Genomic DNA, 72,089 nt, shown 5'->3' on the forward strand with positions numbered 1-72,089 from the left:
TTTTTTTTTTTCTGAAGTTTGTAAAGAGTGACATCATCAAACCAAAACCTTTCCATTGTGACTCTTAAACAAAGTTCAAAATTTTGGAATCAATAGAAATATCGAAGGTTCAAAAGATAAAAATTTCTATGAAAATATCGAAAATTATGGAATATCAATAAAAATTCACAAAAAATTATAGAAGTTTATTTTAAAAAATGAAAATTTTTGTTGAAACTTTAGTATTAGATTATTTAAACAATTAATTATCAAATTAATTATAAAAATTGCAAAAATATTGAATAGATATTGTATTTCTCTTAATCAATTTAATTTACAGTAAACATAACGATCATAAATAAACTATTACTGATAAAAATATGCCCACAAAAAAGTATATATTAGATAAATTGTTTATTAATTAAGATAAAACAATTATTATAATTAAATTATATTTCATAACTATCATCTCAATACTCATAGAACTTTTAGATAATTAAAAATTATTAGTATATTTCTCGTTCTCATTTTAAGATGTGAAATATGAAAAATAATTATTAAAATATGTATCTTCTTAATAATTTTTCATGTAATTATTAATATGTCAACTATAAGAATCTTATATTAAATATAGTTGCCCTTGATGTCTAGTATAATATATTTTATCATCTTTTTATTTTTATTTGTTTAATATTATTAATTTAAATGTTATCAATATCAATTCTACATAATATTATATTTTCATATTATTACTTTTCATTCTTATATAATCAATTATTAATTTGCAATTATGATATTCTAATGAATCCATCTTATACAAAATGTATAGCAAGTATATATATATTTTATCAATAAATAAAACTTATTAAGATTATTGAATTCAATACTTAAAAAACAATTAAAAGGTTAAAAAATATCACGAAAGTTAATTTGGTAAAATATTTTACTAACATCAATAATCTTTTTGAATTTTTATAGAAAAATAAAAAAAATTATAAATATTTCCAAAATTTCCATAGAAATTTTCAAAATTTAGATGAATATTATGGATTTTTTAACCATATTGTTAAGGATTTGATATAAATATTTTGACGGAAATTTCCATGAAAATTTTGATGAAATTTCGATGGATATTATGAAAATTCAAAACGTTTTCATTTAGAACCTAAATTTTATTTTGATCCCTTAAAAAAATAAAAATTTCAAGAAAATTTTGAGAAAAATTCGAATATTTTAAACCTTGCTCTTAAATTGCTAAATAATACTAATCAGAACAAAATTTTTATTTTAATTATGCCCTATTTAGGAAAGAAAAGTCTCACTTACGTGCACATGCATTTTAGCAATTATAAGTCACTTGGTCAAGGTTTTGGAACAATAATGTACTATTTATAAATTTCAAGAGATATTAGTGATATTTTGATATTATAGAAAATATAAGTGCAAATATATTAAAACTAAAAAAGCTATTGGTGCCAAAAATTCTAAAAATCATTGTTCGAGAAATTCAGCAAATCATAACCAAGATTCAAAAAATCGATATTGATGGAAATATTGAAAGTTTAAAATACGAAAATTTCCATAGAAATATGGGAAAATATAGAATATCGATAAAAAAATTATAAAAAATAATGAAAATTTGTTTTAAAAAATTGAAATTTTTATTGAAACTTTAGAATTAGCTTATTTAATCCATCAATTATTAAATTGATTATAAAACTTACTAAAATATTGCATGGATGTTATATTCTTCTTAGCGAATTGATTTATAATAAGCATTGACCATAGATGAATTATTATTAATAAAAATATATCAAAAATACATATATGATAAAATTATTTATTAACTAAAATATATAAAACAATTATTACAATTACATTATAATTCATAAATATCATCTTAATACCATATAGAACTTCTGGGTGGTTGAAAATCATCAGTTTTTTACTCATTTTGATTTTAAAATGTGAAATATGAGAAGTAGTTATGAAAATATGTATCTTCCTGATAATTTTGCATATAATTATTAATATGCCAACCATATGGATCTTGCATTATTGGTTGACTATGTGCATAACTACTATTCTCTGATGATTGAGTTTGGGATGATACCCATGAGTTGCTACTTGATGACATTCCATAAATATCCATTAAATGAGGATTATGAAAATGACTTACAACCCTCATAGATCCAAAATTTATAGAAATCGAATTTTCTTCTTCTTGTGACATCTTTATTATAGATTTCGCTTTACGTATATAGTCTTTTCCAACAGTACTGAATCCTTGACCTGCATCTCTACTCTCATGATCTTTATCTTGTGTCGTATGTGTATAATATTGTTCACCACTAAATAAACTTAATCCAACTTCTCAACTTGGTAATTCCCTTTAGCCACTACTTCTTCTAACTTCTTCAAAAATGTAAAAAAAAAAAATTAAAAATTAAAAAATAAAAACTTGTGAATTGTCAGGAATTTTTTCTATTTTTCAGACAAATATTATTATTTCATATGTATATATTTCATCATATATTTATCCGCATTTGTAAAACAGATATTCCCGACAATAAAATTTGCAAGGTTAAAATATATAATCTACAATTTTTGTATTTTTGCTTTATCGATATTCAATAAGTAGAACTTATTAATGTTATTCAATTCAATTCATTATATTTTTCTTATATCACTAAATGTCTAAAAAGCAATTAAAGGGTTAAAAAAAATTATCAATAAAATTAATTTGATAAAAAATTTTACTAAATATCAATAATATTTATGAATTTTTAAAAAAAAAAAATTAAAAAATTTCCTGGATATTTTTGAAATTTCAATGGAAATTTTTTAAAAATTTTAGAAATTTTCATGGAAATTATAGATTTTTTAACCAAATTGTTAAGAATTTGATGTGAATATTTTACGAAAAGTTCAATGGAAATTTTGGCGAAATTTCAAAAATTTCAATGGATATTATGGAAATTCTATCCATTTATATTTGAACCTAAATTTTATTTCGACACATTCAAAAAATGAAAATATCGAGAAAATTTCAAAAAAATATCGGATATTTTGAACTTTAATCATAACACCTCCTTTATAAATTGATGATCTTCAACTTCATCTTAGGAGTGGCTTGGAATTACCTTTGAGAGCTTAGGGTATGTTTTGGAATTTAGAATAATCCACATTAACACATTTTCACTCTATGTTGCAAACATGTTCCAAGTATATCGTTTCTCATCTATAACACCTCTATTTTTATTTCATTTAAACAAATCCTGTTCACAACTACTATGTATGCATTAAGAAATTTTTATTTTTATTTTTTTAGGGGTAAAAATGCACTAAGTAAACTTGAAAAGTAAAAAAATCCTTTTTATGGTAAGGTGAGACGATATCCTTTTATAATAAGGTAAGCATATGTGTTTCTTTAGTCTAATTATATCTATATGATTTGTTTTTATAAAAATAAATAAAAAAATAAAATAAGAAATATCGAATCTTCTGAAATAACTTTTTTCTTTCTTCTCAGTAACAAAAATGAAAACAAAAAAGATTGTTAGATAAATTCGAACTATTATCTCCACATGAAAAACTACTAGCAAACCATATACATTGCCTTTGTGGAAAAGCATAACATGTTAAGAAGTAAGAACACAAAAAAGAACCATGGTCAAAGTGGGCTTCAATTTGTATTAAATATTAAGTTCTATTTGCATGAGTTTAGGCATTTCTATTATTGTTGGGGGGGGAGGGGAGGGAACAACACACACACAAAAATTATACGCATATATATATATATATAGATGGAGAAGCAATTGTGGGAAATAAAAATCTCGAAAACAATAAATTTAACGTTGGAAATATACTAAAGAACTTTTTGTTAGAAATAAGAAAAAAACAAATTAATATTAACTATAAGCTAGTACTTTTTTTTTCTAAATTTAATAAAATGTTGAAGAAAAAAAAAACATCTATATACGGTGGCGATACGATAGGATACATGTATATAAATTTTTTAATAAAGAAATAAAAGAAATGTCAATATATTTACCATATAATTAACTATTGATAAAATTGATATCTATAGCCAATAATAATAATGATGATAAATAACAATAGTTTTCAATATTAGTCTTTTTGTTAAATTTTAGTATGTGTTTTATTCTTCTTGTGTTAAATTATATTCTTTAATTCATCCAAAACATTTATTACAATTTCTCATAATATAAAAAATTAATAAACAAACAACAACAACATGTCCACACGCATTAAAAAAAATAATAATAAAAGTAAAAATTAAAAAAAAAAAATTGTGGGGCTGTCGTTTATTTTTTTGGAGCATCATTTTATAAACAATTTGCAATAGTTATCATTTCGGTGTTTCTGTTTTTTTTTTTTTTTTTTTTTCTTTTTTTTTTCTAATTAATCTTGTAGCTAGTTTTTTAAAACTTGTAATTACTTGGTGAGAAGTTTATCTGTCACTGAAAGCATAAACCAACTATATATGACAAAGTAGAACTTTTAGGGAAAAAAAAAAAAAACTTAAAAACAGAACCATCACCAATACACATATATAAACAATACCAACTATTACCCCCAAAAAAAAAACAAAAAAAACAAAAAAAAATTCACAAAACAAAAGGCGCAGGGCTCCAGATGGTGGTGCAGCCACAAATGTTTCATAATTATGAAGGCACCATAGACATATAATGAGTTATATATATGTGGTTTTTTATTTAAAGAATTTTTTATAAAGAAATTATTTTTATCAAAATTAAAAATTACCAAATTTGAAAATTAAAAAAAAAAACCCATAAAGAATTATAAATATTAGATAAATACATTTTCTTTGAAAAATAGAGCATATTAATGAACTGCATGATTTAAGGCAAAAGCATAGTAAATAGCACCAACCTTCCGTAAAATTAAGTAATAAAAATATATTTTATAATTTTATACTTTATTTTATGAAAAGTGATTAACTAATCGAAAATTATCAAAATCAATAGCCATTGGTTAAAAAAGAGAATAGATATTATATTTAGATCTAATTAATCTATACCAAAATTCATAACTTTTTGAAAAATTTTCTTCTATTAAAAGAAATTTAAAAAAAATAGATATTTTATTTAAATCTAACTAGCGGTATCAAAATCAATAACTCTTTGAAAAATTTTCTCCTAGTAAAACAAATAAAAATAAATAAAACTTTTATATTCTCCGTGACTGACTTACAATTATGCTTTTGTTCTTTTTAATAAACAACACAATTATAAAATTTTACGATTATAAATTTTTACTAGTATGCTTTCTTGGCTTTGTTTACCATAAATTAGGTTCCATCTTTTTTATATTCTCTGTTTTCTTTTATATTTGTTTTGCTTTGTTTTCTTGTTGCTTATTGTTTCTTTATTATTAGTATTATTATTTTGGCCATGACAGGTTAAAATGCAATTTGTGTTTCTAAATAAATAAATAAGGTTTCTTAAAAACAAAAAAAAAAAAAAAAAAAAAAAAAAGAGTAAAGGATACCCTATTAAATTTTTTACCAAACACTTAAAATTTTATTACGGGCCCTATAAGCTGTTAAACTTAAAATTTTAGTACGGGCCATATAAAGGCTGTGAAACTTAAAAGATGAATTTTTTCCCCCTTTTCTCTTTTTTATTAGTTGTAAATATGAGCAGTAGATGGAATTGAAATCATGACCTTATATATACAACATTTTAAACTATCCTTTTTCAAACGAAATTAATGAACAATCTGAAGTAATGACGCATATTTTGTGCATAAAATTAATTTGTGGAAACAACAATATGTTTTTATATTTTCTTATTATTTGTAAATATTTTAATTTTTTTTAAAAAGATTTTTTATTCGTGTCTAAAGTACCAATATTCAATATTTATAATTTTATAACTTTTATTGAAAAAAGTAATTTTACCTATAATTGTTTTAGAATATTGGCATGATTGTTTCTAAATCATTTTAAAATTGCATTTTAGCGCCACTCATAAAGCTTGTACAGTAAAATGACCACTCATACCCCTTTACATGCCTTATGTTAGGGTCCTACATTTTATGCAGCGGAAATAGACCGTGCGAAGCCAAGACTCTCTAGTCAAGGCCAACCTTCTCACTATCCGAGTTCATATGTCGACCCATCTGATACCACTCGTACGCCCCTGAGGTTTACTAACAAAAACTTGATACGAACCTAGGACGACCTGCTCCTAAACCCATATTATATTAGCCCGGATCTTAATTAAGTTCAAGTTCTAATGGAACGGACCTCAACCCCTAACCAACCTGTGGTTAGAAACCTTGGTATAATGTAGACGCCACAATAGGGGATGGAAAACCTATTGATAAGTCAAGCTAAAACAACCAATTCTCTAATGGTGTTTTAGGTGTTCTCAAAGAACAAAGAGATAATTAATCTCACAAGTATTTTCTTATTCAAATCAAAGTTGTATTCATATTGAAAAATAAGCCTTTAAATAGGCTACAAAGCCACGAAATAAAACCCTAAAAATAAAGAAAACTGGCCACCACACATAAAGAAACCTAGTTGGCCGAAACTATACTTCCTTTCCTAATCTAAGTTTGATTAATTAATTCCTTTATATTAAATTAGGAATTAATTAATTTACAATGGAAAGAATAAAATAAAAACCTTCCTAAAGTTATTCGTCCAGAGAATAAATAAATAAAAGCCAAAAAGTAATGGTAGTTTCCTAAAACAAAAAGTAAAAACAAATTAGGAAACTAAAAATGCTAGCCTTTTGATCAAGTTGACTTTGATCAATCTTTGACCTCTTTGAGCTCCAAATCAGCTTCTAGATGCTTTGTAGGATGCCAAATAAGCTGAATATGAAGTCCCACACGTTGCCCATGCTTGGAAAAATAAGAAAAGGCTAATACAGTAAAATACAGTAAAGCCAGCAAGCAATACATCAAATTCGGCCAAATTGTTGATGTTGTCCGTACAAGCCCTTTTTGATTGCATTTGAGGCTGCTTTAACTTGATTCCATGACCTCTTAGGCATATGTATTGAACCCATAAAGCATTGGAACCATTTCATGCTTCCCGGACTCCAAAAATGTACCAAAATCGTCACCCGGGTCCGTATCGGCTTCCACCACTTGGATGCTTAGAATAGGCTTTGTATCTTCAAGTATGGACAAGCTCTGTTGAGATTGATTACCCCCTATATAAATACTCCCAGGTTGTCCTTAAATCTCTTAATTTGAGCTCTTGTGATTGGCCTAGTCTTCATCCGTGTCGAGTCAGCACCACAGGGGGTTATCGGTGGAGCGGGCTCGGGCGGAATCACATCATTCCCCTCTTGAAAAGGATTTGTCCTCAAATCAAGATCATCACCTGCAGCAAAAAGAGTTAAATCAGCAACATTAAATGCAGCACTCATGTTATACTCACCCGGTAAATAAAGCTTGTAGGCATTCTTGTTATTCGGCTCCAAAACTTGAAAAAGTCCATCTATAGGCGGCATGAGCTTTGACTTTCTTTGTTTAGGAAACCTTTCCTTTCGTAAGTGCAACCAAACCAATTCTCCTGGGTCAAACACTATTACAACAAAATCTAGAAATACATGCTTATTATGGTAAAAATTACACTTTTTAAAGTTAGCAAACAATATTTTCCAAATTTTCAAATTGCCACTAAGTAAAGCTCTCAACAATGCAGATAAATTTCTATGCGATAAAGACATCTTTAAATAAGTATCTTTAAAATTCATGGTCAGCAATGATTTCTTATTCATAATTACTTTATTAGCATCACCAAAGCTAAGATAAAAATTTATATTTTTCCTTTCTTGTCTTCTTTTTCCTTTCTCACTCACGGTCATCTCACCTTCCTCACTCTCGGCTTTTGCACCAAATTTCTCACTCTTGGTTTTATTAAAATCTCCCCACACAACCTGAGTATTAGAAGACTTACCTTGGACAGCAAGCTCGCCTTTTCCCTCTTGACTAGATGGTAGTCCACTTGGACTTTCATTTGGAAAGACATCTCCAAATTCCTTCAAAAGAGAAATCATTGAACTTGGCAATTCAAGTTCTTCAAAGTTAGTTTGATCATTAAAATAATTTTCTTTATAAATCATGACCAACAAGGGTTTTGTACATTCAATAGCCTTATTAATATTCCTAAAACTCAAATAAAAATTCTGGTTTTTCCTCTCTTTTCTTTCTTTTCTTTTTCTTTCCTCGGTTTGGCTCTCATTGGCGGAAACTTCCAGATTTTTTGTGCTCTCGGGTTTGCTCTCTTTTCTCACCCCTCTCTCAGCTTTTTCTTGGTTCTTCGACTCAATTTGGGTTTTAGAAAGCTTACCTTGATTAGCAACCTCAATCTCACCTTCTTGAAAGGATGGTGAAGTCGTTGGTGCCATATTTGCTTTTTGCTTGAGCTTTTCGGCTTCTCTCCTTTATTGCATTTTTAATTGGTCTTTGTAAACCTCCTTAGGAGCTAATGGGTCCAGCTTGACCTTCTTCCCTTTAAACCTGAAAACAATACTATTTTCTCGACCAAAATGAGTAGCATCTTTATCAAATTGCCATGGTCTACCTAATAGTATATGTCCAGCAATCATGGGTACAATATCACATAAAACTACATCCTCATATTTACCTATATGAAATTTTACTTTAGCTTGTTTATTCACTTTTATTTCACCACTATCATTAAGCCATTGTAATTTATAAGGTTCTGGATGTTTAGTAGTTATTAAGCCTAATTTATCAACTACAATGTTACTAATTACATTTGTACAACTTCCACTATCAATAATCATACTACAAATCTTACCTTGAATTTCACATCGGGTGTGGAAGATGTTCTCTCTTTGAATTTCATCCTCATCTTTATATGCAGCAAGTACTCTCCTAGAAAGCAAGTTTAATTCAGCATTGGATACTTGCAAGGTTTCGGGTTCATCCTCCAAGTCCTCCTCCTCTTGCTTGGCTTCATCCTCACTTTTTTCACTTTCTGATTCTAGCTCGTCATTGCCCTTTAACACCATGATTCTTCTATTCGGGCATTGGCTAGCGATGTGTCCTCCTCCCTGGCACTTAAAACACACAACATCATGAGTTCTAGAAGGCTTAGGATCTAATTTTACCTCATTCTTTGGTGCTTGGACAGATTCGGTTCTAGTCTCCTTCCTTGGCCAATTTGAACTTTCTTCTTTAACTTTCGGCTTTGGCTTGCTTTCATAGATGGGATTGTTCCTCCAGCCACTTGAATTGGACCTTCCACTGTTGGAAACACCTCCAAACCATGATCTTACACCCCTCCTCTTGAATTAATGCTCTAATTTAATAGCCACATGCAACATCTCCTCCAATTCCACATATTGTGGCAATTCTAGTTGATTGGCTATTTCACGATTCAAACCACCAAGAAACCTTGCCATGGTTGCTTCCCTATCTTCATTCAAGTTCAATCTCATCATAAGCATCTCCATCTCCTTGTAATAATCCTCCACGGATCCATGTCCTTGAGATAAAGATTGAAGTCTTTGATGCAGCAACCTGTGATAGTGTGATGGTACGAATCATTTCTGCATGGCTCTTTTCATTTGTCGCCATGTAGTAATCAAGTCATCACCAACTCTCTTTCGGGTGTTTTGCTCATTGGTCCACCATTGGAGTGCATAATGGCCAAACTCCATTGCTGCCAATTTCACCTTCTTAGCCTCCGAATAATTATGGCGGTCAAATATCATCTCCATCTTTTCTTCCCACTCCAAATATGCTTCGGGATCACTTTTACCCATAAACGTTGGGATGTTAACCTTGATATTTCCCAAATCATCATCTGTATCTTCCCTCCTATATCTTCCACGGCCAGCTTTATCTTGGACAGCAAAAGTTTCATCCATACCTTCCTCAAAATCTCCACCGAATGGCTCCTCATCAAATTCCTCTCTCGGTCTCTCTCGACCTCCTCGTCCTCCATGGAATTCTTGCCTATTTCTTGTGTTCGGAATTCCTTGTGAAACTTCTAGCCTTCCCATCCTTTGATTCACATGCTCAACTTAAGCACTAACCCGCTGTATTGACTCCAAAACAGTTCTCATGTCCACTTGGTCTCCACTCCCGGTAGCTCGGGCATCGCCATAGAATGCTACGGACTCCTCCTCATTGATCCTCAAGGATGAATCTCCTCTTCTCATTCTTGATTCTGTCATGTTAGTATAATACTGCAAAAATAAAATAAATCCTCACAATATTCACTCCCTCACGTGTTTCACTCAAACAAGGTCTCAACACTCGTGTTTGCACATTAGTTTCGACTTTTACCCTCTTTTAAGCTCACATACTCTTGCATTTTTCCACTCAATGAGTTATCTCAAAGTTCTAATTAAAACACCCACAAAATAGCAATTAGATCACTAGTATGTTTTAATTAAACTTATCAACAAACAGTAAGCAAAAGGTAGGCAATACCGAAAGAATCCAACAAATCCTAATTTTTTCGGCTTTCTAGACAAAATAATGGGAAAACGTTGGAATTTTTGAAAACTGCACCAGATGGTAGTAGATTATGAGTTCAAGAATAAAATTCCAGGAAAAGAAATTCAAATACGAACAAGAATCAAATTTAACAAAAATATAGAATAGTTGTTGGTTGTTGTTCTTTATAATTCAAGTTTTGTATCAAATCCTTTAACTGATTTTAATCCAAATAATTTAAGCACCCGAAATCCAAATATCCAGCAGCAAAAATAATTTCCCAGCAACTCAAATATTGAATAAATAAACAAAAAACCAGCAGCTCCAACAAATTTCCAGCAAACAAATCAAACTCCAACAAACTGAAATATTTTTTTTTTTATTCGGCTTTTCCTCTTCTTTTTTTTTTTTTTTCACTCACAGAACATAAACAACTGCAGTATCAAGAATAATTACCAAAATTGCAATTCCAACTCCAAAACAAACACCAAACCCGTGACCTCCAAATAAACACAAATGTGCAGTTTTTTTTTTTTTTTATATGTTGCTGCAAACCCTTCTTTTTTTTTTTTTTTTTGAATATATGAATGCAAATATTTAAGACTAAAACAGCAAAAGAAAATCAACAAAACCCAAAATTAACAAGAACAATGATGAAAAACAACCAACAAACTAGGAAACAAAAATACGGTAAAACTAGGAAATCCTAATTCAACTAGGAATGAATTTTTTTTTTTTTTTTTAAAGATGCAGAACGTGTATGGGATGGATGCAACCTTAACCTAATGCTAAAATTTCAGAATAACACAAAAACAAATAAAGCAAATAAAGATAGATCAAACCTGAACAAAATTTAGCTCTGATACCAAATGATACGAACCTAGGACGACCTGCTCCTAAACCCATATTATATTAGCCCGGATCTTAATTAAGTTCAAGTTCTAATGGAATGGACCTCAAACCCTAACCAACCTGTGGTTAGAAACCTTGGTATAATGTAGACGCCACAATAGGGGATGGAAAACCTATTGATAAGTCAAGCTAAAACAACCAATTCTCTAATGGTGTTTTAGGTGTTATCAAAGAACAAAGAGATCATTAATCTCACAAGTATTTTCTTATTCAAATCAAAGTTGTATTCATATTGAAAAATAAGCCTTTAAATAGGCTACAAAACCACGAAATAAAACCCTAAAAATAAAGAAAACCGGCCACCACACATAAAGAAACCTAGTTAGCCGAAACTATACTTTCTTTCCTAATCTAAGTTTGATTAATTAATTCCTTTATATTAAATTAGGAATTAATTAATTTACAATGGAAAAAATAAAATAAAAACCTTCCTAAAGTTATTCGTCCAGAGAATAAATAAATAAAAGCCAAAAAGTAATGGTAGTTTCCTAAAACAAAAAGTAAAAACAAATTAGGAAACTAAAAATGCTAGCCTTTTGATCAAGTTGACTTTGATCAATCTTTGACCTCTTTGAGCTCCAAATCAGCTTCTAGATGCTTTTTAGGATGCCAAATAAGCTGAATATGAAGTCCCACACGTTGCCCATGCTTGGAAAAATAAGAAAAGGCTAATACAGTAAAATACAGTAAAGCCAGCAAGCAATACAGCAAATTCGGCCAAATTGTTGATGCTGTCCGTACAAGCCCTTTTTGATTGCATTTGAGGCTGATTTAACTTGATTCCATGACCTCTTAGGCATATGTATTAAACCCATAAAGCATTGGAACCATTTCATGCTTCCCGGACTCCAAAAATGTACCAAAATCGTCACCCGGGTCCGTATCGGCTTCCACCACTTGGATGCTTAGAATAGGCTTTGTATCTTCAAGTATGGATAAGCTCTGTTGAGATTGATTACCCCCTGTATAAATACTCCCAGGTTGTCCTTAAATCTCTTAATTTGAGCTCTTGTGATTGGCCTAGTCTTCATCCGTGTCGAGTCAGCACCACAGCGGGTTATCGGTGGAGCGGGCTCGGGCGGAATCACATCAGAACTACTCTCGCGAGTCTCGTGCGTAGACGACTATGATTGCTTCCCAGCATCACGGCTATTAGCCTAGACACTCTCCCCATCTATAGGTTCTCATAGTCATCAAGGCTCATACTGCCCAACAAGCTAGCCCGATGGCCTCACTCCCACTCAATAACCTGCAACTCGACCTTATACCAAGATCTAGCCAGCAACCCAGCTCTCCATTCGAGCCTTGGTCCATGCTCATCCCGATTACCACATAACCCTGAGGCATGCATGCTAGCATCGTGCCAACATACTACCCAAGGTAGCAATAGAAGATCGAATGCCCACATATGAATGTCCCACGATGACACAGTGTCATCCCGTTCGTGCCTTCTTAGCTTCCGACTCGCTTGAGCGAGGTAGAACCCAAGCCCCCGCTCAATGGCACATTTTTCACAACCTTGTAACAAAGACCTACGTGTGTCTTTGGCATAGCCGATAAGAAACGGCATAGTGAATGCTACACTCAGCCTCTGGCATAGGAGTGATGTGCAATACCAGCTCATAGCGCCTACTGGTACTGTCCTCGGGACTCCCTATCCCTCGGAGACATAAGACCACCTTCGTGATACTTTATGCCTGCCCCTGTCACCCATGGGAGGCTCTTTTAGCCTAAGCTCGAAGCTGGAGCTAGGGGCCATGGAGAGCCAGACACGGACCACCCTCCTGAAGAGCTTATTTAGTCTTTTCCCTTCTGGCAGTTATAGATATCACTTTGTGCGAAGAATCATAATGGGATTTTCTCTAGCAAACCTTCATATCTTGGTCCGATATTCGACATGCACCATCCTAGTAACATTCTTAAGAGATTCTCATAGTTCGGGATCGAAGATCCTGATCTTTGAATATTTACAAAAATGCCACTAGACCATTCCAAAGGTGCGGACCGTCACACCTTGCATGTGCATCTTTTCGTTGGAGATTGATGAAAAATAGTAAAAACTCGTTCAATATAACAAATTTATAAGTTTAGGGGGCTAAAATATCCTAACAAAAAATAATAATAATAATAAGAGATCAAAGTACAATATTCAATAAAGTTCAAGGAGCATTCATGCCAATTACCTATTAAATAAGAAGATCAAGTAATGTTATAGATAAAAAATCTATCAAAAGCATCTCCAACAATTTTATCCATTGGAGCTTACGTAATAAAAAGCTTAGATAGTAAGGGTGTACATTTTAACCGTTAACGGACCGAACTGCGTCGACCGACGATTGGCGATGATCGTTGTCGGACCAGTCGATTAACCAATATCGATCAAGATGCTTCGGTCGATAATGGTTATCAATGCTAAAAAACCAGCGGTGATCGAAACCGACCGAATAATAATCCACATGGACAAATCAGTCATGCCAGCTACCTTCTCTTCCCATCACCATCAATACATTGCAACTCTTTCTTCTCTCTCTTCCTCAAATGGCCTTCTTCCCAGCCATCTATACACTTACAATCATGTCATTCGGAATTCCACTGATGGCCAAGCTGGCAATGTACAAGGTGCTTTTCTACGGTGATACTTAAGAAACTGCAGCCATCGACATCCTCTCTGGCATGGACCAAACCTTATTTTCCTCCATTTTGGCCCATCTTTACTGTTTTACTTCCATCACTAAGTCCTTTCTCTGTATATCAGTGGGGATAAAACTAGATACACCTAAAAAATGAATTAAAAAAAAAAAAAAAAAAAAGAAACCCATCCAAATACCACACAAAAAGTTGAAAAATACGTAAGTCTCACAGTGAAAATAAAAAGCTCAGAGCCTAGTCCCTTTCCATCATGAAACGAGGACTACTATGTAAGGACCTTAATACTCACACACATACAAGGTGAAAATGAAAAGCTCAGAGCCTAGTCCCTTTCCATCGTGAAACGAGGGCTACTACGTAAGGATCTTAATACTCACACACATACAAGCTATCACCACCAACTAATAGGCTGGCAAGTCTTGCCCACTGATCGAAAAAATATATATATATATATATTATAAAAACAAATTTGCTTCACTACATGACAAATCTGACATGGCAAGAAGGTTCAAACTACGAAGCAGACTCTTCTTGCCTATGTTTACCAACCTGACCACCTTCTCTATAATATAACTTCTCTCTCCGCTACACCATTTTCAAACTGAAAATCAACCGATAACTGACCATCGATCTAAATAAACCGATCAACTAATTTTACAAGTTGAAAAAAAAGATTTCAAGTCCATAACCGAACAATTGATCCCTCTTCATCCAATGCAAAAACCCTATCGGTGCACACCCCTATTAGATACCATGGTATCTTTTAATAAATAATATATATTTAAAATTTTTTATCAATGAATTACGTTGAGAACTTTAAATAGAATGAATTAGTACATTAAAAGACGAGATGAGAGGAAAGAAAAGAGAGAAGACGCTGTGAATTGATAAAATAAGAGGACAAAGTAAGAGGCTGAATTTATGACTCACATAGTTAAACAAACTTGCTAAAGTAAAGGCTTTATTAAATATCTTTTACTTTTTTTAATGTCATTTCAGCTTGATAGAAATCTTGTTTAGTATCATTAGGGATGATTTTTTTAAAAAACTGTATGTCAGTCTAATATGGTAAAGCTTTTTTTTAAATAAACAAATTCAATAAACAAATCATTAAAGATGCTCTAAATTAAACATCTTATTATATAATTGATTAAGATATTAATATTTAGATATAGAGAAATGAATTATTAAAAGAATAAATATTAATAATTTAAAAAATTAACTATACTTAATATGTATTTTAATAGACTAAATATATATTTAGCATTATTTTTAAAGATGAATATGCTAAAATGGGTTTGACCGAGTAAAAGCTAAGGAAGCAAGGAGACCCATAGAAGTTGATGGATTTTGGCAAATCTTTGGAAGAACTTGTAGGCTGGGCACCATCTGCTTGGATGCCTTCACTGTTTTTTTTTCTTTTTTTTTTTTTTTTTTTTTTTTTTTTGGGGTGTGGTGTTTTTTTTTTTTTTTGGGGGGGGGGGGCGCCGGGGCCTACCATCGCAATTTCTCATTTATGGTAAAAAGACAGCAAGACAGCAATCCCTTTCCCTTATGTGTGACCCCTGATATGTGGCAGTTATGTTCCTTTCCTAACCGATTTTAATGAAATTCAGCAACAAAGTTTTGTTATTTTTTTTGTCTTCAATTTGTTAATATTAAGCATATGATTGTTTATGATTAGTCCTAGTAATTGACAAAACTAATAACGCTATAAACATCCTCATCATCTTTTATATGGTAATTCTAGCTGCTCCACGCTCTCTTGCAAGCTCTCTCTCTCTCTCTCTTTCTCTCTCTCTCTCTCTCTATATATATATATATATATCTTTTCTTCCGTTGATATAATAATGAATTAATCAAATAAACAAATGAACCATGGTCTCATATATAAACATCATTTCCCAGTTTTTCCCCTATAAATCCTTCATTTTAGATATCATGTGACCTCTCAGTCTCACCTTGTATTGCATTATAATATTATTAACAATAATAATAAATAAATAAAAACATTATTCATTTTCTATCATCCTTTATATTTTTAAGGGAGAAAAATATATAAAAATATGAAGTCTCAAGAACAGAAAGTAAAATTGCACTCTGAATAAGTACTTAAATTCCACTTGGCTACCAAATTGTTCATAAATAAATAAGTAGTTTTATAAACTATGGCATAAAAAATTGTAATAATTATCATAAATAAATATTTATATAAAATCAAGTTCACATTAGATTGAGTTGATAGTTTCAACATCATATTTTTTTTTAATAAATTTTTAAATGATTTAATATAGATTTATTGATATACTAAAACTATTATAGAAAATGAATCCTACAAAGACCCAAATAATCATAAATAAATTTTCAATCTAAACCTCAAAGAAATGGAAAAGTTGATAAAGAAAGTCTTAATAGTAATCATCAAATTGACCTTATATAGGTCTTATTTTATATTTATATAATTGAGTACATCTCATAATGTATTCATGTTCTATTGGCATGAAAGTTTAGAATTAAAATTGATATTAAAATTCTTATTTGAGTTTGATATGAGGACTAAGATGATATTTTATTTTTTCATTCCTTGGATCGTATAAAAAATTGAGATTTAAAATTATGTTTATTAATCATCAGGTTTAAATAAGGTTCATTTTTCTTAAATAGGATTTTAATATGGAATTTTAATATATTACTAAATCCATATTTAACTATTTTTTAAATCTTAAATTTTAATTTTAATCATCAAAAATAGAGTTTAGCTTAATGAAATAGAATGAACCTTAGTTGAGACTAATTGTGCATATGTGTGTGAGTGTGTACACGCGCATGTATATATACATTTATATATATATATATATATGCTTCATAAATTTTTAAATTTTAGTAAATAGATTTTAAGTAATAATTAAGTTGATGGGAACCTATCAAAAGTGTGAAAATAAAAAAATAAAATAAAAAAACAAAACAAAAAAAGAAAACAAAAAAAGAAAAAACAATCACCCTCCAAATTTAATCTGTCAAAAATAAAATAACCAACAGAACAGTCTAACCACCATCATTAAAAATAAACAAGTGAATCTTACTAAAAACCACTATCAAAAAGCCATAAGGGAGCAAAAATAGAAAAGATGGAGGGGCAAAATGGGAAATAACCACTACCAAAAAGCCATGGGAGAGCAAAAATAGGAAAGATGGAGGGGCAAAATGGGAAATAACCACTACCAAACAGCCATGAGAGGGCAAAAATAGGAAAGATGGAGGGGCAAAATGGGAAATTGACAGTATCAATTTGTGTCCCAATGACAATGTATACGCGAAAATCAGTTAATTTGAAAACGGTAAGACAGAAACAGGGGAGAAGAATAAGAAAGGGAGAGAAAAAAGCAGAGCAGTGCCTGAAAAATCCCAGCAACTGGAATTTCCTGAAACTGATTCTCTGAATCCCTTGTTTGGGATCAGAGGATCAATCTAATTCAACATTCTTCGTAAAAACAAAAAGCACCAAAAAGTCATTGACAAAAATATAACCAAAAAGAAAAATTCCCATATAGCCGTTTTTGGGTTTGTTGTCCATTTTCTATAGCTACAAGAATTTGAAAGACACTCATAGAATTGCTTCTAGCTTCTGAAAAGCTTTCTTTTTTTTGTGGCGAATCAATAGGTTGCTTTTTTTTCTGGTTTTTCTTAAATGGGTATTGCAAGAATTGATGGTAAAATGGAAGGTTGGTTGTATCTTATTCGTTTCAGTAAGCTTGGGTTACCATATTCACGCAAAAGGTACTTCATTCTCGAAGATAATTTTCTCAAGAGCTTCAAAACCAAACCCATTTCTGATAAACAGGTAAGCTTTTTTTTTTTTCGGTGGTGTGTTCGATATTTGGTTTATTTTATTTTATTTTATTTTGCTTTTTGGCGGATATTCATATAGTTTGATGGTAGGAAGGTATTGTCTACGATTTACTTTTACATTCTGTTTGATAGTTTGATCTCTGCAATGCATAGGATCAGAAATATTTTATTTTATTGTAATTGTCATTGCTTTGGAGATTACAAATAACAGAACTAATTGGTTTTGTTATTGTTACTCTTGTTGTTTTGGTAGTTTAGTGATTTCTAAATTAAATATAATAAATATATGTCATTCAACCATGTGCAGTGGAATAAGATAAAAAAAATTAAAAATTAAAAACCAAATAGATAAAAAAGGAAGAAAGAAAGAGGTTTGAGGGTTAACCCAAATTTCCAGTTTCCATAATTCATGAGTATGAGCTTTCAAATTGAGCAATGGTAGTTAAGATCATGAAAATTGGACCTCCTATGTTGGATTTATGATTTGATATCACATAATATGTGCTTCTGCTATTTTATCCCCCAAGCTTGAAAGCATTTGCATCCTTTTGCATCTCACTGAACCGGAGCCGTTTATATAATTCTACTTTGAACCTTGAATTATTTCTCAAAATCATAATTTCCATTCTCTTATGAAAAGTGATCTCTATGGCACCAAGATTTCGATATGATGCTAGGTCTGGCTTTTATTCTCTGATTAAAATGCTGGTCTTGAGGACAACTTATGCCTTTTTTTTTTTTTCTTTTTTTCTTTTTTCTTTTTTTTTCTTTTTTTTTTTTTTTTTGTTTTTTTGTGTTGTCAAACAACTTATTTCATTTGAGTGAGTATCCCTTAGGAATGGTAAACAGTCCATGACCACAGATCATGAGATCATGTGTTCGATTAGGCCTTGGGGGAAAAAAAAAAAAAAAAAAAAAAAAAAAAAAGCCCATTCCATTTGAGTAGAGAATTAAAGTCATAGAATGTTTGCAAATCAAGTTAAGATTTCTACCATGGTTGCACCTAAAATCTTTTAATAACATGCATTTATATTATAAAAACAAATATTAAGAGATCTGATGTAACTGTTGAGGACAAGTCCTGAGGCAGCAATGTTTGGCTGAGCTTTCAGATATGATTAGAAGTGTTTAGAAGAGGATAAAAGCACATTTTAAAGTTTAGTCAAAATTTTGAAAGAGCTTTTATTGATGCTTGTTTCTTGAAGAAACACTTAATATGAACTTCTAGGGCACAACTTTTGTAGGAGAAGCTCTTCCTACAAAAACATTGTCATACTAGTCTCAAGTAAAGATGAAGATTATGAAGGATGTTTTTTGGGGTTGATTCCTTTGGTTTTGAAAATAATTTCATCTAATGTAACGAAGTGCAATAGAACCAGGGCCTCTCATCTAATACATGATAAGCTATATTCAACTCAGATGTCATTATATTGTAAATTTTTCAATTTGTGAAGATTATTGACATGAGGGGCTGGTCCTAACTGAATCTATTGAGTTTCCAGGAGCCAGTTAGAAGTGCAATAATCGACTCTTACATTCGGGTTGCAGATGATGGAAGGGAGAGCATCAATAGAAAAGTATGCACCCTTAGTATCCTATGTCTTTAAGATGTTATAGAAAGAACAATTTGGCAGGCAAGGGATGGTTTTTCTAGCATTAACATTTACAATGTTGTTTGCAACATGCAGGTATTCTTTCTTTTCACTCTTTATAACACTTCAAGTCATAATGACCAGCTTAAGGTAGGATGAATCCAAGACAAACATCACCATTTTGATTTTACAATATAAATTTCATGTACATTAAATTTTCAACGTTACAGTTGGGAGCAACTAGTCCAGAAGAAGCAGCAAGATGGATTCATTCTTTGCAGGATGCTGCATTAAAGGTTTTCAATCTTTTTCTCTTAAACCAAACGAGTATTATGGATTTACTCATGATAAAAATGCTCATAATTGAGTTTACTTTCAGAAGTGCGCAAATCCTGCAAAGGAGCTCGTGGCTTTTTCCAGTAGAAAATCGACATCTTTAAGGTAATGAGGTTCATGGTGGCTTATGTTGTTTCATTTTTTACTTCTTCCTTTCTTTGATCATTGTTTAAAGTTACATGATTCTTTGAATTTCTTTGAACGTTTAATTGTTGAAATTGTAGAACAAAGCAAATAATATTCTATACCTACTTAAATGATGAAAGAGAGATGTAGAAAACCATAAACTGTATGTACAGTTCATCGTAATTACTAAATCCATTTTATGTAGATATTCATTTCAGTCATTGTTCAAGCTCTCTTAATCATATTTTCTTTGTACATTTGAGGAAATAGAAGCATTATAAATGTTTTTTTTTTTGTTTTTCAGCCACCTTTGCTACTCGCATGCTTGACCCTTTTGACTTCATAAACTTATTGTTCTCCCTGAATTAGATCTGTGTTTGTACTCATGGAAAATTTAAAGTTTGCTAGTTCACATAGTAATCTAGAATGCTTCACCATAAAAAGAAAGTAAAATGTTGGCTTTCTGAAGTCATTAAGAAAGTATAATCCCGATTTCTCAGGTCAGATTAAGATCATTGATTTTGTCATACTTTTTTGTATGTAGGTGGAGACCGATTAAAGTTAGTATATTCTAAATATATGTTTAATTACATTATCAACATATATTGTGTTCCAACATGATTTAAGGTAATTGTTTTGACAGATTAAGTGGTTCGAAGAGGGCAGGCAGTAGAAACTCTATAGACTGGACTTTTCGGTCGTCTGTGCGTGTAGATACAACGTCATCTGACGTGATTTCTCCTTCACCATGGAAAATTTTTGGTTGTCAGAATGGTAAGACTTGGAGTTTCTTATTTTGAACTTCAAGCATCCAAACATGTATATTTAAAAGTGTTTATTACTTTTGCAGGACTGAGGCTTTTCAAAGAAGCGAAAGAATGGGATTCCCGTGGGCGGGTATAATTCTTTTTGGCTTACTAAACTTTGATTGTTGTACATGTTGTGTAATTTGCTTACACACGTTTTGCTATCCTCAGCTTTGGGATGACCATCCAGCAATTATGGCAGTAGGAGTAGTTGATGGGACTTCAGAGGAAATTTTCCGAACTCTTATGTCTCTTGGTCCCTCAAGATCCGAGTAAGATTCTTGACATGTTCTCTTTATCTTTATAATTTGGGGTTTTGTGGTCATTAGTATTTAGAAGCCATAATCCTGCAAAAGTAATAATAAGAAAAAACATAAACTTGAGCATACTAGAGTTGGTCCAAATCCTTTTCTGTAAATTATCATCTTGTTTCAAGTTTTAGCATATCAAGTAGCTGCATAGCTCCATAGTTTTATGAACCATAACCCTCTTAAGTAAATATCTTATATACTTAAAGATGGTCTGGCTTCCCAATCATGCCAACATGTAGGTGAATTTCACTTGTACTAAAAAAGTACACACATTTGTTGAATTCCTGCTCATGTTTTTCTTTTTATTTGGGTGGTAGGAATTGGCTTTCTGTCGCAATGCTTTTTTTAGAACAGAATTACATTCATATTAGATTTTAGTTTTTCTATCCTTGATAAAGCAACATTTATCTTTCCGAAGGTTTTTAATCATAAAGTGTCTTGCAGATGGGACTTTTGTTTTTACAGAGGCAGTGTGGTTGAGCACCTTGATGGTCATACAGACATAGTTCACGAGCTGTTACACAGTGATTGGCTACCTTGGTCAGACTTAGAACCTCCTTAATACAATTCATTTTTTGCATGGTCTGTTGTTAACACATGATAGTTTGCAGGGGGATGAAACGAAGAGATTTGCTGTTGCGTCGCTATTGGAGAAGGGAGGAAGATGGCACATATGGTATTTGTTTTCTGGATGAAATTAATTCCTAATATAAAGCTTTGAAGTCATGTTAGCTTGCTCTAACTTTTTTCTGTTTTTTCTTGTTGTCCACAGTAATTTTATACCATTCTGTGTTCCACAAGATGTGTCATCCACATAAAGGCTACGTCCGCGCCTGCCTTAAAAGTAATGTATGCTTTTATATTGGAAATGTACAATTGCATGACACATATCACAGGATATATGCAAGACACATAAGCTAAATGTTCTATTAACTTTCCTATATATTGATGGTAACTTGACATGGCGTCATAAACAAATTGTTTAACTTGTCTTGTTTTTGAATCCTTATAAACCCTATTTCTATTAATTTATTGAGTCTACACTTTTACATTTAAGATCCAATTTACATCCCATAGTTTGCATGGACCTGCAAATGAAGACAAAGGAGCTTGATATACATAGTTGGGTCTACTTCTTATCAGGCTTAAGCATTGGGGATTGTGAGTATGGTAACAACAATTTTTTATTCGCTTTTGATCCTCTTTGTTTGGTTACTCTTTATACATTGACATAGAAACACCATACAACAAATCGTGAATAACATAATGTAATTTCTCTTTTCAAAGGTTAGGATTTTAGGTGGGAAATGGAAGGGAGTTTATGAGAGGAAAAGTCCCAGATACCTTTTAAAACAAACATCAATACTGCTCTTAGAACTTGTTCACGGTCGTTATGTTGTCTTTTAAGTCCTTTCATAATCAAGGAGGCGTGAAAATATTAAATTTAAATACAAGTAATGTGTTTGTCAATTCACTGTCGTTAACAAGTTGTAAAGAGGTAGAAAGTAGAGTTATTGTCCAATAGAGATGGTTAGTAATTAAGTATCAAATTTAGTTAGACTTTTATACTATTTAGAAACTGAAACTTGAATTATTAATAATAAAACTTATTAAAAAAAAAAACTTAAGAAATTAGAAACTAGGCAAAAACACAGAAACTAGAGGAAAACACACTTTAGAAGTGTAGAGAGATTCAATAATGATAAACACTATGGCATATGACTTCACCACTAGCTAATCCATTTTAATCCTCTTTTGTATAGACAACTATTTAGTTACTCACTATGTTAACCATACTTAACCCCACATTAATCAAAAGTCACTTTCACACACAATTGATCATATTCACATATAACAAACCATATCTTTCAATCATGATTTAAACTAGATGAGAATTCATTAAGCTTTGTGATTAGTTATGAACATGGCATATTAATATAATTATCTTTCAATCAATTACACTAACATGGAATTATTATAGATCCAATACCATAAATCCTATGTCAAGCTCATTATAGTATTTATGAACATGCATGAATTAGCTAGAAACATACAAGCATTAAGTGTAAGAATAAATTCTTAACATTAAATAAATAACCAAATAGGATCCAAAACAAAGCAGTTAAATCTTCATAGCTATAAGGGAAAACTCAATAAAAGCAACTAAACTAAACTTAATGTTCACAAATTCAAAGATCTAAAACAATAGAGATCGGAGAAAACAAATTAAAGAAGTAAAACAAGGGCTACTGAACAGTGTGATGCTATCCCTTCCTCTTGTCGCCACCTCTCTATGCTAGAAACCTTTGTAAAATTGATTTTTAATCTCTCAAAAATCTCTGTTACTTCCTTCCTGTGGGAAAAGATGCTTGTAGACAAAGGTTTAAGCAACTTTCCTAAAGACTCTCCTTTGAAAAGTCAAATAAAAAAACAATGTGATTTTTGTCTTTATTTGTTTCCCTCTGTTGATGCTGCCGGTTCCGACTCCTTATAGGAGAGAATTTATTTTGGTTGCTTCTCTTAGTTTCCTAATATCTTTGATATGTGCTACTACTTTCCTTAATGCTGTTCACAGATTTTATTTATCTTTTGCTTCTAAATTCAAATTGGGAAACTAGCTAGAATCACTTCCTTAAAGCTTAAGATAGGCCTAATAAATTTAGAACAAACTATTTTTCTTTAATCTTTGCCAACAAATTAAGAAATCACAAAAATTAAGTTACAAAATTAAGAAATCACAAAATTAAGTTATTTCCACACTTCAAACATATATTTGGAAAATAATAAGCAATATATTATAGCATAAAACGTGTAAATTTTTATGCCTAACATAATGCTACTGAAATAGATAGCTATTCCAGCTCTCTGCATCATCAATTTCATTCTTCACAAACATTCCATTTTATGTATTCGATGGCCTACTTCATTGTTGCTTTCTTAACCTCTTCACCTGGGATTTGAATATGTTTATTTTAGTGAGTTATGCTGGATTTTAGAATTATGTTTTATTCGGAATAGTCTTCTAAATATAGCATTGTACAAACATATAGGTGGAGGATACGTTATAACTCCAGTAAACCAAGGCAAAATGTCACTTGTAAAACACATGCTTGCTATTGATTGGAAATTCTGGAAGCTATCTATCCGTCCATCATCAGCAAGAACGATAACCATCCGTATGCTTGAGAAACTTGCAGGTATTTTTTTATTGCCAAATAGCAATTGCATTTTTTTGGTTCCTTATCCATATTGGTTTTAGTATGAAATCATCACAACTGCAAAGCTTTATCATTGCAGCATTGAGAGAGCTTTACAAGACTAAAAATGGTAATGAATCCTCGGAATTATCATGTGAAGAGTTGTCCAGAGAACTTGGATTACCCCAGAATGAAATGGAGGATATCAAGAATGTGGGTCAGTGCCCACAAGAAGTTAGGCAACTGGAGGGGATAGATGAGGTGGAAGGACCAGCTTCTAGCCATACAAGTCTAAAGGGACTAGATGATACTGGAGATGTGTTTTTCGATGTTCCTGAACCATCAGACTATGAGCAGTCCGATGGCGACTGGTCTCCAGAGCAGACAGATCTTTCTATGGTACTAACTTGTCGACAACACATGAACTTTTGCAAGTAGTTTAACAAACATTCATAACTGTAGAAGTAATGGAGGTACATTGTGCATAGAGTTTTGCTTTGCTTCTGTTTTCTGCTTATTAAAGTTCTGTTTATGCATATTAACTGCAGCTTTATTAAGGTAGTAAAATATTATTTTTCTTTATTTTTGAAGAGGATTTTATATTATACATGTTGATGATGGTAAATTTATAACATCAATGTTACGTAATTTGGAGGGGGGAAAAAGAGGATATATAGTTCGACAATTTGCTCCTTGGTTGTCTGCTTCATCATTCTGTTGTGCTTTGTAAAGGTTGAGACAAAATGATACAGTTTCACTTTTTTTTGTTAGGCATTCTAATGCTAGAATACTAGCTATATATGTATCTTACTTTTTTATACACTTAAAAAATGTTCTATAATTGGCGAATGTAATATACTGTTTGTTGACAGTGACACTGAATGTTAATATGTGCAGAATATGTACCCGTCCAAACTATCATCTGCTGCTGTTTTTGTGAAAAAACTTCAAGATCTCAGAGGTCAGTCCAGTTATGTTAATCAATGTTCTTACAAATGTATTATTTCCATCTTCAAACTAATTCTGACTAGATTGGTCCAAAAATTGGTCTTGCTGCAGTTCAAAAGATGGGTTATATGGATCTGCAAGATAGTGCCAGGGAAGAAAGTATCCCATGCTCCTATGGATCAACTCTTCAGATTGACCCAAATTGTGATTTACATTGCAGTTGCTCAGCAGCTGATCCTTCGACTTTCTTAATACGTGGGCAAAATTATTTGCGAGACAACCAGAAGGTTTTTCCTTCAGCTCTGGCTATGTTCTGGGAACAAATTTGTAGTAGAAATATCTACAACTCAAATAGTTGTCTTTCATTGAAAGTTTTAATGTCTAGCCAATACTAGCTTGCATAGGAGCTATAGTAGTCCAATTATGGCACAGAAAGATGGAAACATTACGGCATTTGTTTTGCAATAGCTGATTATTAAGTAGGATGATAGATGGGATTCGTTTGTACAGGGACATGGATATGGAAAAATAAAAAACAGTCCATAGAATGTGGTTGTTCACGGTATTAGCAAGAATGGGAATCATCAATAAACAATGATGTTCAACTATATGTTAGTCCAAGATAGATGCAGTAAAAGATTACATTACTAAAATAGAATTACAAAACCCAAGTGTGAAAGAAGTTGAGAGAAAGCCAAACTCAAGGTTTTTTGGTGTTATAAAGTAAGCATGTTATTAAAAATTGAAACTTTCATTATTTGATTTCATGTTGTCTAAATGATGTTTCTATTTCACCAGGTCAAGGCTAAAGAAACCTTAATGCAACTGGTAGGTGCAGATTGGCTACAATCTAACAAGCGAGAAGATGATCTTGGTGGCCGTCCTGGTGGTATCGTTCAGGTATGATAGCTCATTTTCAACTAGTTTCTAATTGTCAAATAAATTTTTTTTTTTTTTTTTTTTTTTTTTTTTTTAGTCCTAATCTCTATAGCATCCCTTTATGCACAATATGGTAGAAATATCTAATTGTACAAGCTATATGACTTATGCAGAGATATGCAGAACGAGGCGGACCAGAATTCTTCTTTATTGTCAACATACAAGTAAGTTTCTTAAAATTGTAATCCTTAATTAAACCAAAAAAAAAAAAAAAAATTCACCATTTTTATTATTGAGAATCTGATCTTTTACTTTTAACACTAACCATGTATCAGTTCCCCGGAACAACTCAATACAACATAGCATTGTATTACATGATGAGAACTCCTCTGGAAGAAAATCCCATAGTAAATAGATTTGTCAATGGAGATAATGCCTATAGGAATTCCAGGTTTAAGCTAATCCCACACATTTCTAAGGTCAGTACCAGTTTTATATATATATATATATATATATGTGCATATATAACCAGTGTTATTTTTGTTATCTTTACAATGCTTGCAATTGGTCTCCTCAGGGATCATGGATAGTCAAGCAGAGTGTGGGAAAGAAAGCATGCTTGTTGGGTCAGGCACTCGAAGTACGTTATTTCCGTGGGAAGAACTATTTAGAGGTAAGTTATTAAAATTGGTATAATGAGCTACAAACAGTTGTGAAACTTCGTACTTTATTGTTTTGCTCATTTACTCATGCACATACATATGCATACACATACACACATTTTTTAAGTACTCATTAGTTGGGTTTTTTGATGTTGTTGTCCTGGAATAACCTCCAAGTCTTCTGATAATAGCTTGCAATCGACGTCGGATCTTCAACAGTGGCAAGGGGAGTGGCTAATCTTGTTCTTGGTTACCTCACCAATCTGATCATAGAGATGGCATTTTTGATACAGGTATATCAGTTACATGAATGTGCGCCATGAACAAATGAAAGCAGATAAAAAAAATAAAAAATACTATATGCATTTTCTTGTTTATGATATGGGGGTGTGATTGTGCTTATTGCAGGCCAATACAGAAGAGGAGCTCCCTGAAATCCTGATTGGAACATGTAGACTTAACCATTTGGATACTTCCAAATCTGTCCTCTCAACATTATTTTGACACAGAAAACCAATAATGTTTGTGAAGGCAGATGCCCAAAAAAAAATGACCATAGTCAAGGCACAAAGATGATGTCATGTGTATAGAAATGGTTCATCCTTTTGGAATTTGTTTTTTCTGGTGTATAAACAGTCACTTATTTTCAATCCAATCTGATTGAAATTTGTCAATTCTCATTCTTCGGTTCTGCGAATCTTTAATCTTTAATTGTGGCTCATTCTTCAATCACTCGTTGTGATTGGTAAAAACTGTAATCATCTATAATGGATAATATCAATAATCAACAAATATATACATATATATACATATTTTTTTTTATTTCCCCGATTTCTGAGAACAATAAGAGTATTCCTGGTTATGTGCTATTTTTTTTTTTTTTCTTTTTTTCTTTTTTTCATGTGAATATGTGCTAATGTCTGTCAATTCAGTAGAAAGTACTAAAAAATGGATACATGAACCTAACAAAGGGAGTCAGACTAGCCCAACTACATTTCATTTTAACTCTTTTATATTCCCACTGGGCTAGCAGGTTTCAGAGCCCAATAAAGCTTTAGCAGATATCCTAAATTTGAATCTCTCGCTTAGATTTTTAAAAATTAAATAAAATCAATGACTTCATTGATGTACTCTGCGTTATAATTTTCTATGATTATTAAGTTGAAATCATTAATCTAACCATACCCTCCAAAATTTTTCTTTAAAAAAAATAATTAGCAAAATCAATCAGCATTTATTTTTTCTTTTTTCTTTCATGCAATGATTCGATGTCTGAAAGTGGAGCCAAATATGCATGACATTTTCTTCCAAATTAATGCATAATACAAACTTCAAAATACAAAAATATATCATTGCATGTTATACATAATTGCATATTGATAAAGTCACAAACAAGGCCAAAAATTCCCATATTCTACAGCTAGGGTCCCGGTGGGAGACATTTTCACGTACATATCACAGCTTAGTATAAAATAAATAAATAAATAAAATGAACTAACAGTTTCCCAATCTGATCCCAAAATTGGACTTTTTTTTCTGTACCACTTAATTATACAATCCAGTTTATCAAACACTTGCTGTGCAGCAACCTGAATGTCCATTAAGGCTTCGCGTGTGGCCACCCCCATGACACGGTGGCTACCTTCACCTTCTTCTTTTCCGTTCCTTGCTTTACACATCACAAATTACTACAACTTTTTTGCCCAAAAATAAAATTATCAACAATCACCAACACTGTCTTTTCAAATGTGGCCACAAATACTTCCATTTTGCATATGCACCAGAAGCTGATGCGACTTGCAGCCTACTTATGATTTGCACTTCAAAAGGGTAGCTATCAAAAGCTTCATTAGGATTTTTTTTTTTTTTTTCCCCTCTTTTATCATCTTTGATATGTCATTAGTTTGCTCCTTTAGAGTCATTACAGGTATACACAATCTATGTTTGCCCATTTGATTTTGAGTCTTTGTTTTTCAGGTTTTTTTTTTTTTTTTTTTTTTTTTTAACCTCATTGTCTCTATATCACCTTCAAGAGTTTTCTTTTTTTCAATTTTCCATGCATATTATTGGTATCTGTCAGCCTGTAAGTAATGGGTCTAGTGGACCTCTAATATGATAGAGCCAAAAAAATAATAATAAAAATGAGGATACGAAATTCCTCCTGACAACCCACCATTGACAAAGATTTGTCACTGTCGTTGGGTGGCCGAGCTTGCATTTTATTTGATAACCCAAAGCTTCTGGGTTTGAGCTTTGTAACTGGTTCAAATGTTTTTACACCTTAATTACCAGTGGCAATTTCTGGATTTGGGCTTGAAATACACACCATTTGACTTTTCCTTTATTTTTATTTTTTTTTATCTTTTCGATAAGGATACTCCACATTGCTTGGTAAAGTTTTTGTTTTTTTATCATATATGACTTAGTAACCTTAGGTTTTATGTTTCGTTAGGTTAAAATTTGATGCTTGCAATAATTCCCATCCGATCCCTTGAGTTACAAAAAAGAAGATAATAATAATAATAATGAGTATGATGAATATGATGATGTTATATATATTTCTAAGTTTCTTTAAAACAAATTATGAGCATCACTTAACATCCTTTCCTAATTTTAAAATAATACATATATACATATATATATATATATATAAGTTAATCTCAGATTAAAATGATTTATTTTTTTTTAGAATCAAATTTTAAATCTTAATTTTTAATTCTATTATTTAGGTTAAAAAATAATAAAATCCAATCCAAGTGTAAAAATCGAATGTCATAATTTAAATGTTGATTTTAAAAAAAAATCATACCGTCCTAACCTTAGCCTTTTCATGTGTATATATATATATATATATATAGAGAGAGAGAGAGAGAGAGGGGCAGGGAGGAGAAACAAAACTCCAAAAGCAATATTATTAAGCTTAGGGCAAATTTTATTTGAACATTTTCAACTTTGCAATAATAATATTTAGAAATATATTTTTCAAAAATTATTATTAACTTTTTTTTAGTTTTTTATATATTTTAAAACAGACTCATATGGCAATTTTTACCAATTAATTTTAATAATTCAATGGTAAAAAGAGTTTGAAAATTAGTATTTTATGATTGAATAATATTCTGAAAATACAATTTTGATCTTTACTTACTAAAGTTAACTTGTAAAAATTGATAAATAGGAAATTAATAATAATTTTTCAGAATTATAAGTTGACATATAATTAGAATGAAAGGGTACAAATGAAATTTTCCCTTAAACTTATACATGTGAGACCATATTTTTAGGTTTTTTTTTTTTTTTTTAACCTTCTTTACTATACTTGTACAAATTTTCCTTTAAACTTATATATGTGAGACCATATTTTTAGTTTTCTTTTTTTTTTTATTATATTTTTAACCTTCTTTACTGTACTTGTAGACTATTAGGACTATATGTATATATATATATATATATGGCAACGGAAATCCTTAAAATTTTAAAAATTATCATTTAGGGGGTGTATTCAATTTAGAATTTGAAAGATATTAAAATTGTTTAAAAGTTTAGAGGTATTCAATTAGAATTTTATAAATTCTTTTAAAATCTAGAGGTATCCAAAATGTCATTGATTTTAAAAAAATTTTAAAAAATGATAGATTTTAATGGATTCAAAAGGATTTTAAAAGTAAAATTGTGAAGAAAATTGTCAATATAAATACAGTCTTAATTCCAAAGATTTCGTTGGATTCTTATCAATTCTTTATAAAATCTATGAAAAAGATTAAAAATAAGATGTTACATCAGGATTAGGAATATGTATATATATATATGGGGTAATGGAAATCCCTAAAATTTGAAAAATTATCACTGAGATGGTATATTCATTTTAGAGTTTAAATAATTTTAAAATTATTTAAAAGTTTAGAGGTATTCAATTTAAATTTTATATGAGTCTATACAAATCTAATGATATTCAATTCAGATTTTGTAAAAATCTATTAAAATCCATATATATTCAGTTATAACTTTGTAAAATTCTTTTAAAATCTAGAGGTATTCAAAAAGTTATTAATTTTAAAAGATTTTTAAAAAATGATAAATTTTAATGGATTTGAAAGGATTTTAAAAGTAAAATTATGAAGAAAATTGTCAATATATATGAAATCTAGTTTTAATTTCAAAGATTTTGTTAAATTATTATAAATTATTTATAGAATCTATAAAACTTCATAACAATTCATCAAATCCTTTAAAATGTATATCTCATTTTAAGTACATTAAACTCTAAATTGAATACACTCTTGTTGTTCTTTGAAAGTTTCAATAATTATTATTTACCAGCTTTGAAGTTGATTTTTAATAAAATTGATTTTTGTAAAGTTTATTTCACCTATGTGTTAAAATAAAAATTATATAATTATTCTAATCATTTACTTTATGATATTGTATATTAAAAAACATCATCTACTATAAATTTGATTTATATAATGATAAACAATATAATTAAAAAATAAACAAATTACATTTTTAATATATATACATATCTATATTGTATAAAAAGATAATAAAATAAAGTTTTGATATTTATTTTGACATTAAAGAGTAAACTAGAGTTTTTACAAATCAGTTTATTAAAAATTAACTTCATGTATGATAAATGATGAATTTTTTCAAACCTCAAGGGTGTAGGTAATGATTTTTCAAATTCCAAGGGTGTCAATCAAATTTTATCAAATCTCACGGATGTAGATGAAATTTTTTCATATATTGTAATCAACTTTTAAATTACTTAATTAAACAAAATTAAAAATGTATTGGTGGATTATATAAATTTAGCAAAATACTAAAATTCTGCAAGAATAAAGAGAATTTTATATAGATTAAAGTAAACTCCAATATATTTCTAAATTACCTTTAAAATCTAAAGGCTCATAAAAAAAGATCTTAATAATTTTCTATTAAAGTAGCCTGATGTGAGAATTCCTATATGTATACTTATGTATTATAGACATTGGCAAATTATATACCAATCAAAAACAAACAAAATTTGTCTCCTTTTTTTTATTATATATTTTCCATTAAAGCATTTACAGTAGAGAAAAGAGTGGGGACAAAAAAAATTAATGTATTTTTTTGATGAAAAAAATATTAATTTAATGTTGATACAAAGAATATTCAAAGTTCTGAATAGTACTACCGACATTAGCTCTGAAGCACATAACCAGCCAAAAAAAAAACATGGTCCATCAAAATTTAATTATTTGAGCATAAATCAGTAAAATGTCTCTTTTCTTAACAACAAAATAAATGAATGAAAAAGAAAATAGTGAAAATAACATCAGAAAAATGGCAACACCAAAAAACTACATGATAAGGGCCATAAAATATGTGGGAGAAAAACTATGCCTTTTAAATCAAAAACTGATGGGCACAGTGCCTCCCCTTTGTCCCTACCATTGGAGTCGTCCCCTCAATCCTTTCAAAAAAAGTATGGGATGCCACTCTTCATATGCCACCATTTTCAACTATACATTTTTTTTTTTTTTTTGAAAATGTTGTAATATATACATATACATATATAAGTATAAGAATTCGAATTTAGAACCGTTATACCAGAAAATATGATTTTACACTAGGTGCAATTGAAATATACACCTTTTTTTTTCTTTTTTTTTTTATATATATTGTCATTGAATTGTACACTTGAATGTCCTAAACCCGTAACCCATAAACTTGGATTGTCCATAATACCCTTGCTCAACCATCTGAAATGCACCGAATTCCAAGGTCAAATGCAGCATTTGACTCTGTCCATAAAATAAATGTATAAAATTATAAATTCCATTCAAAAACGTGGTCCCTACGTTGTGTAGATTGATTGAAGCAACCATGTGGCACGTGGCTTGATTGGATGATGGTTTTTATTTTTTATTATTATTATTTTATTTATTTTAATATTTAGGAAGAAAAAGAGAAGAATTAAGGAAGGTCGTTTTTCTTAAAATTATATTTAATGTAATTTTCTAGCAAAAATCTCACGTGTTAGCTTCGGTAATCATGTCCCTGTTCCCGGCGCTTATAACGCTAATAAAAATGTTTTAAAAAACTATTTTCCACATCACATCATCATAAGTTGATTACGTGGCACCATCACATGTGGCTTTTTCATTCTCATTTTCTTTTTTGGTTTTGGGATCCAGCACACATGTTTTTGCATGAGAGCATGTTGAAAGATGCCCCAAAATCATTATCGTCCATTTCCTTATTACTTTAAAAAAAAAAAAACAAACCGATATTTTGTCATATTTTGACAAAATTCCTCCTTGTTATGTGACAAAAAGTATTAGTCCTTGGTATTTCTAACATTTTGACATGTATTTTGGGGTCATCTACTTTGAAACTTCCCTAAGTGATATCCATTGAAAATAATCTAGCTGGAGGACAAATACATAATTGTACACAATGGTTTGCATGTTTGTAGTCTAAATATGAGTTTTTCAAAATAAAATCTGTCAAATTTGGTTGATGTATTAATATTAAATATCTTTTCTTTTATTTATTAATATATATATATATATATATATATTTTACAAAGTATTAAGTATAGTCTGGACATAACGTTAGTATTTGTTTTACTTTTATGGGATTTATAAAACTTAAAATTAAAATTATTTTCAAATTACTTAATGAGCAAATCACATAAAGATAAACGAAATATAAAATCATGGGCATGCAGATATTTTAAAAATAAAATATTATAATTATGATTTAATTTTTTTATGGTAGGTTTTATTCAACAGTTTATTTTGGGCCTGTAAGATCTTACTAATGATAATATGACTCCTTATTTCAGAAGAGATAAAAAGAAAAAGAAAATGATAATAAAATCCCAATTGATTATAGGTATGATGATGTTTAATAGATGATTTATGACTATATTTTAAACGTATTTAGAGATTTTCCATGCTAATATGACCCTTAAAGTGGAGGAATTATAATACGAAAAAAAAAAACTATTAGAGACTAGTATTAAAAATTAAATTGAAAAAAATTAGTGTTTTTAATTTTTAAGTAAAACAATAAAATATACATATTCTTTGAAAGTACGAATTAACACAATGTTATGAATAATATTAAAAATATCTTTTAGTGTACAAAAATGTCAATTATTTTGTTGGTTAATAATATTGATATATTTAAAATATACATATATATATATATAAAGTTTTTAAAAAATTAAATATAAATCAATTAAATAATAATATATGTATATTTTGATAGATTAAATCATACTTTAATATTATTTCAATTTATATATCTTATACAAATAATATTAACTTCATCTACGAATTTAAAATGTTTTACTTAGCTTGCAATGGACCTTTATTAAAACTAATTTAAAATAAAATTAAACTAAGGCAAATAATTCGATTATATTTAAAATGTCAACGGTCGAAAAATGCGGATAACAACGGAAAACCGTTGGAGATACGGAGTCAGCGTCACGGGAGTCAAAAACAGAGGCACCGACGCGGTTATAATCCCACTGCATGGTTTTCTGTACCCCAGCAACCTTCCGTAGCCGGTAAACAAACCGGATGTCAGACATGTCACCTCTTACACCCGGTTAACCCTGTCGGTGAGCACAACTGTCGGCACCGACACGCCAGATTTATTCCCGGTTTTTTATCATTTTCCTTTTCTTCCTTCTTTTTTGTTTTTTTTTTTTTTTTGTTGCTTTCAGTAATTTCAGCTTTACAGTTATAAAAGACAAAATAAATAAATAAAAATAAATATTTTGTACTTTTTTATATTTCATTGTACCTTCCAAGAGGGCTCTTCTCCTTGGGATTCCCGTTCCGTTAAGGAATTAGAGCGTGATTAGCTGCATATCGGCGTACGGTAACACACCTGTGTTTGGGTATCGAATGGGCAGAGATTTGTGGAGACGTGGGACCCTTAGATGTTGTTTTCTGTTCCTTAGGTGAGGCGTACTTAATCGAAACCCGCACGTGACTTACAACTAATGGAAAAGGGACATGTGCCACCGGCCACTTGATCTTCACCTTGTTCTGGCCACCGTACCACTTCACTTTGCAAGCTCACTGCCCCCACATCCTTTTTTATTTTTCATTTTGATTAAAAGGAATTATTATTAGTGGTTATGAAATTGTACATTTTTACTTGAAATTTTTTTTTTTGGGGTTCTAATCCAACTCCAATCAAGTTAATTAACCATTGTAGATATTCTTATATTTAATAGTTTGTAATTAAATTAAAACAATATAGAGTAAAATATTAATGTAAATAATTCTACAAAACCAAATTTTTTCATCACCTTGTTTTTCTTTTTCTTTTTTTCCTTTATCAAAAGAAAACTTGTTTTTTTTATATTAACATAAACCACTCTGCCAAGGTTTCAAATTTCATTATTTTCCATCCGAATATTTATCATTTTATATATATATATATATTCACATGTATAATCTATTTTAAATTTCTTTTTGAAACTAAATTAACTTATAAAAAGTATTCATGAGTATAACCACTATTCCCTAATCTCCAATCGTCTGGAATTCTAGCCTTTTTACGATTTGCATGGTCATTTATAAAAATCTTTTCCTTCTAATTACTATGTTTTATCTGATATGTTAGTTTGAATTTGTTTAGAGTTTTCGTGGGAACTCAATATGAACATATAAATACAACTACCGATTAAGGGTGGGTATGGATTGGATTGATTTAGTTTTGAACCAAAATACAATATAATTCATATTTTTCAATTTACTTAACATACAATTCAATCCAAACTATTAAAGCGTTAAATCCAAACCAAATCAAACCATTTATGATCGGTTTGGTTTAAATTGATTAATCAGTTTAAAATTTATAAGTTTATAAATATATAATACAAATTGAAAGTTTTCCAAACATAAAATATAAATAATAAATTATAGTTCTTCAAACATAAAATACAATTAAAGTAATCCAACATAGAATAAAATATAATATTACAATCTATAAGCATGTAATCTATAATATCCTGCAACACTCATCAATGTTAAAATAAAAAAAAATACTCTTCAATAGAAAATAAAAAAAAGGTAGTAACTGATATACATCATGCACTTCATTAGGTAACAAACATTAATAGTCATCATCTTACTCCTACAAAATCAAATAAAAATTGTTAGAACGAATAATATAAAATAATACATTTATCAAAATTCAAATACTCAAGAGTCAATGCATAATTTCTTTTTTTTTTTCTTTAAATTAAAACTTTGGTAAATCATAAGTCAATCAATTTTGACAGGTTTACTAATTTTAGTTAATTTTGTGAGCTCTACAAATATCAAAACTATAAAACTAGCAATAAATTATATTTAAACATTTATATATATATATATATATATAAGCAAGAATTGGATACAATATATGTAGATATATAAAAATATATTAAAAATTAATATATAAAAATGAAAAAAATATAGAAAATATATAAATTTTTAATTATAAAATATATGATTTAGGTTGGATTGGATTTATATTTTCAACCCAATGACCAATCCAATCCAAACAATTTATGATATTTTGAATCCAATCCAATCCAATTAATGTAAAAATTCAATACAAACCGCTAAAAATAAATCGGATTGGTCAGTTTGAATGGATTGAATTGGATTTTGCCTACCCTACTACCGATAATAATAATCATGGATGAACTTAAGTGGGGTACTCCATAGTCCCCATCTTCCTTTCGAATTTTTTATTTTATTTTTTTTTTTGGTTTTCTGTTTGTTGTTGACTAATTCAACCATTAAAATTCAATTGTGCCCCCTTATCAACTCTTCCATATACTAACTATTTTGTCTTTGTATTTTATTTTAATATTTTCTTATCTATAATATACCTTTTTACATAATAACTATTTAATATAATCGAAATATATATAATTTTTTTAGCCAAAAAATCATTAGTTAACCACTGCATTAATAATTATTTAATAACAAAATAAATATGTAATTAAAACAAAAATATGACTATGCCAATACTTATTTATCAACTAACTAATTGGTTTAATTACACAAAAATTGAGTTGCCAAATTTATGAATTTAATTACATATTTCTTCCAGTTAGCTTTTTCTTTATAAGAATATTTAATTTACTTTAGTTAGTTAATTAATATCAAAATCAACTTCTTTTTTTTTTTTCTAATCTTCAAAGAGTTATAAATGCTTATTTCGTCTTATAAATTTGTAATAAATTTATTGTGAAAGGTAAATCAAATTTGTCAAAATCATATTCTTCTCTCAAAATTTTTGAATAAAAATGAAAAAGAATATTTAATCCTATCTAATTTAGCAAAGATTTAAAATTTTTTTGGTAGCTCATTGAATATTTTAATTAATTAGTGTATGTATGATATAGCAAAAGATATTTAAAGGTTTCTCTTTCCAAACTATAAATTTGAGAACAATGTATTACCAAAATTAAAAAGAAAAAACAATCCAACAATATCATAATTTGAAAAAAAAAAAAAAATCAAACACTATCATATAGTGGTGTCCCTTCTGAAAATATGTTTTAGATATGTCACTACACTAATAATCTATATAACAGTTGTGCGTTTACCAACCATTTCCTTAAAGAAGACTTTCCATACCATAGTAACCTTAAATAAATATATGTTACAAAATCAAAGATATCCCAAATGTGGTGTATGTGTTAAAAAATTAAAGATGAGATTGAATTTGATTTAGGTACAAAGAAAAAGTCAAAAAATTTAGATACATATTTTGCAAAAAGCTTAACTGAAAAAATAAAATGTCTTAAAAATATAATTTCTTTAATATGTAATGCAAATGTTTATAAATATGTATATATACAGGGCGTTGCTATGGTACTGTTCGTCCACATATAGATCCGTATCAAAATCAACGTTTAAAAAAAAAAAAAACGTTAGTTTTGCTGTTACATAGACACACCAAAACTGACTTTTTTTTTATTAAAAGCATCGATTTTAATGTGGATCCGTATGCAGACAGACTGTACCGTAGACACACCCTATGTATATATATGTACGTATTAATTATTATTAATTTTTACAAATTTAATCAATTATTAACTTACATATTTGATGCATTCTAAAGAACTTTTAAAAAATTGATCATCTTGTATGCATATAGTTGGGTTATTTATTTAGTATAAGTTCAAATTGAAATCAGATAATTTTATTTATTTAATGAGATTATTCATTTATCCAGATTTTCTATAACGATTTCTTGAATTGGGAGGCTTATATATACACATAGATAATATTTTAATTTGACTAATTTTTAGGGATTAAATTGACTGCATTTAGATATAAATAACATAGACAATCTTATTCTAAATAATATACAGTTTTAAAAAAATTTGAATAAAAAAATTTGAATAAGGAGATTATATATATATATAGATATATACAACTATAGTATTTGTAGACTTGGTTAAATGGTTTAGTGGTATAGACGCTAAGTATAAACTTTACCCTTTCACATATAGTTTTTTTTTTTTTTTTTTTTTTGAATGGCCCTTGCACATATAGTTGATCAATATAGAAAATATATACTACCGTATTTTTCATAAAATAATTATGTTATACATATACGTACTCTATATTTATAAATTGCTATTTATCTTGTATGAACCAAGGAAATTATGTACTTTCCCATTTTTAGTTTTAAAAATTATAATTGTTTATATCATATTTTTTCCCTTAATATATATTTTGACCTCGGTAATATTACCCTTTTCCTTTTCAAACATGGGCAAAAAGAATAAGAAACAGAGCATAAAGATTATAATTAAAATGTTTTAAAAAATATAAATAATAATTATTGATTGATATATTTGTATATAGACCATATACTATGTCCCCGGCCTTACCACCCTAATTAATTGGAAAAGGGGAAGCGCTGCAGGAACAGGCAAATTAGCACCCCAACGTATATGGTGCTTAAAATGTAATAATAACAATAATAATAATTATTATTATTATTTATTATATAGAAAACAATAGAAATGTATTACACTTTATTATTTTTTTACTAATATTTTTAGTTTTTATAATTTTTCAATTTCATAAAAATAATAATAATCTAAATGAATTACTTGTAGGAGAAATAGTTAAATAACAACAATAATAACAATAATAATAATAATTTTTTCTAGCAAAAAAAATATTAGTGTAATCAAGGTTTTAAATTTGAAATTTTGTTGAAATTTTATTAAAAATCCATAATATCTATTGAAATTTCAAAAAATTCAATGTAAATTCTCAAAATTTCTATGGAATTAAAAATATCTATGATTTTTTTTTATTTTTTTATAAAAAATTCATAAACATTATTGATGTTTAGTAAATTATTTTACCAAATTAACTTTAGTGATAATTTTTCTTACTTTACCTTTTAATTATATTTCAAATATTTAATTATATTAATAAAACAGAATAAATTAAATTGAATAATCTTGATAGATTTTATTCATTGTTAAAGTATATACATATATATATATATATATATATTTGCTATACATGTTTTATAAGATAGATTCATTAATATCCCATAACTATAAGTTAATAATTAATTATATAAGAATGAAAAATAATAACATAAAAATATAATATTATGTAGAGTTAGTATTGATAGCATTTAAATTAATAACATTAAGCAAATAAAAATAAAAAGATAATATACTATACTATACTAAAAATTAAAGACAACTATATTTGATATAAGATCTTTATAATTGACATATTAATAATTATATGAAAAATTATCAAGTAGATATATCTTTTAATCATTACTTTTCACATTTCACATATCAAAATGAAAACGAGAAAGAGACTAACAATTTCTAATTACCTAAGAGTTTTATGAGTATTGAGATCATATTTATGAAATATAATGTAATTGTAATAATTGTTTTATCTTAATTAATAAACAATTTTATTAAATATATACTTTTTTTATATTTTATTAATAATAGTTTATTTATGATCATTACCACTTATTATAAATTAAATTGATTAAGAAAAATATAATATATATTCAATATTTTTACAAATTTTATAATCAGTTTGATAAGTGACTGATTAAATAAACTAATATTAAAGCTTCAACAAAAATTTATATTTTTTAAAATAAAATTCTATTAATTTCTATAATTTTTGTGAATTTTTATTGATATTCAATATTTTTTAATATTTTTATTAAAATTTTCATATTTTAAATTTTTGATATTTTCATCGATTCTGAAATTTTGAACCTTGAATGTAATACATATCATTATTTGTTTTATTAATAGTTTTAGTTTTTCAAAATTTTCAATTCCATACTAATTAATATTTGTCTAAAATGTGTGGATAATATAATGCTGATGACAAATTTTTAATAAAATTTATTTATATTCTTAATATAATATTTATATCAAATTAAAATGAATCATGTTCTATTAATAAGTAATTTTAATTAAAATATTTTAAGTTATATGACATATGAAAAAGAAGAAGTTAATAAATACATCAAATGGGTAAGTTTTGCCATTAAAAAAAAAACTTAATGTAATCAAATTTTTAATTAAAAGATTGCCATGCTAGTGTAAGTGTTTATTTATAATTAATTTAGTTTGAAGGAATTAATGGTAATTATTTGATAATTTAAAAGGTTATTATTATTATTATTTAATATTTAGGCTCTTCTACCGTCATTAGTTCTCTTGGACAATTTTGTAGATATTTAATCATTTGACCCCATAGTAACCAATCAAAATTTAATGAGTTGGTAAGATATTATCTTTGTTTAACAAAAAGAGAAATTGAGGAAAGAGGAAGACAACTAGCTGTTGTAACTACTCTGCATGATATTTTGCCCATAATGATCCCATTCTTTTTTCTTTTTCTTTTTTTTGCTTGTATTCTTCTTTGACTTTACATGAAAAAGAAAATACAAAAAATCATTAATTTATAAAACACAATAATGTGTTACCATTTCGGTCCACAACGTTCTAAATATATAAAAGAAATTCCCATCTTGGAGAATTTATTGAGAAAAAAAGGAAAAAGAATTTTCTAAACCTAAAAAAAATTCTTCTAAAATTCTTTGGAAATAATTCTCCTAGATAGTGCAATGATTTTTGGGTCCAAATACACTCCAACTACAGGATGCGCACACGGTACTAAAATACTTGTAACTATCCAAAAAAGAAACACAATTCCATACGCGGTATGGCCCACAACTGGCCAGCAGATCATATTTTGTCCCCTACCATGTAATCGTACGGCTGTGCTATGGGGGTCCCATGGACCACATGATGCATCAGAATATCTTTTAATTTCCACAAAAAAAAAAAGGAGGATCGAACGGTGCACTTTCGTCCAATAAAAGTCAGCAGAGACAAACGTGGCGGCCAATCATAAGTCCAATTAGAGCAGAGTATTAAGGCGTATAAAAACCAAGGTAGGAATCCCGAGACAGAGTCACGTGACAACTAACGCCAGTGCATTCCTGCTTACACTATAAGCGGAAAAAAAGACTGCCCAGCTGGATTGAGACGGGTTTTGATTCGCTACGCTATGTGGGCTCCATATATTTGCCCCCTTGGTCAACATGCTTTCGCCACGTTCGATCAACGTGTGGACCGACGGTGGAACGTGCAATGTGGGTCCCACCATAACATGGGCTCTTACATCCTCGCACGCACGTCGCATATGCTAAGGCTAAGCCAAGCCAACCCCCCGACTATCGTACTCCGACACTCCCCCCCTCCCCCCGCCTTTCGCGCCTGGTGTTGCAACGTCAGCCAAAGCCCTTTCACATTGGTTTTACTTTACTGCCCTTCTCCGTGCATCTAAATTGGCCGAAAATGCAGGGCCAATATCGTCCAATGAAAGGAGAAGGTTACGCGGTCTTTTCGCCCATCGAACCTCATGCGTACGTGACAACTAACGATGAGCTACGAGCGCACAAACAAATAAAACTCGGGTCTTAATTTGGCGCGTGATATCCAGTCGTGGCCCTTTCCACAGTCCAGGGCGTGTTTCTCACGCCCAAGCGAAGGATTGTTGAACGTCAGAGTGGACAAAACCTCATGTCGTTAGAGAGGAAAGTGAATGATCAACCATGCCCATATGTTATTCAAATTTAAATTTTGAGTACAAGAAAGAACTTCCAATCCCCAATCAGGTTTAAAGTAAAACACAGTGACCAAACAATCCAAGAATAAAGAGCCTCAACTATTTGAGAGTCAAAATGAAGTCCCTAGTCCAAGGGGATTTGCTATAGATTTCCTTAATTTCTTTTTTATGCAAAATTCGCTTAATTTAATTGGGCATTATAGCCATAACTCACCCACACCATATATATATATATATATATGTGCATGCAAACCCATGTGCTATTCATTTTTTTAAATGTATATATATGTGTGTGTATATATATATATATGTAGGTCATGACGATATTTTCCTTACCGACACATTGAAGGGTTGTGGAAGGCAAGTAGGGTTATTTTTTTATGAAAATAAAATAAATGGGCTTAAATAATTTAGTTAGAGAGAAGGACGAGATGACTTTAGCGATTTTGATGTTCGATGAAATGTTGATTCAAAGATGTTGATGTCATATGTTAGTTTTTTTGGGCATCATGTGTTGTATGCATGTTATTAACTTATTGCAAAGTTTCGTCGGTGCTACTTGTGGTCTTGGTTTTTTTTTTTTTCCTCTTTTATATGCGCAACTATTTTATCTTATTTATTTATTTATTTTGGACAAATATCTTATAGTTTAAATAATTTGAAATTCAGCCATTTTCTTGTATGAGGGGGAAAAAAAAATGAAGAGTATGCAATATTAGATGTGTATATAATAATGTTGTTTTATTTGTCCCTTGTCTTTAAAGTGAAGGAATTATACATCAATGATCTATTATGGTGAACAACATACTAAAACAAATTTTTCTTTTTTAAAATATAATTTCTTTACGGCAATGTTTATATTAAGTAAAGTGGTTGTGCATTTAATAGGATGACAAAAAGATACAGTATTATGTGGGAGGGAGATTAGTGTCCCCCATCACTCCTTCGAAAAATATATCACAAGTTAATACTTCTGGTTAAGGCATTAGTCACAGGGTAATTTTATTATTTTATTTATTTATTTTTTGTAACCAACATAATATTTAATTTTTTTTTTTAAATGAGCCAAAATAGAATTTCCTTACTGGAAGTAAGCCTGCTTTTTCATTTTTAGACTTAAGTCAAACACTCCTTCCATGCTTTTTTTTTTTTTTTTTTCTTTGTTTCTTGTTTTTTTCGCGGTCAAAGAAACCTAACCATGAATGCCTTTTGTATATGGGTTTCACCCAAATATTAACTTTCTTTTTCTTTTTTTTTTTGGGTCCTCAAAAGATTGAAAAGTCTTTTAGAAGGAAGTGATACAAAGAGTGCGAACCAAGTTAGTCAATAAAAAAAAAAAAAAAGAAGAAAAGAGTGCATGAAGAACAACCCCATTTCAGAATTTGATTTTTTTTTTTTTTTTTTTGTGAGAGAGAGTATTTTATAAGGGATTGATGCAAAGAGTAGACCTCAAGTTAAAGAGAAAAGAGCGTGAGAAAGGACGGGATAGGAGAGAGAGAAGCCCATCATTTCCATAAGGCCCAAATTAAACATACTTTGGTTGTTCAGTCACTTTTATTAACCTTTTCTATAATTTTTTTTTTTTTGATTAATTGCCTTTTTTTTAACAACAAATTTATATTATTAGGTGCAAAAGGGTATTATAGTAAAATGATAAAAACCTCAGCAGCTTAAATAGGAAACGACAGCTAGCAGGTTACTCACTTTGTATAAAGTCTGTCAAAATTCTACCCTAAGTCATGTAATATTACTGTAAATGCCATTTTTACCAGAAAGTCCAAAAATTTCGATCCTGTACTGCCCATAGTAGGGAAAATTAATTACTACGGAGATTTAGCGTGGACCCGCAGTTAAGTCCATCCAATGACAATGTGAAATCAATGATTGTAACTTTCTGCTCCACCAATAAAAACAAAAAAGTGTCAGCTTAAGCGACGGTAAATGACTGTGGTGTACTGTATGATTACAAACAACTACAAGTATTCTATAACTTTTCATCTTGCAGTGGTAGAAACTCTCGAGCATGACTGAAATGCTATGTTAGGTGCAGTTACAACATACAGGGTTGCCCACTATGTTTTGGTCCAAATCAAATATCAAATCTTCTTTTCTTTTTTTTGAAATAAATTTATTTTTACACAATTGTTAATAATTTGTAAAGAAAAAAATTTTTTGGGAATTTCTTTTTCAAATAATATTGATATTAAATATAATAAATTTAAACGCTACCTAAAGGAGTCAATTTACCTAAAATATGAGTTTTTTTTTTTTAATAGACAAAAGTAGGTCAAAAATTTTGAAAAGAGGAAAGAAAGAAAAGTTATATGTTCGTCCATTTGTCATTTGGTCCATTTTTTTTATTTGATTTGATTGTGTGCAATTTACTAGTTCAAATCTTTATTATTGTTATAGTTATTAATAATTAAAGTTTGTTTCACGTTTCAAAACATTATAAATTTAAAGGGAATATATATAGTAAAAATAAATGTAAAAAAAATACAAAATTTATATATAAAAAAAATCCAATACAATTTGAAATGGTTTTAATTTTGTATTTATGTTTCTTTTTTGCTCTTTAACTATGTGTTTAATTAAAATATATATAAAAAAAATTAAACTAATATTTAATATAAGAAAAAAACACATAATTATAAGTAAAAAAAATTAAAAACCAATGCATTACCAAATGTTATTTTAGTAAATATGCGGGTAAAGAATTAGAATCCTTTCTGGTTGTTATTTGTGTTTATTTATACATATTTTTTAAATTTCATTCATGTATTGACAATCGGTTGGTTTTTTATTAAGTTTCACATCAATTACATAATACACTCTAGTATTTTAGATGTATGGAATATGAATTTTATATTTCCCCAATTTTCGGTATAGGTTTTCAATTTTCAAATTTTAGTTGAAAATTTCAAAATTTGATTAGTTCGGCAGAAAACAGTTTGACAATAGGTCCTTGGCACTTTCTTTTTCGGATCAATAGCATTAATAACAATGAATGTCATTAAAATGAGTGGTAAGAAAATGGGTTTTATTTTATTTTATTTATTTATTAACATTTGAGTTTGAAGTTGACATTTAAGAATTCATGCCAATGATTGCCGTGTGTAAAACAAATATCAACAATAAAAAAGATAAAGTTAATATTCATTAATAATAATAAAAAAAAAGTTAATAAAAACTTTGGCTTCCACATTCAATTATGTTAGACCCTACCATGGCCTCCATTTTTAAACTTTATTTTTTTATGTAATTAATTTAACTAACTAGATATACCTTTTTTTCTTTTCTTTTTTTTTTTTTGTTTTGGTTGGAAAACTATATGTACCGCATTTTGATCGTTTATGGTTAAAAAAATTAATGAAAAAAAAGAAAGAAGCAAATAAACCTTTCTAAAATGTAATTGATGCAGTCACTAATCAATCAGTCCAATACAAATCATATTCTATTTATATCCTCAAGTTGAAATATTTTGTATTTCAACTGCACAGCAGTATTTAATATCCCTTTAATAAAAAAATACTTTTGTTTATAATTATATATATATATATATATATAAGTTATAGAAGGTTCCTTCTTAAATTTGATAGAAATGGTAGGGTGCTTTTAAATAACAAAACCATGTGAATATGATGGGTACAAAATGACAAAAACACCCTCCAAGGTAACGCACGCGGTTAAGAAAAGTAAGGCGCGTGAGAAGATGTAGTTTGACAAAAAATGGAGGGTAAAAATCCAACTAAAGACAGTCGGGTACAGACCAACTCGCCACTCATACACTCATGCGTTTTGGAATTTTAACCTACACGCCTCGCACGGCAGGGAAAACCTTCAGAAGATACAAAAACAGGATCCAGCCGTGTAGTCCACGCGCGCTTAGGAGATCCCCAAAAAAAATCTCTCTTCCTCCTCTGACTCGTTGTTTTTATTTTTTATTTTTATTTTTCTGAAACTAAAATTAAAATAAAAATTAAACAAGAACAGAGAGAAAACAACGGCTGTTAAAGCCATGGAGTTTTCTTTTTCTTTTCAATTTTTCTGTAAATTTATCCGTTAAATCTGTATGCACAATATTTTCCTGAGAAAAACCCAAAACCCAAGAAACTGAAAACCCGCAAGAAACTGTATAAATAAAAATAGGGAAAAAAATAGAAAAAAAAAAGCAATAAGAAGAAAATCCGCCACCCGATTTGAACAATGTTAATTTTTCTTTCTTGATAAAATTATTACTGTTTTTGGTGGGAAAAAAAAAGAAAGGGGTGTTTGGGGATTGAGGAAAAGGAAAACAATTAGCGGTGAAAATCCGTGAGAAAATAAAATCAAAAGGGGGTGGGGTGGTGGGGAAAGAGAGAGAGAGAGAGAGAGAGAGACAGAGAGCGGTGGGAGAGTGTGGGACCCGTGTCGTAATCAGAGGAGAGAGAAAGCAGAGTGGAAGAGGAGTAGAAAGAGAAAGAGAAAGAGAAAGAAAGTGAGAAAAAACTTCAACATCACGACAGGGAAGGGGAGAGAGAGAGAGAGTAAAAGACAGCTAGCAATGAAGAAGGAAGCGCACCTACCATTACACACCTTCACTCTCTCTTCCTTTTTAGCCTTTCTCTGCCTCCTCTCTCTCCTTTCAGACTTCTCTCTCTCTTCTGCTTCTTTCTCTTTTTCACTCTTTCTAAGCCTTATAATGGTCGAATAGGGTTTTAGCAGAAGCGAAAACAAAAAAAAAAAACTAGCAGTATTAACTTCTTCTTCTTCTTCTTCTTCTTCTTCTTTATTGTTGCTGAAATTCTTACAGTGAAGAGGTTTTTGTCCGAGTTTGTTGGTTTTGGGGGCGCGAATTAATTAGCGTTTCAGACAAAAAAAAAACTCAGGTTCGGCTCTGCATTTTTCGGTTCCCGTTCTTAATTTAGGACATAATTGTTTCCAAACTTTCGAAATTCGAGTGTCGGCAATGCTTCATTTCGCTTTCTAGTATACCCCTACTGAAATTTTGTTGACGTTTGGTTGCTGGGAAAATTTTACGGAAAATATGACCAAAACTATGGGTTTTGGAGCTCATTGACATTTTGTCATTATTTTTTTAAAAGTTGGGAAATGAACTCAATTTATGGACTTTCTTTCACTCAATTTTTTCTGTAACCAAAACGGACTTCAAGAAATGAAAATGTTTTTTTTTTTTTTAAGCTTTGAGAAATTTTTATTGCATGCATTTTTGAAAATGGATACATTTTGAGATATATAGCATGTGCGCTAACACAAAGAGACGTTTTGGTTTTGTGCAGGATACTGTCTTCAAATTCTACTTCATTTTCTCGGAAAATTGTTCGCTTTTTGAGTTCGAATTCGCTCAATACATTCACAAGGTTTGCTTCAAATTCCAGCTCAAGTTCATATTAATTCGTAAATATATATATATTTTAACAATTTTCCTTCAATTATTCTTTCTTTCTCTCAAAAAAAAAAAAAACCAATAATGTAATTTCTAATTTGGGTTTTATTATTGTTAAAATTTTTTTTTGGGTTTGATTAGGGACCAGCTGGCGCTACCATATGCGTTGGCTCCACTTTTATGAAAGCTCCATTTTCTACCTTGAATTTCGGGCTCAAATTGATTTCTCTTTTTCGAAATTTTGGATTTAATTTTTCATTCAATGAGAAATTAAAATAAAATCGTTTTTCTTTTTTTGTTTTTTGTTTTTTTTTTTAAACAAAAACAAAAAAGCTGAAGTTGTAAAGTTTTTTAAAACGTATGATTGCTAACATGCGCCACGCGGTTCATGCGCTGTTCATATTGATAAGACAACTTGCTGTCACTGGGTTCACAAAAACCAAGTTATACAGAAACTCTTTTTCAAAAAAAGGAAAAAAAAATAATAATAAGAATTCTCTCTCATTTTCCTTCTCATTTTCCTCAGGAAAATTTATTTTTCTATCTGAAAAAAAAGACGATGGTTGGGTCCAACTTCATAGACGAAATAGACTGCGGAAGCTTCTTTGATCACATCGATGACCTACTAGACTTCCCTTGCGAGGACGTCGAGGCCGGTTTGGGACCAAACGCCGATAGCAACAACGCCTTCCCTACCATTTGGCCAACTCAGTCCGACTCGCTCCCAGGCTCCGACTCGGTCTTTTCTGCAAACAGCGCTTCCGACCTCTCAGCCGAGCTCTCCGTTCCGGTAAGTCAGTCTTTTCGCGTGCCTTTATTTATTATTATTATTTTTTTTCACATTTTAAATGGTAAAAAAAAATTATTATTATTATTATTATTATTATTATTATTTGCCACATTTGATGATTAGATTGCGACCGTTGGATTATACGATGTGACGTCATAACTAGTAATAATAGCGGTAGAATCTATATATTATTTTTAAAAGTGCCAGTCTGGCAGGTCTTGTAGCACGGAGGTTCCGTGCCACTGAGTCCAATTGAATGGTGGTTGTTTTTTTGTGTGATTTTAGGGGATAGGGTTTTGTCTGAAAAAAATTGGGGTGTTTTTTAAACGGGATACACTGAATTTTGCTTGCGGTTTGAATTTCAAAATTTCCTATGTGAGGGTATATTGGTCATTTCAGCGAGATAAAAAAAGGGTTTTTTGGTGACATCACTCTCAATATCCCATGTCGGTGGTATTAACAGTTGAATAATATGCAACATCAATGGGGGGTGTCACGTGATGCTTTTCAAAGTGAAGTTATGGTCACGTGCATGGCATGAATTATTTGTTTATTTATTTTTTAAATTTTAAATTTTAATATGGCAGTAGAATTAGTATGGAAATGAGTGTGTCTTTTTTCAAGTTCAGAATCATCCATTATGGCTCTGGTTTTTTAACCTACCAAATTGATTGACCCAAGTTTTTATTTTACTATGAAAATTGTATACACAAATTGTTATTATTTGGGATGAACTGTATAATCTGATTAAGCTTTGTTTTGTGGTTTTATTATGTGTGTGTGATCACAGTATGAAGACATTGTTCAGATGGAATGGCTTTCAAAATTTGTGGAGGATTCCTTCTCTGGTGGAAGCCTCACTATCAACAAACAAGATGACTCATCCAACAAGGACTCATCATCCCATCATCAGTTCCAGACATCAAGCCCGGTTTCTGTACTGGAGAGCAGCAGCTCCTGCTCTGGGGATAAGAATGTGCCACGGAGTCCAGAGGGTGTTGCACCAGGGCGGAGAGGACGTGCTCGAAGCAAGCGTCCTCGCCCTGCCACATTCAATCCTCGTCCGGCAATTCAACTTATTTCCCCTACTTCATCATTTACCGAGACCCCGCAGCCACTTATTACCCCTAAGGGATGCTCAGATTCTGAGAATTTTGCAGAGTCTCGTCCTTTGATCAAGTTACCTAAGCAAGTTTCAACAGAGCATAAGAAGAAAAAGAAAATCAAATTGTCAGTTCCGTTGGCTCCTATGGAGATCAATCAAAATCCACCTACGCAAGCAGTTAGGAAATGCATGCATTGTGAGATTACTAAGACACCACAGTGGAGAGCAGGACCAATGGGGCCTAAAACCCTTTGCAATGCTTGTGGTGTACGGTACAAGTCTGGCCGGCTTTTCCCTGAATACCGGCCTGCAGCAAGTCCAACTTTCATTCCATCATTGCACTCCAATTCCCATAAGAAGGTTCTTGAGATGAGAAACAAGTCTGGTGATCAGATGGCTCCTTCAGTTGAGACCGGAACAACGATGTCCAGTACACCAGAACTCATCCCAAATACAAACAGCAGCATTTCGCTGGATTACATGTGAGGGAGGATGTCGAGAAGAATGTTTTCTATTGGGAAGCATTCTTTTTATCCGACCCTCTCTCTCTCTATCTTCTTCCTCATGTTATGTTATTTCTCTTACTGTTATTTCATTTCTTTGTTCATTGGTTTTTGTACAGGGAGGCAATGGGTGGGAAAAATAGGAGCAAATAGATGACCATATATTTAGCTAGTAGTGGAGGATTGTAATGAGAGAACTGAAACAAAGGGTAGAGAGAGATATGCAAGTTTAAGGATAGAATTTAGGTTTAGTGATGGTTAAGTAGGTTTTATTTAGGTATTGGGGGTCTGTGTTGTCTCTTTTTGCATTCTTTTCTTCTTTCTTTCTTTTCTTTTTCTTCCTTTGTAAGGGAATTCTTTTTGCAGTTCAATTTGTAGTAGAAAAATTTCTGAGATGAGTAATGGAATTTGAGATTTGTTATGCTTCATCTAAATTTTATTTTGTTTTTTCCTTTTTCTCTAGTCCATTTCCTGTTGTTGTTATTCAATCTTGTTTCTTGGCTTACAAAGAAGGCTATATATATATATATATATATATATCTATCTATATACATGTTAATATTATTTTCTATTGGCTGTTCATCAACACACTTGAAAGGACTTGGTCAGCAGTTTGGAAAAAACTAGTGTCTCTTTTCGACGCAAAGTTTTGTCTTTTTTGTTTCGGTAGGAAGTACTTTTATTGCTTTTGAAAGCAAAAAATTGTTGTATGGTCTAGCAAGGAAAAGCAGAAAAGGATGGGATATGATAGATTCTCAACGGAAATGTTTCATTGAGGACCTTGCGCACATTTCAAGTTTTGCTTTATTCTATTGCTATCTGCTCTTTATGATAAAATTGCATAAGAGGGGTTGGTCACAGTATTAATGAGAATATAATAAGCTGCTGCAAAAACTTCCAATGATATGAAAGGATTGTATAAGAAAACGCACATGGTTTTGTAGATATTGACAGGAAATTGCATATGGGTGTTTTGTAGGCTATATTTGTCTGGATCTGTACCTAAAATCCTATTCAAAAATCATCATCAATTCTTCATCATCAACCATCTTCTCCATTACATTTCTTCCACATGGTTCATCTTTTATAAGTGTATTAGTCATAGGTTCCAAAATCACGTTCAGAGTTCCATCCATTCAATACATTGTATTTGAACCGAGATTTTTTTTTAGCTTCGGATTTCATTTATCCAATAGTCAAATTACCATCTAGGCTGTTTGAGAGAGATTTCATTTTTATTTTTATTTTTATATATTTATTTTGGTAACAATGGTTTGAGAGGGTGTATGATGGTAGATTGATCAATTCTGTGCATCTAGTCTGAGCTTAGGACTCAGAAGAATGTTTTTAAAATATGCAGAATATAGTATATGCTCAACTGCTACATTGCAGCAAAGATGTCAGGCTTGGTATACCTTAGCGATTTTAATAATAATAATAATAATAACAATAACGATTATGATGATGGTTTACTGTAAGATTATGCCTGGCATGTTAATAGAAAGAGGGAGAGATGTGCATTAGTTTTGGTTAAATGGGCCAATCAAGTGAGTTTCACATGCTACCTGACAAGACAAACTCATTAAGATGGCATCGAAATCACAATTAGGTCAGCTCTTTTCGTACTGCTAAAAATTAAAAAAATATTCATTAAAAAACAATGTTTTCTATCGTAAATAAGTAAAATTTAGTAATTTATGTATACGTTTCAATTATAGAGACTATATTTTAATTCAAATGCACGTCATTCGGTTAGAGTTATGAAAATTTATGATATATGACACAAGATAGATAACATGATTTAAATTATGTTGTTCTAGCATTATTAATTGTTATATATGTATATATATTTTAATTTTTTAAAATCCTATATAAGAAAATGAATTTTTAATATTTAATTAATTAAATTGTCATATTAAAAAGCTATTGATGATAATCATAGTTGATAATAAATAATATTTTATTTTATTGATAAATATAGTGATTTGACCGTTGATAATCAATAATATTTTATTTTATTGATAAATATAGTGATTTGACCGTTTATATCATAAGCGTTACTGAATACTCATTTTAAATTTACTTTGGAGTGGTACCTAATACATAACACCCCATGTGATCCAAAAAAAAAACCATCGCCACCACCATTAATGTTTCATTACCCATAATTTGATTTATTTACTTTTTCTTTTTCTTCATTTTTATCACCCATAAATTAAAACCCACAAATGGTGGTCCACTGGTCCTACTATTTTTTACTACTAGAGTGGTAGAATACCAAAACAGAGAAGTGGAACCCTATCCGACTTTAAAGAGTGGCTCCTTTTACACAACTGTTTTTCTTTTTCCATTGCTTTTACACAAATTTTTAAAACGATTTTTCTTCATTAGATGTTTCTTAAGACTCTTATTAAATAATATTAAGTTGTTCGATAGACTCCAACTAAATAATATTAAATTATTCAATGTATATCAACTAGATAATATAAATATGTTTAACTAACTAGAACTGAATATATTTTTTTTATATTAAAAATTGAATTTTTTTCTTATAGTGGAAAAAAAATATTTCATTTATTCAAGTATAGTAGAATTCAATCATAAATTTCATTAAATTGTTTAAATATAATTACATTTCCTGTATAATGTATAATCAACAAAATATTAAAACCTTAAAAATATTTATTAAAATAAAAATTTACAGGAAAATATAATTAAGTTAGCTTTGGAGTATATTTATATCTCCTTTGTCAAATCATATTATTTTTAAAATAATTAAATAATGCATATGCATAAATTACATTACATATAAATGAATTAAAATTGTATGTTACTAATGAAATATAAATATATATATATATATATATGTTAGATTTTATGGATTTAAATATACATAATAAATTCCATTAATCATAAATTACTAACCTCCAACTGCGGCCATTGATAAATTAAATTTTTAATCCTGCAAAATAGAAAACAATATAAAGTAGTGCCTATAGACACACTACTCTCAAACCACTCTTAGATCTCTGAAAACCCTAATCTCAAAAATCCCGTATGATATATATTTGTTTGCTTGCCCTAGATCTTTTATAGTCTCTGCAAATCACACTTACCCATAAATTTTAACACACACAAAATACTAATAATTTAATAATATAATAATAGAAAAATATGGGTAAGTCATTGGGCTTATGAAGAGAGTTGATCCTCCAGTCTAATGGGCCATCTGGAGTCTTATAGAGAGTGTGTGACCAAGAGCCCTACTTCAAAATAATAAAATTAATTAGTCCCATTAATGGCATAAATAAGTACTGTAAGTGAATAATTGATTATGCTAAGTCCACAAATTATTTATTTATTTAACAATATATATATAGATATTTTAAAATCAAAAGTATATTTAGTTCTTGTTAGTTGACCATATTTGTTTTATTCACGAACAATTTAACGGTATATTTGGATAAATATAAAGTTAGTACAAATATGATTTCTTTGAAAAAGTAATAATTTTTTTTGTTTGAATATTTATTGTAAGGTGGAAAAGTGTGGGTTTAAGGATTTAAATTTCCACCAATGTAGAAAAATACGTGGAGAAGTTATTCCCACTATATATGTGTTATTTTGAGAATCTATGAAAAAACAATTTTGAAATTTTTTTAAAATACATATTTACCTTTAATTTATTATAAAATTTTAAATTTAATTACTTATAAATTCCAACTTTTCTATTACTACCAAACAGATTAAGAAAAAAAATTAATTCTCAGAAAACTAAATTTCAAAAATCAATTTCCCTTTTAATTTTGACACTTCCTAATATTATTTAGCTGTATTTAATGAGCATTGAATAAGGAAGAGTATTTTAAAAAATTTATGGATATAAAAAGAAAGAAAAGAAAAAATGACCGTGTGAAAAGAACAACCCTTAACTTGATAAATTTAGAGGGTGTTTGGGGTTGCTTTTAGACCACTTATTATCAAAGAATTTTTCATAAATATAGTGTTTGGTAAATTGAAATTATGTAGATTCTCCTATAATGGCCCCCTCTATAAATTGGAGTATTAGAAGTAGCCAGGGTAGCTTTTCAACTTTTCCTTCTACCATAATCAAAATTTTAATATTAAAATTACTACTTATAACCGTCAACAAACAATAAAATTCCCTTTTACCTATATTTAACTTCAGGGTTATCTTCTTATAGTGGTCAATTTCTTTTAAATATATAAATTAATTTCTATATATTAAATTTAATGGGATAAGTTTATAAAATTTTAGACTTAATTTGAGGTTACCGTAAATTATGAAATAATTGGTAAAAGCTCTACTGAAGTAATAATTAATTTTTTTTGACAATATGACTAGTATTTGGTCAACTATTATTTAAATTAGAATTTGAGTGTTTCGTAAAAATTCTACTTAACTATTTTAATTGTGTATATTTATCAAAATATATACAAATGATTATTTCCGTATGTGTATATATATATATATATATCATTACTCTCTCTCTCTCTCTATATATATATATATATATAAATGATTAAAATAGAATTTATTATTAGTTGAAGGATATAATATTATATTTAATGAAAAATTTTCTAATAAGCCAAAAGTGGGGGTTGAATAGCAGCTTCAAATGCATACTTAATATTAATCAATCCAATAAATTTTTTGATATATTCTTTTAAGGTAATATGTAGTTGGGGTGAGAAAAAAATGTAAAAATGTTATTAATTTAAATTATTTAATTTTATTATTGAAAAACAAATATCTTAAATATTTATATATATATATATATATATATATAAATATGAAAAATAATAATTTATTTTTATTTTGATCTTGATATATAATTATAACGATTAAGGATGTTTTTGCCAAACACTTAAATTCTAATTTGGTAATCGAAATAATAGTTTATCAAACATTTTTTTTGTTGATGAAAAAATTGATTGCTGTTTCAGCAGAACTTTGTTAATTTTTTAATAATTTTAGTGACCTTGGGCTTGAATGATGTCAAAAAAAAAAAAAGAAAAAAAAAGAAAAGAAGAAGGTTGGGCTTGAACGAAATGAGCCTAATCAATGTAATTTTTTATTTTTTAAATCAAATTTTTTTTTGCTTGAATTTTTTAAATCATTATGATTACTTAATACCTAACCTCAAATATAGAAGGATGTGAACATTACCATTAGATTGTTTTTGCACAGACTAATTAACGTTAATGTAAAAATTAAGTTGGGGCAAAATGACTTTGGTAACAAGTCTCAATCCGACCAGAATCGCAAACCAAATGAAAGAAAATAGCCACTTTACTACCCAAAAATAAAAAAAAAGGCTACTATAATGTGCATAATAAAACCAAATGGATTATTGCATCAATCATCCCCAGTAACTTTCATTTCTTATGCCCACTAGATTTCTAATCATATGATATGATAACCCTTTCAAAGACATGTTTTAAGTTATGCTTCATTTGGAAAAATTTTCTGATTGAGACACCAAAATCAAAATTAAAAACAAGAAAAAATGGAAACCAAAATGAGAAAGTAAAGAACGATTTTTCCCACTCCCTTTGAAAAGCCTGGCCAACCTAATCTGATATGCCTGCATTTGGCAAACAAATATATATACTTTTTGGTTATAATTATAAGTGACGTTAGTGTTAAACCTAAATACAATGATTTAAATTCAGTTTAAAAATCTGAATACTTGAGTAGGGTAATTAGTTAGTTTGTTTGTTTGTTTGTTTGTTTTTTTTTTTTTTTTTTTTTTTTTTTTTTTTTTTTTTTGGGTGAAAGAGTAGGGTAATTTGTTTTTCTCATTGAAAAATGTAAGAGTTATTTTCATTATTATGAGCAAAAACCTAAGCTTAAAAGCAATGCAAACAAGACCTTCAAATTTAGAGTAGTCTTGCTATTTATCATCTTATGTGATAAATTATAAGTAAAACATTTAATTCTATTATTTTTTATACTAAAACTCTAAATCGAATATTTCAATAACAATAATTTAAATTGCTATTTAGTATGTATATTTTATTGATAATCATTCATTAATGGTGATAAATATCATTTAAGAGCATTACCCAAGTTGTCCCCAAATAATAAACCATGGTGCAAGAAATTTTAACCTTCCTTGGGTGCTGAATATATATTAATAATAATTGATTTTCTAGAAGATATCTTGCGTCCAGTTTATTCAAAAAGATGTATTAATATGAATATCCAAGTCACTCATTCAGCAGACTACTTTTATGTTTCACTCTCTTATATATTAACCTTTAAGCTTTAAAAAATATATACTTTTTAAAGAATTTATATATGTAATATTATGTGGGTTATGATTAATCACCGAAGGTGTAGTTTAATAGAAGGAAGTTACATAACCATTATATGTGGATTTGGAAGTTATGGTTTGAGTCATGGTAAGCCCTATTACTATCTCGAAATGTCTCATAATACTATATTATGTGGCATGAGGCTTCGACCTAATGCCTATGATACCATTATGAGGTTTTTTTTATTATTATTTTCCTTTTATTTACCAAAATAAAAAAAAAAAGGGTTAGGATTAACATGTAAAATTTTTAAACATTAACATAAAAACAAACATTACCAAGTGACTTAGATATCCACATAAACATATCTTTTAGGAGATCATTTTTCATATAAATAAATACAATCAAAGCTCATATCAGGTTAACCTAATGAATTTAGCATTAAATTTTCCTTTATTAACTATCAAATCATTTTGAAAGTTATAATTTAAAAAATAATAGATGGTTTAATATGTGGATTTAGTGGTGCATTAAAATTCTATTTAAAAAATGTGAATCCTATGGAATTGGTAAACATAAATGGATTTTTAAATTACAATTTTTAAAGTGATATAATGGTTGATAAATGAAGTGCTAAAGATAAAATTATTACATTGACCTGATATGAGTTTGGTTGTATATAATTATAATTGTTCACTATCGAGCTATCTTAATTGATAAAATGATACGCACATGATTTTTTCAAAAACTGAGATTAAAAATATATTTAAAATTTATACAAGTCTACTAAAATACTACAATGACAAAATGCACTCTAAATGGATTAAAATAAATCGTATATACATTTTTAAATCTTAGCTATTGAAATAATTTAAAGGCTGTGAAAGAGGTATTAATGGTTTTCTTTAAGGATGGTCTTGACCTAAGAATTTTTATATATAGGAAATTTAAATTCAAAATCATTAAATCTTACCGGTTGGAATAATTCAAGGGTTCATAAGACGATCTTGATAGTTTTCTATTAGGATAACTTTGACCTAAAGAGTTCTTATACACATATATTTGATATTGAAGATGGAAGATGCAAATTTAGAATCATTAACCAAGAAAACAGTGATTTTGCCATTGGATAATCAAGTGGTAACAAGTAGATATTTTCAAGTGAGAGCTACCCACCTTCATGATTTTCTTGTTGAGAAAAATCTGATAGACTTCAGACTTGTTAGCCTACAATTGTAAGCATTGAAATGTCACATGGAAAACTCTTATATCAAAAGTAGGATTATTTTTTTGAAAAAATTATTTATTTGTTGATGCTTTTTGACTTGTTTTCTTATTTCTAAAAAACTTGAATAACTAATTTACTCAAGCGGTTAGCAATTTATGATGATAATTAAACTTCAAGATATCATAATGGCAATGGAGCCTATACCCTGTTACCGTTTGTCAAAAGGGTGGGCCAAATTCAACAAAGCAACAGCCAAAGTATAATGGCAAAAACCCAACCTAATGCTGTGCCTCAACCTTTGAAAATGATTAGTGGGATGTTAGGAATCCATAAAGAGAATATAAAGGGGTTGTTCAACAATTAGAGAAACAATCATTACATTTTGCAAATTACTACTCCTTGCTTTAGTACTAGTCTTCGTTGTAGAGCCCACCCTAACTATTACCAAAATCAAAGGATAATTATATATATATATATATATATATATATATATATATATATATAATTTTTACCAATGGTAAAAATCTGCTTATTCTACATTTTCCTTTTTGTCTAAGATATAAAATAATATATATGAAAAAACATACTTTACATTTTCCTTAGAAAAAATACTATTTGTTGCCGATGGCTGTTTAAATTTTTAGTTTTAAAAAAAATAAAAGATAAATAAATAAAACCAATTAATGATATTTAATTCAACTTTTGATTTCACCGATCATAGTTAGGCCTAACATTTGGTCATATTGAATTGTTTTTGTGTTATGGATGTTGTATTTGTATTAAATTTAGTAAATTAGAATACAATTTGTTAAACTTTCGTGTGGAAATAGATAAACCCTAACCTATATATTTAATTATCGTGTAATTTATTATCTAACCCATTAACCCATTAAAAATGTATATAAATTTAAAAATTCAAAGTTGACTTTCATTTAAAATGATAAAATGATTTTTATTTTTCAAATTTTGCAAATATACTTGTTTATTTTTATAATCTAAATAATTAAAATTAAAAAATAACAAATTGATATATGTTTAAAACTTTAAATATTAATGTAATGACTCATCTTGAGAAAACATGTGGAATTTGAAATTTCGGGCTCTTTGACAAATTTGACCAAATTGGACTTTTAAGTGAAACCAAGTTTGACGTTTTGTTGAAGATGGGTTTTGGTTTTGAATCTCGTACCATTGCATAGAGCTCGTCAATACAAGTTTATAAACTTGATAGCACGTCTAATTTTGAATTACGATTAAAAAGTTTTAGTTCTTAAAAGTTTGAGCATTAATATTTTATTTATATCTAACCCAATTCCTGATTTTTGTTTTTTAGTAGATCTAAGTGCTTATATAAATTTTGACAAGTGTATCATGCATGAAACAAATTACAAATATCCAAAATGCCCGTAAATCTCTAAGACTTGCAGACCCATTCCTCCTCATTGGATCCAAACTGGAACCACCATACCTCTCCATGAAAAACACCACAAATGACCAACCTCCAACCACAAACACTATACATGTGCCAAAGCCCTACATTGCCCACAGAATTTCCAACATTCTCTCTAAAAAATCATGGCCACTTGATGCCCAAATGGCCGACATCGGGGTTTTTTCCAATGGGGCAACATTTGACTTGTCTACCAGCGACCTCATTGGATTTTGCCAAAATTGACTTGATGTCCATCCGTTCGAGCTTAAATGCACTAATATTGAGATTCCCATTAAGATTTTGATCAACTTGTAAGTTTTCACAGCCAACCACCACCAGATGTGCTGGGATAGACCATTGTTTTAGTGGCAACGTGATTTTTTGATAACCATACATTTCGTTGGATTTTGGCCTTTTCAGAGTCATGCCATAGGTCATCCCCCCTAATTTGACCCTCAACAAAGGAATGGATTAAGGCGATGGAATGTTATTAGGAGACGCTAGGCTTCAGAATTGAAAAAAATGCTTTTTTTTTTTTCCCTCATCTCTTGTGCTTACCATCGATACAAAGTTTATAAATTTTGGATGTTGTTTGATTAGTTTTTCATTTTCGGATCAATTAATTTATTATCGAATAAAATTGGGCTGTGTTTGGATAACTTTCGACCAAATTAAAATTAAAACCATGTAATTAGATGTTAACGGGATCCAATAAAAGATTTAATTTCACAAAATTGGTTTTAAGATAAAAAAACCTCAATTTTGGATATCGGATATTATGAGCTAACAGTATAATTTGACCATTTGATAGCCAATTTTGGTAATTAGAAAGCTGTAAAGTTATTTTAAGATATTTGGTATGCACTAATACCTTTAGTTTAATTTTTAAAAGCTTAAGAAATATTCTTGTTATATTTTAAGCACCGAGATGGAGACCTAAGGTGTTCCGACAGCAAATCAGAAATGAGCTGTATCTCTAAAATTTATTTTTCTAAATATTTTTAGGCATGTTAAATTGATGATTCATAGTTTTTTTTATTTTTTTTATTTTTAAGTTTTATGAAATTTTATTCAAATTTTGGTTATATAATTATATCTGTTTATATATGTGAATATATATATATCAAAGTTATCTTTTTATATGATTTATGGTCAGTTTCAAATATTTTTTAATGTCCTCATGGTGAAGTTGTGGATTTTCGTATTTTAAAAGTTTTGATGGTTGGATTGATTATTGTTTTATAACTTTACATGGTAATATTTTTTATATAAAAAAAATACTTATATATTAATTACTTTATTTAGCTTATATATATGTATATACGATTTGCATATGATATGTCAAATAGTTACACTGAGTTTTTGAGTATGAATATAAATAAATAAATGATATTTTATTATCAGATATATGTGAGATATGGATTTGTGATACTGTATGCCAAACAATATCAATGCTGTAGATGCATATATGAATTCGGTTATGAGATATATATATATATATATATTATCCAATTCCCTGCTATCATCATGTAATGTAGAGGCCAGTTGAGAGGTTCTAACTTTGTGATGCCTTAGGCATGCTAAGATTCATATGATAGTTTTTCCCTCCCCCATTGGCTCTGTAATGTCTTAGGATGCTAAGGATTATATGACAGGATTTGGAATTAGGCATGACACACAAGTTTTTGTATTATAAAAATTATGGTTATGAAACTATTATTTTTGCTTATGAGTTATTTTTGGAAAATTAAATTATTTACTTAATTATAGGAGGTTATGATCGGTGTCTTATTTACAAATATTTTTTATATAAAATATGAGGGTTGCTATATTTTTGGGGAATATTCATTTGTTTTTATGAAAGATGTTTTCTTAATAAGGGGATTTTCAAAAGAGTGAAGTTGAGGTTTTGAAGATAAATGATAATTTTTATATTATTATTTTATTCCACTTAGTAAGTTTATCTCATAGTTTTGTTTTCAAATTGTTTTCCTCAAGCTTCAACTGACAGGTGACATGTATCACGTTCAGGCAACTTCGTTGTTCGTATATTATTTAATTGCTGATGTATTGTTCTTTCTCTTTTACTCTAATGATAATATATATATATATATATTCCTTTATTGATTTTGATATATAAATTATATTTAAGGACTTTCAATATTTGTATATGTTCATTCGACTCCTTAGAATGCTCTAATGTATTAATCTAATATTATCTCTCTCTCTCTCTCTCTATATATATATATATATATATATTGGATCTTGGATTTGGGGCCTTCGTTGTTTTATATTGATGATCATATAGGAATTCTATTAAAAATGTGTATGATATTTTTTCTATACTGTTAGGTTATATTCAAATTATGAGGAAGTCTTATTAGATTTTCGATTAAGAATTCGATAGAGCTTCCTTAGGTGGGTTTGCTTCGGGTGTTCAGGTAGGACACCAAGAGAGGTCTTGTTAATTTGGTATCAAAGCACCAGATTTCTTTTTCTTGTGGACTAGAACCTATGTGTATATTCTTTCCCTTGTGATATTTATTTCATTGTTTTGGATATTTGTTCTTGTTCTTAATGTTAGTTTGTTGATGATGTGACATTTGAGTTACATCATCATTTTTTTCTTTTGATATTGCTTTACCATCCTAGAAGTTTATCATCTATCTTTATATTTGTTTGCCTAAGTTACGATACTTTAATTGCAACATCCTTTTATCTTTCGATGTTTGATTTTCTTTCCAGATATATATATTTCTTTAAGTTAAATTGATTGGTTCGGATGTGATTTTTTATTCACTTTTCCTTTATATTTACAAAAAAATGCCTTTCAGACGTGGATGTGTAAAATTTAGAAGTCAACTTGAGATAGTTTAGGGTGTAGATGAGATTACACATATGATGTATCCTATAGATTGCTTAGCTAAGAATTTGGCTATGACTTTCTAAGGTTTAGTTATTGAGGTTAACCTTACATGATTTTCGATGTCAATTTCATATTGGTGCTTCCATAAGTATATAAAAAAGAAAAAAAGGGTTGCTATATTTTCTAAGTTATTTGTTAGTGACATTACTACATGTGGTAGTATTGCTATTCGTGGTCGTGGAGCTATGGAGTACCTTTGCACATGATACTAGTTTGTAATTAGTTAGTTATGACAATATTCTCATTACTTTTGACAACTCGATGGTCATTTATTTGGATGATCTAGATGAGATTATCATGTTCGTATAGTTCTTGTGGTAGATTTTACTCTGAGATTTGTTAAATAGACAATGGATGTTATTATTGTGGTCAACTTTGCTATTTTAAGTAGGAGTGTCATCTTTTCATGCTCAATGATGTAGGAGCTTCTGGATCTAGTATATCTTATCAGTAAGTGAATGATACTATGTGATAGAGTTTTTAGGCAGATTAGATAGTTATTACACCTACCAGCACCATACCATAGTTTACACCAACATGCAAAGTCAGCAATTAATAAGGAAAACCATAAAGCCGACGTAGAGTATTCTTTATGAAACGATGAGATGTATGTGCTACTTTAAATGAGGATATAGATACAACTCTTGTTTATGTGGCTGATGTGCAATCGTATTAATTTTGAGGGGGTATGTAATCTTGGTTAGCGGATGATGCATAGTGAATGCTCAGTGAGCTGAGGCAGAGCATTACCATCATGCAATAGGATGATCAGGCTATTATTGACATGTGTATATGTATGATGCATAATGATATTGAAGTTCCTGGAGCTAACAATGGATAATTGATACTAAGAGACATAAGGCACAGGCAAACCAGGATGCAGGAGGTTCCACAAGCACTGACCAGCATTCTATAGTTATAGTTAAAGGCGAATATTAAGAAGGACGACAGGTAGATAGAGGCAGAGTGTTCGTCATGACCTAGCATGACACCCAAATCGTTCCAATGGCTTGGTATAGATTTTCACACTCATATAAGACTCATTACAATTTTAAAAAATGTTTAATGGTGGTCTTTTAGAGAAAATGGTGATAATCGCACTTATGGTCGATATATGTTTTTCACTGTAAGACATTTTACTTCATAAAGGACGTATTTGTAACACCCCGTCCCAAATCGCACCGGAATCCGTGCATGTTGACCGAGGTTGACCGTTAACCGTTGACCGAAGGGGGTCAAAAGTTGACTTTTTGACTCGGTAAGAATTTTGAGTTGACTAGGGTACCGTGGCGAAGTGCACGATGCCACGAGTTCGTAGACTGGTAGCACGTCGAAAACGGAGCTACGGTTTGAAAGTTATGGGCAAAACAAGTTGAAGTGTAAACTGTCTAAAAGGTGCCGGGAGTTGACTTTTTCTTGTGATGTAATTGTGAGTTGACTCTTGTATGGTTGTAAAGTACTCGTCGATACGAGTTCATAGACTAGCGGCACGCTTAAATCGGACATGTGGTTAAAAAGTTATGGACGTTTGAAGTTTACCGGATACCGTATTATTTTAATGTTTTTGGGTCGTGAACAGTGAAATACCACGTGTCAGCTTCTGAGTGGTCCACGTGGCATGAACAGTGTCAGACAGGGTTTTAATTTTGAAAAACTCTCGGGGAAGAGAGAGAAAGAGAGAGAAGAGAGAGAGGAGAGAGAAAGAGAGAGAGAGGACTCGCCGGCCGCCGGTCATTTTCATGTTTTTCCGGCCTAGTTACTGTACATGCGCCGGCCAGCCAGATTGCCCACCTCATTTCCGGCAAAACCTCCAAATTTCACGGCGAACGGCCGCCGGACGCGCCCGGATCGGACGTCCGAAGTTTGGCGGCGATTTTTCCCCTCCACCGCCGGCCACCGCGAATCGGCACTGTTCCGGCCATTTTCCGGCCACACGCGCCTGACAGCCTTGATCCTCTCCTCAAGTCCGGCCTACCCACCAAAAATCACGGCCATCGGACCACCGACGCGCCGGGATCGGAGCGTTTTCCGGCGAGGGGTCAAAAATCTTCAAACGGTGATTTCTCCGCCGTCCGACCTCCGTTTTGCTCACCGTCGGTCCCGTTGGATTGCTCTCCTCACGATCTACAAATCTACAAAATTTCACAACAAACGGCCACCGCCGGAAAATACTGTTCCGGCGACGGTTGCCGGTGACGTGGCGGCCCGCCGGAAATTACTGTTCCGGCGAGTATCCGAAAATTTCCGGCCAGCTCCAGTCTGCAGTGTTCGACCTCCTGAACCCAAATCCGACTTCCGTTTCCACCAATTCGCGACGGTTTGGGAGAATTGCGGAGCCGAAACCCGAAAAGCTTCCCGATAAAATTCAAACCCCGTCGGGTACGATCATCGAAAATTAAGACCGGATCTGTGATTAGCATCACTCGAGCTTCGATTCGGTATATGATTCGTAAATTTTAGTTATCGTTTGTGTTTTGACCCCCTGGGTACCGGGTATTATTTACCCGAATAAAATATTAATTTATTTGACTGTCTGTGAATTTTGTTCTAGGAGCACCGGTGAGTCGTAGAATTGATCCCGTAGTGGATCATGGGTTAATTGCGTGCTCCAGGTGAGTGACCCACCTTCAAATTAATTTTGGGGAATTTAATTGATGAATATATTATGTGTGAATTAAATATTTGGAATTTAATTTCTATGTGCCAAATATTTATTGGATTTATTGTAGAAGTATTTATGAACTTATTGGATTTAAGAAAATGCGAATTCTACAAATTTATGCCGTGTGGAATTATTTTATGGTTTTGAGGATTTTGAAATTGGTGTGGTTTTAATGGTAAATTGGGCACGATTTGATTTTCAAATATTTCAAGGAAAATATTTGGTTATGTTGGTGATTTCAATTTTTATGAAATATGCCCATAAAATATTATGGGATTTGATTATGATATTTCGAGAAATTATTTATGCTTGGAAAAAAATGTGGATATTTGAATTGATGGATTTGGGAGTTGGTGGATTTGAAAATCATGGAATTTTTGGTATGGATTATAAGGAAATTGTGGAGAATTTCCCGGTTCAAGCGGATGGATTATGCCCGCTATGCTTATGAAAAATGTGAAATTTGTTTTATGATTTAAATTTATGGATTTTATAATTTTTAGATGCACCGTGCACGTACTGGTGTTCTGATTATGTGATATGGTATATGTGATATGGTTAGTGTGCACACGGTTGTGATTAGCGCGCAGGTGGGTGTGATTAGCGCGCAGGTGATGTGATTAGCGCGCAGGTGGGTGTGAGTAGCGCGCGGTTGATATTATGAGGGTGTCCTGTGGATGCCATCGGAGAGGGCGGCCACCCCCCTTTGGCCGGGACACCAGGTTAGCAGCGGCGCTGTGGGACGCCACGCGACCGTATGCCGGTTTCTCTCTATAACCTCCTGTCTGGCGGTACCTTGGGACGCTGGGTACTGTTGGCGCCACTGGTATATAGTGGGTGCATCAAATGATTTTCAGAACTGTGTTTTAAAAATAAAATGTTTGGAAACTGAATTGGAATTAAAGATATAATTGTTACCGCTTCTGGTATTTAATTGATGTCTTGGTTTCGGGGAATATGGATAAAGGGTTTTGTGAAATTGTTTTAAAAGGGGAACCTTTCCAACTGAGAGAATTGTAAGGGTTTTGAGAGAAAATATTATTTCCAAATAATTATTATTTATACTTATTACTGTGATAATATATGGTATAGTAGTAGGGTCGCTCACTGAGATGATTAGCATCTCACACTCTTAAATTCCGTTCCTCTAGGTACCAGGTTGTCGGTGTTCACTCGGAGCGGACTTGATCTTCCTCGCTGTTTTAGTTCGGCAGTACCCTGTTATTCTTTTATTGCAGTTGTAATATTTCTTTCACTCTTGTTGTATTTATTTTGCACTGGATTACTGTATTTATTTTTTTAAGTATTGCAATTTGTGGAACCAATTTGTAGTTTGTGGGAGGAATAAGGGGATATTTTTGAAGTGTGTTTTCAGTGCAGGTAAATTTGTGGTAAGTAAATCCCTTAGGGGAGGTGCTGCCGAATTTTCCGTTGGAAGGTTCGGTGGTATTTCCCTGGGATCAGGGCTGTCTAGGGTTCCGGAGGAGGAATTCTGGACGGGTCCTGACAGTTGGTATCAGAGCTCTAGGTTCTAGTATTCCTAAGGGACTGTGCATTGTTGTGCATCCTATCCGTGTTTAATCTCTCGTTTTACCCGTGTGAAAGCGTTCTTTCTGTTTTTCTCGAAGTAAATTCGTTGCCCGAGTTTGAATAACTCTAATCTTCGAGGGTGTCAATTAGGATCATCTAGCCTAACGGGAAATTCCTATGGCCTAGTCGATGGTCGAGGATGCCTTTTCTTTTTGAAGGTCAAGCTTATCATCGTGAATGGTATCCGTTTCGTTCATGGAGAAGAATGATGATTGCCTAAGGATGTGTGTCGATCGATTTCAAGGCGTCAAAATATTTTCCCGATCGATTATCAAAATTTAAATGCTTTTCAAAGTGGTATTTGAAATTAAAGGTGTTTTATTCAAGTATTTTTGGTTTGTGCTCGTACATGTATCTGTATGTTATATTGTTGATATTATACTGCACCATATGGAGGCGGCGAACCAATGTGGTCCATGTAGAGCTAGCCCCATGATCATGTTGCCTACGAGCCTGGGGAATTGGACGGCCAATATAGGCAACCACCCTGGTTTGTATTGGTAGCAGAGTGTCGGCGACAGTTGGAATCATGGATTACGTAACATGTAGAAGGTGTCGTACGTACCTCCATTACAAGCGTGCATATTTTATTTTATGCTATGGATTTTAAGATATGAATTTCAATGTGGAGTTTTAACAATTGCCTATGCAAGTTAGGTATATTTGAAAAATATATTTTATTATTTGTTTATTGTTATGGTTTTTCCAAAAGCGACTTAAGGTTAAGTATTGCCAATTAAGAATCCAAAGCAGGGTATCGTTGAGTTCAAAAAGGAGATCTTAAAGGAAGCACGTGATTCAAAGTATGCGATACACCCCAAGGGTACCAAGACGTATGGAATGCTCACTGGATGACATGGTGGTTTGGCATGATAAAGGAAGTTGCAAGATCCGAATAAAGGTACTTAAGTCACCGACAAGTAAAGTAGGGAGATGTAAATATGGATTTCGTGCTTAAACTTTCGTTCACAAAGAGAAGGTACGACAGCGTTTAGAGAATCAAGCAAGATCCGGATAGCGACTAAAGTTCTACTTGGTGGTTGATGAGGTTAATGAGATGAGGATGATTCCTTAGGCATGGTTGGATGTTTAAGCATGGTTATTTTTCATTCTAGAAGCTAAGATCTTGATATCTTATTTCCTTGGAGATTTAAGGTTCGTATTGATGGTGCTTCATCGATTCAAGGTGGTTGATATTGTTGGTGATAATTTACAATGATAAGGAGTATGATTTTTGGGACGGAGTTAGAATTTAAGAAGTGTGGAATACTTTTATGGGTTAAGGATCTAGTGATTTGTTCATAGTATTGGTGGTGATGCTAGAATTAAGATTTAAATTTCTTATTGCTTAAGGTGTGGATTCATGGAATTTATTTGAAATGGGGGAAACTTAGGGTTTTCAAGAATGGTATTTGGATGTTGAGAAATTTTATTCATGACCTTGATTTAGTTAAAAGAAAGATTGATGTTTGTCGAGGTTAAGACTATTGGTTAATCAATGAGGAGCAAGGGTTTTATAATTGTAAGTACTAGGAGGGTAATCAAGGACAAGTGAATTAATCTCAACCTTAACTTGGTGATACCAGTATTTGAGGAAATTAGACTTAAGTTCTAATCTTACCTTTTGAATTGCTGATCGAGTTACGAGAGTTGGTTGTTGGTTTAAGGATGCATGCTTCAGAAGCACTTTATGGTTAGCGTTCGATTATGACCAAGATGACATTATTGGTGGATTGGTATGAAGAGAGAAGTGGCAGACTTCGTATCAAAGTGTTTGCTTTGTCAACAAGTGAAAGCAGAAAGACAGAAGCCTTCGGGATTACTCCAACCTTTACCGATTCCCGTGTGGAAGTGGGAAGAACTCAACATGGACTTCGTATTCAAGCTTCCTTCCACACCTAGAAGGTACGACGGCATTTGGGTAATCATTGATCGTCTCACCAAGTCAGCACACTTCCTACCGGTACGAGAACATTTTTCACCCGAGAAGTTAGCTTAGTTGTTCGTGCAACGCATTGTAAGTCTTCATGGAGTACCGTTAGCCATCGTCTCCGATCGAGATCCGCGCTTTACTTCACGACTATGGCGGAAGTTGGCTGATGCACTAGGAGCAAGACTTAACTACAGCACCGCTTTTCACCCGCAATCTGATGGACAAGCAGAGTGCACAATTCAGACATTAGAAGACCTGCTAAGGTCTTGCATTATGCAGTTTCGTGGTAGCTGGGATGAACAACTGCCATTGATAGAGTTTTGTCCTCCTGCCTACCGTGAAGCAAGAAGGAGAGAGTTCGAGGAACTGCGACAGAGGAACATGACAGTGATCGAGTACGAGAGGAGATTCCGAGAACTATCAGAATTCTGCATGCACCTGATTCCCGACGATCACACGAAGAAGGTGAGGTTCATAGACGGATTGAAAGAGAGCATCGGCTACACCCTTTCCGGATCAGTACATCCCACCTATCAGTCCGCCAGGGATGCAGCGCTCGAGCTAGAGAGACAGGAGGAGATACACAGACCCTCAAGGCGCAGATCTTTCGAAGGTTCGTATAGCGGAGTACCTCGACAGGGGGCAGCTAAGAAAGGCCATAGCTCAGGCTCAGACAGTGATGGGTTAAGCCCACGAGGCAGATTCCAGAGGAGAGATAGTTATCGCATGCCCCAGCCAGCTCGCCATTCGATCAGTGTGGATGCAAGCTTGTATCAGCAGTCACGCATTAGTTCTCCGCGGATTTGTCCACTTTGTAGGGGGAATCATTCTGGGCAATGTCAGATGGATGGGTTCTGCTTTCGGTGTGGGCAGCCAGGTCACATAAGGAGGGATTGCCCTTATGGTAGCAGCAGTGTGCTAGAAGCAGGTCGACGGACACAGCGTACGGGGATATTTCCAGGACAGAGTTCCCAGGGGAGTCAGCCAGTAGGAGTTTCTTCGGGATCAGTCCAGCCGTCTGCAGGATTGAGTCGAGGTAGAGGAAGGAGACCCCAACAGACAAGTCAAGGCCGGGTGTTTGCTATGACGCAGCAGGGAGCCAGGACTACGCCCGACGATTTCACAGATCAAGTGATGGAAGCAGACCTGATCCTGTTGGATCTATCCGGACTTGAAGTAGTGTTGGGCATGGATTGGTTGGTAAGGAACTACTTAGTCGAGGAAGCGACATGGGAGCCCGAAGCGCAGGTGCATGATCAGAACCCTTGTTTGTTCCAGTGACGTGCGGAAATTTCGAGGACGAAATTTTTGTAAGGGGGGAAGGCTGTAACACCCCGTCCCAAATCGCACCGGAATCCGTGCATGTTGACCGAGGTTGACCGTTAACCGTTGACCGAAGGGGGTCAAAAGTTGACTTTTTGACTCAGTAAGAATTTTGAGTTGACTAGGGTACCGTGGCGAAGTGCACGATGCCACGAGTTCGTAGACTGGTAGCACGTCGAAAACGGAGCTACGGTTTGAAAGTTATGGGCAAAACAAGTTGAAGTGTAAACTGTCTAAAAGGTGCCGGGAGTTGACTTTTTCTTGTGATGTAATTGTGAGTTGACTCTTGTATGGTTGTAAAGTACTCGTCGATACGAGTTCATAGACTAGCGGCACGCTTAAATCGGACATGTGGTTAAAAAGTTATGGACGTTTGAAGTTTACCGGATACCGTATTATTTTAATGTTTTTGGGTCGTGAACAGTGAAATACCACGTGTCAGCTTCTGAGTGGTCCACGTGGCATGAACAGTGTCAGACAGGGTTTTAATTTTGAAAAACTCTCGGGGAAGAGAGAGAAAGAGAGAGAAGAGAGAGAGGAGAGAGAAAGAGAGAGAGAGGACTCGCCGGCCGCCGGTCATTTTCATGTTTTTCCGGCCTAGTTACTGTACACGCGCCGGCCAGCCAGATTGCCCACCTCATTTCCGGCAAAACCTCCAAATTTCACGGCGAACGGCCGCCGGACGCGCCCGGATCGGACGTCCGAAGTTTGGCGGCGATTTTTCCCCTCCACCGCCGGCCACCGCGAATCGGCACTGTTCCGGCCATTTTCCGGCCACACGCGCCTGACAGCCTTGATCCTCTCCTCAAGTCCGGCCTACCCACCAAAAATCACGGCCATCGGACCACCGACGCGCCGGGATCGGAGCGTTTTCCGGCGAGGGGTCAAAAATCTTCAAACGGTGATTTCTCCGCCGTCCGACCTCCGTTTTGCTCACCGTCGGTCCCGTTGGATTGCTCTCCTCACGATCTACAAATCTACAAAATTTCACAACAAACGGCCACCGCCGGAAAATACTGTTCCGGCGACGGTTGCCGGTGACGTGGCGGCCCGCCGGAAATTACTGTTCCGGCGAGTATCCGAAAATTTCCGGCCAGCTCCAGTCTGCAGTGTTCGACCTCCTGAACCCAAATCCGACTTCCGTTTCCACCAATTCGCGACGGTTTGGGAGAATTGCGGAGCCGAAACCCGAAAAGCTTCCCGATAAAATTCAAACCCCGTCGGGTACGATCATCGAAAATTAAGACCGGATCTGTGATTAGCATCACTCGAGCTTCGATTCGGTATATGATTCGTAAATTTTAGTTATCGTTTGTGTTTTGACCCCCTGGGTACCGGGTATTATTTACCCGAATAAAATATTAATTTATTTGACTGTCTGTGAATTTTGTTCTAGGAGCACCGGTGAGTCGTAGAATTGATCCCGTAGTGGATCATGGGTTAATTGCGTGCTCCAGGTGAGTGACCCACCTTCAAATTAATTTTGGGGAATTTAATTGATGAATATATTATGTGTGAATTAAATATTTGGAATTTAATTTCTATGTGCCAAATATTTATTGGATTTATTGTAGAAGTATTTATGAACTTATTGGATTTAAGAAAATGCGAATTCTACAAATTTATGCCGTGTGGAATTATTTTATGGTTTTGAGGATTTTGAAATTGGTGTGGTTTTAATGGTAAATTGGGCACGATTTGATTTTCAAATATTTCAAGGAAAATATTTGGTTATGTTGGTGATTTCAATTTTTATGAAATATGCCCATAAAATATTATGGGATTTGATTATGATATTTCGAGAAATTATTTATGCTTGGAAAAAAATGTGGATATTTGAATTGATGGATTTGGGAGTTGGTGGATTTGAAAATCATGGAATTTTTGGTATGGATTATAAGGAAATTGTGGAGAATTTCCCGGTTCAAGCGGATGGATTATGCCCGCTATGCTTATGAAAAATGTGAAATTTGTTTTATGATTTAAATTTATGGATTTTATAATTTTTAGATGCACCGTGCACGTACTGGTGTTCTGATTATGTGATATGGTATATGTGATATGGTTAGTGTGCACACGGTTGTGATTAGCGCGCAGGTGGGTGTGATTAGCGCGCAGGTGATGTGATTAGCGCGCAGGTGGGTGTGAGTAGCGCGCGGTTGATATTATGAGGGTGTCCTGTGGATGCCATCGGAGAGGGCGGCCACCCCCCTTTGGCCGGGACACCAGGTTAGCAGCGGCGCTGTGGGACGCCACGCGACCGTATGCCGGTTTCTCTCTATAACCTCCTGTCTGGCGGTACCTTGGGACGCTGGGTACTGTTGGCGCCACTGGTATATAGTGGGTGCATCAAATGATTTTCAGAACTGTGTTTTAAAAATAAAATGTTTGGAAACTGAATTGGAATTAAAGATATAATTGTTACCGCTTCTGGTATTTAATTGATGTCTTGGTTTCGGGGAATATGGATAAAGGGTTTTGTGAAATTGTTTTAAAAGGGGAACCTTTCCAACTGAGAGAATTGTAAGGGTTTTGAGAGAAAATATTATTTCCAAATAATTATTATTTATACTTATTACTGTGATAATATATGGTATAGTAGTAGGGTCGCTCACTGAGATGATTAGCATCTCACACTCTTAAATTCCGTTCCTCTAGGTACCAGGTTGTCGGTGTTCACTCGGAGCGGACTTGATCTTCCTCGCTATTTTAGTTCGGCAGTACCCTGTTATTCTTTTATTGCAGTTGTAATATTTCTTTCACTCTTGTTGTATTTATTTTGCACTGGATTACTGTATTTATTTTTTTAAGTACTGCAATTTGTGGAACCAATTTGTAGTTTGTGGGAGGAATAAGGGGATATTTTTGAAGTGTGTTTTCAGTGCAGGTAAATTTGTGGTAAGTAAATCCCTTAGGGGAGGTGCTGCCGAATTTTCCGTTGGAAGGTTCGGTGGTATTTCCCTGGGATCAGGGCTGTCTAGGGTTTAGGAGGAGGAATTCTGGACGGGTCCTGACAGTATTGGATATTTAGCTATTTTGA

The 72,089-nt window shown here is 31.4% G+C and overlaps 2 protein-coding genes across 4 annotated transcripts; both read left to right on the plus strand.

Annotated features, from left to right (window-relative positions):
* The first annotated feature begins 17,350 nt into the window (after positions 1-17,350).
* Positions 17,351-27,402, plus strand: LOC107413692 (protein ENHANCED DISEASE RESISTANCE 2). Of its 3 annotated transcripts, none has more exons than XM_060820031.1 (22): positions 17,351-17,863; positions 19,374-19,448; positions 19,560-19,613; positions 19,694-19,759; positions 19,843-19,904; positions 20,569-20,699; positions 20,776-20,822; positions 20,903-21,003; positions 21,487-21,582; positions 21,654-21,718; positions 21,815-21,886; positions 22,120-22,212; positions 24,093-24,239; positions 24,340-24,638; positions 25,137-25,200; positions 25,299-25,474; positions 25,986-26,087; positions 26,240-26,290; positions 26,402-26,545; positions 26,644-26,739; positions 26,920-27,021; positions 27,137-27,402. In XM_060820031.1, the coding sequence occupies exons 1-22, from the start codon at positions 17,711-17,713 to the stop codon at positions 27,230-27,232; spliced, it is 2,292 nt and encodes a 763-aa protein (XP_060676014.1). In that variant the 5' UTR covers positions 17,351-17,710; the 3' UTR covers positions 27,233-27,402. The 3 variants fall into 3 exon arrangements, with proteins under 3 accessions (XP_060676014.1, XP_060676015.1, XP_048326598.1); XM_060820032.1 differs by having other exon boundaries at positions 22,120-22,203; XM_048470641.2 differs by lacking the exon at positions 22,120-22,212 and having other exon boundaries at positions 17,352-17,863.
* A 19,042-nt stretch (positions 27,403-46,444) lies between these two features.
* On the plus strand, positions 46,445-50,101 carry LOC107413708 (GATA transcription factor 8). Its single transcript, XM_048470452.2, has 4 exons — positions 46,445-46,757; positions 47,169-47,249; positions 47,802-48,065; positions 48,856-50,101. Exons 3-4 carry the CDS (start codon positions 47,835-47,837, stop codon positions 49,654-49,656), a joined length of 1,032 nt encoding a protein of 343 aa, XP_048326409.1. The 5' UTR covers positions 46,445-46,757; positions 47,169-47,249; positions 47,802-47,834; the 3' UTR covers positions 49,657-50,101.
* The last annotated feature ends 21,988 nt before the right edge of the window (positions 50,102-72,089 follow it).

The sequence above is a fragment of the Ziziphus jujuba genome, chromosome 8 (genome assembly GCF_031755915.1).
Source record: "Ziziphus jujuba cultivar Dongzao chromosome 8, ASM3175591v1".
In the NCBI taxonomy this organism is placed as follows: Eukaryota; Viridiplantae; Streptophyta; class Magnoliopsida; order Rosales; family Rhamnaceae; genus Ziziphus; species Ziziphus jujuba.

Coding starts and splice junctions, on each gene's coding strand:
- LOC107413692 (XM_060820031.1), top strand. CDS start 17,711: ATGGGTATTGCAAGAATTGATGGTAAAATGGAAGGTTGGTTGTATCTT. Junction 19,760..19,842: donor TGCAGGATGCTGCATTAAAG/GTTTTCAATCTT, acceptor GTTTACTTTCAG/AAGTGCGCAAATCCTGCAAA. Junction 21,583..21,653: donor CACAGTGATTGGCTACCTTG/GTCAGACTTAGA, acceptor GATAGTTTGCAG/GGGGATGAAACGAAGAGATT.
- LOC107413708 (XM_048470452.2), top strand. CDS start 47,835: ATGGTTGGGTCCAACTTCATAGACGAAATAGACTGCGGAAGCTTCTTT. Junction 48,066..48,855: donor CAGCCGAGCTCTCCGTTCCG/GTAAGTCAGTCT, acceptor GTGTGATCACAG/TATGAAGACATTGTTCAGAT.